Source organism: Lithobates pipiens, unplaced genomic scaffold, assembly GCF_037356315.1.
Source record: "Lithobates pipiens isolate NorthernLeopardFrog02 unplaced genomic scaffold, aLitPip1_a1.2 Scaffold_8, whole genome shotgun sequence".
NCBI classification, from domain to species: domain Eukaryota; kingdom Metazoa; phylum Chordata; class Amphibia; order Anura; family Ranidae; genus Lithobates; species Lithobates pipiens.
Window position 1 is genome coordinate 628,598,610 of NW_027507903.1, and position 72,089 is coordinate 628,670,698.

At 42.2% G+C, this 72,089-nt stretch overlaps 1 protein-coding gene and 1 pseudogene across 2 annotated transcripts; both read right to left on the minus strand.

The window, feature by feature from the left end:
• Window positions 1–22,016: 22,016 nt before the first annotated feature.
• Window positions 22,017–56,850, minus strand: LOC143962401 (olfactory receptor 10A7-like; annotated as a pseudogene). The gene is made up of 2 exons (XR_013270680.1): window positions 56,542–56,850; window positions 22,017–22,960 (listed from the first exon to the last, which is right to left on the minus strand). The product of XR_013270680.1 is annotated as an olfactory receptor 10A7-like (transcript).
• On the minus strand, window positions 45,321–47,741 carry LOC143961499 (olfactory receptor 10A7-like). Its single transcript, XM_077470795.1, has one exon. The coding sequence runs from the start codon at window positions 46,846–46,848 to the stop codon at window positions 45,892–45,894; it is 957 nt and encodes a 318-aa protein (XP_077326921.1). The 5' UTR covers window positions 46,849–47,741; the 3' UTR covers window positions 45,321–45,891.
• Window positions 56,851–72,089: the final 15,239 nt, after the last annotated feature.

Genomic DNA, 72,089 nt, shown 5'->3' on the forward strand with positions numbered 1-72,089 from the left:
ATGCTGATAGATGTGTATTACTGGCAATATGTTGGATAGAGGATTAAGTGGTGCCATAAGTATTTAAAATGTGTCAGTCCAATTTCGCACTTCTGGGGTCCATGAGCCATGGCTCCCAGTCTTTGTAGAACTTTGCTGTGGAGCATTTGGCTTTGCAGAAGAAGTATTTCATTTTGTGGTGGATGTTTAGGGTTGTGGTTACATCTTGAAGAGATGGGGGCTGTAGAGATTTCCATTTTCTAGTTAGTTAGTGCTAATCATGCAGAAATTAAGATATGTGTGGTTATTGCCTAGAATTGACTAGAACACAGAGGGATTGCCAAGCCAAGTAGTAGATCCAATGAGGATAAAGTAGTTGTCATGTGGGTTATTGATTGGTGGAGAATTCACATTTGAGTTCAAAAATTTTGAAGAACTGGCCATTCCCACCAGATGTGGAGCAGAGTACCTGGAAGACCACAGTTCCTGCAGCACAGGTGTCACTTACCTTGGAGGAGACTGAATTGAGGAGGTTGGCCTCTCTTGTATCTCCTGCCCAGGTCCCACTGGAAGTGGAACAGAGGGAACCAAGGGCCAGGAGGAACACAAGTGCCCGCAACTGTGGACCCGGAGCTTTGCAGCAGAGGAAGCGATCTTGGACAGGCAGGAGAGCCGTCAGGACAGGATGGGTCGTTTTGTACCAAAGATCAGCTGGGCTTAAAGGGGAACTCCGCAGGAATAGTGGCACTGGAACGTGCAGTGTAGTTAAGTCCTTGATAGGCTTGCAGCAGGAGATGGCAGTGGGTCGCAGGATCAAGGTAGCAGGCATGTGCAGGATGATCAGAAGTGAGAGCAGGGTCTTGAGGGAAGCCAGGTTCGGTAACAGGTGGGTGGTGAGGGACAAGGCAGCAGGCAGAAGTTAGTTCACAAGGATAGCCAGGTTGGGTAACTGGAGGGCGGTGCAGCACTGAGCAGTAAGCAGAAATGGAGTCCAATGAATACCTAGGGTCAGGAACCAGGAATCAGAGCAAGAACAGGATCCAGGAGCAGGGTCAGGGCAAGCCAGGTTCATCGGGAGGTATCAGGCTGGAGAATAGCGGATGCAAGGTATCAGGATAAACTGAAGATCAGTCAGCAACCGTCTGGGATCAAAGCACTTCTTTAAATAGGCCATCTGGCACTAATTGGCGCCATGGGCACATGCCTGCTCATGCACGGAACCCGCTGGGCACGTGTACGCGAGTGTGCAACGGACGGGAACAACTAGTTCTCTTACAACACGTGAGAGGTATTGGAGTAAATTTTAGCAATTCTTGTAGGGGTGGAATACTATTGTTGAAAACGTTTTTGTAGTGATTCCCAGTGTGTGGTACAATGAGATAGTCGAGAGGGTAGCTATAATGCTTTCTACCACTGGTCCAATGAAGGGGCTGGAGTTCTGTGCTTTGACCAGAGTGAGATTTGGGTCTGGATGGATTCCCCGGATGACTGTGAAAAGAGATCATAGATGTATGAGATACCCCCTTAGTAGTTTGTTGGTTGAATTATAGAATTTTAGCAGGAGGCATAAGGTCTTGTCTTGCATGTTCCAGCGGATTTTCATAAGCAAAGATCTAATCCTGAGATAAACATAGAATGTTTGGGTAGGAAGGCCATATGTGGCGTGGAGGTTTGCAAAAAGCAGTAAAGCTGATGAGTTAAGGAGGTTTCCTATAGTGTGGATACCCGCACCCCTTGTGTTTTAAATATTATTGACTGATGTTTGGAGAAAATATTTTGTTCCAAAGGCGAATCAAGCCCATTGTTCCTGCTTACCCACATCAGTAACTGGAACTTTTGTCATTGGTGACTATCTTTTCGTCAGTAGAACCATAGGCAAAACTATTTTTTTTTATTTTGGATAGCATAAGGAAGGGTTACAGCCCCGTCAGTTTTTTTTTCTTTTGCCATATGTGTTTCGTTCGAGATATAAATCTTTACTTCCTGTCCCATGGCCAAAACAGGAAGTGAGAAGAAATCCCTGCACATAAAGGGAATCCCTTGGGGCCCCCAGGTCAGCAGAACTAGTGTCTCCATTGGAAGATTTCCCCTCTATTACTTTTCTTGTGACAACCCAAATTTTGACATTTTCGCTCACTTTTAATGATAATGGTAGACAGGACAAATCTCCCTAAAGGGATTACAGACAGCAATTAAAACTGACAGGTGTTCCACTCTCTCTCCATCCTGTCCAATATATAAAAAGTTTGCCTTCAGTTATAGTTTAATAAATCACCAATTATTAAACTGTACTTCAATAGAACCTTATTATTATTAACATTATCCTGTGTATTAAAATTCTTTTATCATTATTATATAAATTACAAAGTCTTTAACATCATGGCAATCTTTTCCTCATGTTTTATACTTTTTGTGTGCAGTTTGCAATTCGCATTATTTATAATTTATAGTTTTCACTAATACATAGGCGTAATAATAATAATAATAATAATATTAAAACAATAATACAGTTTTACCAAGATATATCTTAACCACTTCCCGCCTGGCCTATACCAAAATGACGGCCAGAAGGTGGTTCAGTTATCCTGACTGGGCGTTATATGACCTCCTCCAGGATAACATCCGCCTCACGCCTGTGGGGGCGCACATCGCAGCGATCAGTGGTGCCGTGTGTCAGTTCGATACCCGGATCTCGGTAAAGAGCCTCTGAAGGATGCTATATATAATATATATTAATATAGTATAATATATAATAGCAACATTACTGGTGATTGATTCGCAACCCCATTTGACTTGAGTGATCAAGAAAGGTAATTAGCTTTATGACCCTAGTCTGTCTGTAGCTGGTCTGGTATTGGCCATCTCCTCTCCCATATTCAGGTGTCTGAAATCAGACCCTATAATGACCAATTGAGAAATGCATGCCTGCTCAGTCTCCCTATAAATCTCCCTTTTATATTGTAAAGCACTCTGTAAACTGTTGGCGCTATATAAATCCTGTATAATAATAAGAAGAAGAATAATTAAAATTTTTCATAGCAAGGCCAATTCTTGCTTTCATCAAGAGCATCTCTATAGGGTTATGGTGTGAAGGCACCAACGACACCCAAAGACCAATTTTTCTGCACCTGTTTGACTAGTGCATATCATTGCAATTTTTGACAGAAAGGCCAATTCTTGCTTTCATCAAGAGTACCTCTATAGGGGGGGGCATGGCCTACCGAAAACAAAGATGGACGCTTAAATACTTAGCTCGTCAGCTGGGAGCTACCATCCAGAGACATAGGCTGACATCCCACTCGGAAAAGACCGGAGAACACAATGAAATCCTCTCGGAAGAGATTTACTGATCGCAAACCTCAGAAACTCACTGAGTTTGCGTACAAACAGCGGAGCGGCCCGCGCCGAGTCAAGATGGCGCCGAGCAGGCCGCACAGCGCGCGGCTTACACGGACCTGCATGACGCTCGATCGGAGGATCTCTTGGACACAGGTACCCCTTCCTCACCCTCTCTGACTCAGGCGCCAGATCCCTTACTGGATAGTCCAGCCAAAGCAAAAATGCGGCTAGATACTCCTCGGTAGCGGCCTCTCAACCCGCTAATCGAGGCCCAGGCTTCAACCCCCTTCTTCTCTAAATCTTCTGATTGCCATACCGGACCCGGAAGGCCGATACCTCATCCTTACCTGCACTATCAACCGAACGACCTATACGCTTCTCAATATATATGCCCCTAACTCCCACCAGATGAAATTCCTCCACAAGGTACTTCGTATCGCCAAACCCACCCAGAGAACCCATTTCATAATGTGTGGAGATTTCAACATGTCTCTGGATCCATTCCTGGACTCTACGTCAACTACCATTAGACATGGATTACCTCTACTACACTTTATCTCCTCTCAAGATCTCTGATATCTGGCGATGCCACCATGGCTCCGAACGGGACTTTACATTCTTCTCTGCCAGACACCGCTCTTACTCGAGAATAGAGTATTCTCGATTGTCTGATAAGTGGACCTTGCAGAAAATTGTAGATTCGGTGATCCACACCACGACTTGTTCGTACCACGCCCGAATCTCCATTTCTATAGACGTTACCCATTCTGCCCCTTTTACTCACCTTTGGAGGGTGAACAACTTCTTCCTCTAAAACGATAAATACGCAATCTTGACCCAAATCACTGATTATTTCCAGTTTAACAAGGGCACTGTGTCTGACCCAGGCGTGCTGTGGAGCGCCCAAAAGGCTTTTATGAGAGGGATTCTCATAAAACTGGGCTCCCATCATAAAAAGAAGAGGACGCAACGTATTGACGATTTAATAGCCCAAATTGCTGCACTGGAGCTGGTACATAAATCCAACCCCAGCTGCCCACTGACTAATCAACTGTTGGCCCTGCGACTACTACTCCACTCCTACGAGTTCCACCAGAAGAAAGTGAGAGCAATCACATACTTTACCTCCAATAGAGTAGGCAAGAAGTTAGCGCAACGCATCAAAGGTAGACGTATCAGGACCAAGATTACCCAACTAATTCACCCCCACACCAAAACTACCCTTAGTCATCCACAAGACATTTCTGACGCCTTTAGCACCTACTACAGCGACCTGTACAACCTAGCACAGGACCCCCTCACCCCGCAATCCTCACAAACAAACATTGACAAATTCCTTGAACCTCCCCACACTAACGAACAATTGGCCGACCTTAACGCCCCATTCACTGAAAAAGAAATTTCAGACACTATTAAAACACTACCAAGTGGCAAAACTCCAGGCCCGGACGGACTAACTGGCGAATACTATAAAAAATACACCTCGATTATTTCCCTCCACTTGACTGAACTCTTCAACCACATTGCCTCCTCTTCTACTTTTACCAAAGAATACTTAAAAGCACTTGTAATAACAATACCAAAGCCAGGGAAGGAGCCAGATATCCCCCAAAACCTCCGCCCAATCTCATTACTCAATCAGGATCTGAAAATCGACGCCAAAAATAGTGCCCGCGGATTAATCCACATCACGCCCACTCTCTTTCATCAAGACCAGACGGGATTCACCAATGGGAGACAAGCCCCCGATGCCACCAGACGAATGCTCAATTTAAACCACCACGCAGAATCCATAGGAACGCCTTCTCAGAGAAGGCGTTCGATAGAGTTCACTGGCCCTATCTTAAATCATTCTTACAAAAATTTGGATTCAAAGGGCACATAATGAATGCCATCATGGCACTATATTCCACTCCAGAGGCACAAGTTTTTTACAGAAGGCATGCTCTCCCGTCCATTCCCCATCACTAATGGTACACGCCAGGGCTGCCCCCTCTCACCCCTAATATTTAACTTAACTATGGAACCCCTGGCTGAACATATTCGCTCCCTCCCTGCTATTTCTGGAATTACAATTGGATCAACCTCCTATAAAATTTGCTTGTTTGCAGATGACGTAATTTTGAGTCTTACAAACCCGACTTCTTCCCTGGCTGAGGTGCAAAAATTACTTACCTGGTTTAGTTCGGTCTCACTCTACAAAGTGAATACGTCCAAATCCCTTATACTAGATATCAATATTGATGCCACCACAAAAAATCTCCTACAAATGCAATATCCCTTTAAATGGGCAACCACAGGCATTCCTTATCTAGGCATTCACCTACCAAGATCCCTCAAACACCTTTATGCTGTCAATTTTCCTCCACTTTTACGCAATATCCAACAGACTTCACAGACACTAGCAAAGCATGAACTTTCATGGACCAACAAACTCGCTGCCTTTAAAATGATTTGCCTTCCTCAAATCCTCTATTACTTCCGAGCACTCCCTATCCCTCTCCCTACTTCATTCTTCCGGTCCCTTCAAACAACCTACAACCAATACCTCCGGAAAGGGAAGAAACCCCGTTGTGCACACTCGAATCTCATTAAACACGAAACAGTAGGTGGCATAGGCTCCATAGATTTCAAAAGACTTCAAAAGATTTCAAAAGACTACCATTTAGCGGCTATCCTAGCCCAACTCCCCCATTGGATCTGTCCCCAATTGACAACATCATGGGTCCAGATAGAACAACATACACTCACCAAATCTGACTTAAAAAAACTGGCTACTCAGCACACCTCTGGGTACCCCTGTCCCGACCTACGTGTCTCCGACTCTAAAGGCGTTGGTCCACGCCTGGCTCAGACTAGTTTACCGTCTTCCCACCATTCCTTCCCCTCACTTCAGTATCCCTTTAGAGACACTTACCCATTTAACCCCAGACCTACCAACTTCACTTTGGTCCCTCAAGGGAATTCAAACTCTACAGCAACTGTATCACAACCACCACCTCAAACCCTTCTCCCAATTACAAGCTGAATACGATCTCCCCAGCTCAGAGTATTTCACCTACCTGCGCATTGGCAACTGCTTGTCCACTACACCCTCTCTGTTGTATACTATACCTCCCAAAACTTGGGAGTTCCTCACCAACCCAAACACGAATATCAAAGGCATAACCCACTTTTATAACCAGCTACAACAAAAAAACACTTTCCTTAAGCTGTCCCCCCATCATAAATGGGAAACTGACCTTGCACAAACATACACGGACGCTCAATGGCAATTGGCAATAAATACCACCTATAAATTTACAAAGTGCGCAGCCCTATGGGAACTCATGCAGAAAATCTCACTAAGATACTACCTCACACCATCTACAATAGCGTCCTTTGATATTCATTTCAAAAATATCTGTTGGCGGTGTAAATCAGAAGCTGGAGATCTGCTCCATATCTTCTGGGCGTGCCCAAATCTAAAACAATACTGGTCTGATATTTTCAATCTTATTTATTTAATTACCAACCAAAATCTACCCCAGATGCCTGCATTGGCCATACTTAATCTGACCATAGATCAACTTCCACAAAACATGAGATATATCACTACCCACATACTGCTTTCTGCCAGGCTCAACGTAACTAGACACTGGAGATCGGACACCCCCCTTACTGTAGCTCAAGTTACAGATATTGTGGCCTTACATTACAGCTACGAGTATGTGTTGACAATCTGTGGTAGCCAGACCTCTAAAATCCATGCATATTGGCAACCTTGGATAGAGTGGACCTCTGCTGCGACCAGCACTCCTGAATTCTTGACCGAGCAATACTAGATTTCAAACTTTCCTTGTTCATCTTGTTACCTACCTTACATATACCTTCACTGACAGAACTTATAAGTCTAATGACTCTAGGGGAGTGGCCCCTACCGGTGTGGCACTAATGATCCCATAAGGGGTGCTACATGGGTGGGGAGTCCGTCTATACATCCTCGAGACCCCTTGATCAACCTTTTATTTGTTACCCCTTTTGAATCCTGTTATTTACTACTTTATACATGCAACAGTCTATGCTATGTAGACCATTGTATATGTTCGTATTGACATTGCTGTTCGACGTACAATGTTAAATGTACATGTTACTCTCTGTAAAACTCAATAAATAATCGAATGATAAAAAAAAAGAGTACCTCTATAGGGTTATGGTGTGAAGGCACCAACAACACCCAAAGACCAATTGTTCTGCACCTGTTTGACAAGTGCATATCATTGCAATTTTTGACAGCAAGGCCAATTCTTGCTTTCATCAAAAGTACCCCAATAGGGTTATGGTGTGAAGGCGCCACCGACACCCAAAGACCAATTTTTCCGCACCTGTTTCACAGGTGCATATTATTACAATATTTGACAGCAAGCCCAATTCTTGCTTTCATTAATAGTACCCCAATAGGATTACAGTGTGAAGGCGCCATGGTCACCCAAAGACCAATTTTTCTGCACCTGTTTGACAGGTGCATATCATTGCAATTTTTGACAGCAAGGCCAATTCTTGCTTTCATCAAGAGTACTTCTATTAGGTTACGGTGTGAAGACGCCACTGACACCCAATTTCTCCACACCTGTTACTTATAACAAATGTCTGTGGAAGAGACACCAGAATTTATCCCAAAAATTCAGTTGCTTACCAAATAAATAAATCTTGCAGGGAAAATGTAATTTTTTTGGCTTTATAAATGCAATTATTTCTACAGCAGCTTCTATACACAGTACAGATGTGCCACTTTACAGGTAGATTAAGGGGAACCCCCAGGCACTATTTTGACAGGAATTTTTCATTTTATGCTTTCACTTTAACCACTATCTGACCAGCTCACGCAGATATACTGCATGGTCAGGTCGGCTCTCCTGTGCGAATCGCCATATCTGTATAGCAGCTCGCGTAGTAGCAGTTGTGGGCGGGCGCGCTCTGTCATGCCAGATGACATGACAGAGATCTACTGTTCTAAGTGTTCAGGAACAGTGATCTGTGTCATGCCCCAGGCAGCCCATCCCCCCTACAGTCAGAACACACCCAGGGAACACAGTTAACCCCTTGATCACCCCCTAGTGTTAAACTCTTCCCTGCCACTGTGATTTTTTACATTGTTCAGTGCATTTTTATAGCACTGATCAATGTAATAATGTCACTGGTCCCCAAAAAGTGTCATTTGGGGTCAGATTTGTCCTCTGCAATGTCGCACTCCTGCTAAAAATCGCAGAATACCGCCAATCCCAGGAAAAACAATAAAAAATAAATAAAAGTCCCTAAATCTATCCTTTGTAAATGCAATAACTTTTGTGCAAACCAATCCATATATGCCTGTTGCGAAATTTGTAGAAGAATATATATCAACCTAAACTGATGAATAAATATGTTTTTTATCAATTTTTTTGGGATACGTATTATAGCAAAAAGTAAAAAAACTATTTATTTTTTTCGAAATTGTCGCTTTTTGTTTTTAGCGCAAAAAATAAAAACCTCAGAGGTGATCAAGTACCACCAAAAGAAAGCTCTATTTGTGGGAAAAAAAGGACGTAAATTTTGTTTGGTTACAGCGTTGTACGACCGCGCAATTGTCAGTTAACCACTTGACCACTGGACACTTAAACACCCTTAATAACCAGACCAATTTTCAGCTTTCGGTGCTCTCACAATTTTACTCAGTTGTGCAACACTGGACCTATATGACATTTTTGTCCTTTTTTTCACACAAATGGAGCTTTCTTTTGTTGGTATTTAATCACCGCTCGGTTTCTTATTTTTTGTGCTATAAAAGAAAAAAGACCGAAAATTCTGTAAAAAAAATTATTTTTCTTCCTTTCTGTTATAAAATTTAGCAGATTAGTAATTTTTTCTTCATACATTTTGGCCAAAATTTATACTACTACATATCTTTGGTAAACATAAGTACAAATTGGTGGATATTATTTGGTCTTTGTGAAAGTTATAGAGTCCACAAGCTATGGTGCCAATATCTGAAAATTGATCACACCTGAAGTACTGACGGCCTATCTCATTTCTTGAGATCCTAACATGCCAGAAAAGTACAAATACCCCCCAAATGACCCATTTTTGGAAAGAAGACATTCCAAGGTATTTAGTAAGAGGCATGATGGGTTTTTTAAAGTTGTCATTTTTTCCCACAATTCTTTGCAAAATCAAGATTTTTTTTACTTTTTTTTTTCACAAAATTGTCATATTATCAGTTTATTTCTCACACACAGCATATGCATACCACAAATTACACCCCAAAACACATTCTGCTATTACTCCCGAGTACGGCGATACCACATGTGTGAGACTTTTACACAGTGTGGCCACATACAGAGGCCCAACATGCAGGGAGCACTATCAGCACCCAGGACAATTCTGACATTTCTCTCCTACATGTAAAAATCATCATTTATTTGCTAGAAAATTACATAGAACCGCAAAACATTATATATATTTTTTTAGCAAAGACCCTAGAGAATACAATGGTGGTCGTTGCAACTTTTTATCTCACACGGTATTTGCGCAGCAATTTTTTCGAATGCTTTTTTTTGGAAAAAAAACTGTTTTGTGCTTAAAAAAAACACAGTAAAGTTAGCCCAATTTTTGCATAATGTGAAAGATGAAGTTACGCTGAGTAAATAGATACCTAACATGTCACTCTTTAAAATTGCACACGCTCGTGGAATGGCGCCAAACGTCGCTACTTAAAAATCCCCATAGGCGACGTTTTACATTTTTTTTACTGGTTACATGTTTTGAGTTACAGAGGAGGCCTAGGGCTAGAATTATTGCTCTCGCTCTAACGTTCGCAGCGATACCTCACATGTGTGGTTTGAACACCATTTTCATATGTGGGCGGGACTTACGTATGCGTTCGCTTCTGCATGCGAGCACATGGGGACAGGGGTGCTTTAAAAAAAAAAAATTATTGTTCATTTTACTTTATTTATTTTAGTTTGACATTTTTTCCCCAAAAATACATTTTTTGGTCACTTTTATTCCTATTACAAGGAATGTAAACATCCCTTGTAATAGGAACATGGCATGACAGGTCCTCTTTACAGTGAGATATGGGGTCAATAAGACCCCGCATCTCACCTCTAAGCTGGGAAGCCTGATATAATAAAAAAAAGAAATATTCTGGCTTTGATCGTATTGGCGAGTCGGTAGAAGCACCGGAGGGCGGCGGGAGGGGGGGGGGATGTCTATGGCTGGGTTTTGCCGGGTATCACCGACTATGGCTGGGTATTGCAGGGTATCTCTGAGTATGGCTGGGTATCTCCGGGTATGGCAATTTATGACAGGGTATTGCAGAGTATTGGCAGGGTATTGCAGAGTATTGGCTGGAATTGTACTGCAGAGTATTGGAGGGTACTGCGGAGTATTGGAGGGTACTGCGGAGTATTGGCGGGTATTGCAGAGTATTGGCTGGCATTGCAGAGTATTGGCTGGCATTGCAGAGTATTGGCTGGTATTGTAGAGTATTTGCAGGTGTTACAGAATATTTGCGGGTGTTGCAGGGTGTTGCAGAGTATTTGCAGGTGTTGCAGAGTATTTGCGGATGTTGCAGAGTATTTGCGGATGTTGCAGAGTATTTGTGGATGTTGCAGAGTATTGGCTGGTGTTGCAGAGTATTGGCTGGTGTTGCAGAGTATTGGCGGGTGTTGCAGAGTATTGGCGGGTGTTGCAGAGTATTGGCGGGTGTTGCAGAGTATTTGTGGGTGTTGCAGAGTATTGGCTGGTATTGCAGAGTATTTGCGGGTGTTGCAGAGTATTGGGGGGTATTGCAGAGTATTTGCTGGTACTGCAGAGTATTGGGGGGTATTGCAGAGTATTGGCAGGGAATTGAGGGGTTAAATTTTGGTGAGCCGCGATGTGGGCACTGCAGATGCAGCCCACAGCGCTGCTGACACTGATCTCTTCCCCCTACACTGTACCGACCGGTACAGAGAGGGGGAGGGAGGAACCGGCATCATAACATGATGTCGATTTGTTTACAAGTGATCACTCCGTCATTTGACGGAGCGATCACGTGGTAAATGGCCGCGTGATCCGGATGCTCTTGAGTGCGCGCCCCAGGGGGTGCGCAAGAGCGGAATTCATATTCATATGACGGCCTCCCAGAGTTAAACAACCGCTCTGTAGCCGTCATTCGGCTATGGGCCGGTTGTTAAGTGGTTAAAATGACACAGTGCAGTATCGCAAAAAATGGCCCGGTCATTAAGGGGGCAAATACTTCCGGGGCTACAGTGGTCATCAATAAATCACTGCTCATTAAAAATAAAAAAATTTGATACATCCTCTAGTTTTGTCCTCTAGGGCAGTACCCGGAACCCCATAACCATTGTATGCGCAATTACTTGCATTTAAGCCTTCACAATGTGCACTTTTGATTTTTCACATTCGGGTCCCATAGACTTCAATAGGGTTTGTTATTCCATCCCTATTGCTTGCTTACTTATGTTTTGTTCTTTATGTCTTCTAAAAGAGGCATGTTGACCAGGAAACAATAGGAATACACTGTTTTTGTGGCATGTAATGTTTTATTGTATTTTTTCTTTCTCTTTACCTTTTTTCTGTGGAGATGGTGGGGATGATATTCTTCCTCCTTTCCTTTTTTTTGACTATATCCTTACTGGTTCCTACTATGTTCTCCCTTCCTTTTCTACCTCTTCTGCCCCCCCACCTCTCCCCTCCCTTACACCCCCCCTCTGACACACACATTCCCTATCACTCCTTCTATATTTGATAATGGGTTTTCCGCACTTATCTGTTTCTGTATTGATAATGTTATTTTATTATTATTTTATTATAATTTTATTTTCCCACCTTTTTCATTATACCATAATTATGTCTTTTTGCAGACTATTTTGAATATTTCTCTGGAAATGTTGTATTCTTCCTCTCTATTCATTGTAAATGTTAAAATAAAGATAAAAAAAAAAAAAAGCATTAATCCTTCAACAGTTGGGGCAAGGAGTGCTAAAGCAGGGGGAACAATTTTTATGATTTAGCTTTCTGGAGTTGAAACTAGCCCCTTAACCTTGAATTGGATCTGTTTGTTACCAATAAAATAACCCCCTTCACCTTATGCCACAGCTCTCACTCTTCCCTGTTGAGGTAGGGTTACTAAAGTAGTATAGAATATTTACTTTACTTTTAAAAATATGGGTTTATTGTGTGCACATGCCTAAGGATTGAAGTGAAGAGCTAGATCTTACTCATTTCACTAAATGAACATTCAAGGGCAAATTTGGAAAGCAGTGAGAATATTTGGGGAAAGCCACATTTACTGATTTGCAAATAGACCCCCTCAGTGTTATTGTATTCAATGCTATTGTGTCTGCTTACCCGCCTACTTCACTATCATTTTATTAATAGATGACCATCTACTCCCCATATTTTTATACTTTTTTTGTGTGGAGTTTGCAATATGCACTGTTTATATAATATTCAATCTTCAGTGATATATTGGCAAAATATATATATAAAAAAAAAATATGATGAGGATAATAATTATAATAACAACAACAATAACAACAATGATTATTATTATTCATTTTTATTTGGAATTATCAAGATAAATTCATAAATCACTATTTATGAACTGGTATCTTAATATACAGTGGTGTGAAAAAGTGTTTGCCCCCTTCCTCATTTCCTGTTCCTTTGCATGTTTGTCACACTTAAGTGTTTCGGAACATCAAACCAATTTAAATAATAGTCAAGGACAACACAAGTAAACACAAAATGCAATTTGTAAATGAAGGTGTTTATTATTAAAGGTGAAAAAAAAATCCAAACCATCATGGCCCTGTGTGAAAAAGTGATTGCCCCCCTTGTTAAAACATACTATAACTGTGGTTGTCCACACTTGAGTTCAATTTCTCTAGCCACACCCAGGCCTGATTATTGCCACACCTGTTCACAATCAAGGCATCACTTAAATAGGAGCTGCTTGACACAGTAAGGTCCACCAGAAGATCCTTAAAAGCTACACATCATGCCGAGACCCAAAGAAATTCAGGAACAATTGAGAAAGAAAGTAATTGAGATCTATCAGTCTGGAAAGGGTTATAAAGCCATTTCCAAAGCTTTGGGAATCCAGCGAACCACAGTGAGAGCCATTATCCACAAATGGCGAAGACACGGAACAGTGGTGAACCTTCCCAGGAGTGGCCGGCCGCCCAAAATTACCCCAAGAGCGCAGCGACGACTCATCCAAGAGGTCACAAAAGACCCCACAACAATATCCAAGGAACTGCAGGCCTCACTTGCCTCAGTTAAGGTCAACGTTCATGCCTCCACCATCAGGAAAAGACTGGGCAAAAATGGCCTGCATGGCAGAGTTCCAAGGAGAAAACCACTGCTGAGCAAAAAGAGCATCAAAGCTCGTCTCAATTTCTCCACAACACATCTTGATGATCCCCAAGACTTTTGGGACAACATTCAGTGGACCGATGAGACAAAAGTGGAACTCTTTGGAAGGTGTGTGTCCAAGTATATCTGGCGTAGAAGGAACACTGCATTTCATAAAAAGAACATTATACCAACAGTAAAATATGGTGGTGGTAGTGTGATGGTCTGGGGCTGTTTTGCTGCTTCAGGACCTGAAAGACTTGCCGTGATAAAAGGAACTATGAATTCTGCTGTCTACCAAGAGATCCTGAAGGAGAATGTCCGACCATCTGTTCGTGTACTCAAGCTGAAACGAACTTGGGTTCTGCAGCAGGACAATGATCCTAAACACACCAGCAAGTCCACCACCGAATGGCTGAAGAAAAACAAAATTAAGACTTTGGAGTGGCCTAGCCAAAGTCCTGACCTGAATCCTATTGAGATGTTGTGGTATGACCTTAAAAAGGCCGTTCATGCTCGAAAACCCTCTAATGTAACTGAATTAGGACAATTCTGCAAAGATGAGTGGGCCAAAATTCCTCCAGGACGCTGTAAAAGCCTCATTGCACGTTATCGCAAACGCTTGATTGCAGTTGTTGCTGCTAAGGGTGGCCCAACCAGTTATTAGGTTTAGGGGGCAATCACTTTTTCACACAGGGCCATGATGGTTTGGATTTTTTTTCATCTTTAATAATAAACACCTTCATTTACAAATTGCATTTTGTGTTTACTTGTGTTGTCCTTGACTATTGTTTAAATTGGTTTGATGTTCCGAAACACTTAAGTGTGACAAACATGCAAAGGAACAGGAAATGAGGAAGGGGGCAAACACTTTTTCACACCACTGTAGCTGTATTATTGTTATTATTATTATTATTATTATTATATGACTGAGAAATGCTTTACAAATTTGTTTAAAAAGTATCATTAGCCTTTGGCTATTGAGTTTGCTTTGGTAAATTCATATTACAATTTATATTTTTTAATTGGCACAATAATAATAACACATCAAGCTATAGCTTAATGGATCACTATTTATTAAACTGTATCTCAAAACAACTGTATTGTAATTATTATTATTATTGTTGTTCTTTATAATAATCTTTTTAATCATTATTATGACTTAAAAATTGTTTACCATTATCACTATCTTCTCCCTATGTTTTTTATACTTTTTTGTTGAGTTTGCATTGTTTATAATGTAATTTATGGTTCTCAATAATGCATTGGCATAATAATAATAATCATAATAATAATAATAATAATAATAATAATAATAATAACAATACAGTTGTATCAAGATATGATTTATTAAGTTGTAGCTTGGTAATGCTGTATTATTATTAGTAGTAGTAGTAGTATTACTACTACTACTACTACTACTACTAATAATAATAGTAATAATAATAATAATAATAATAATAACAATACATCTTTACCAAGCTTCAACTTAATAAATCACTATTTATTAAATCATATATTGATAGAACTTTATTATTGTTATTATTATTATTATTATTATTATTATTATTATTATTATTATTATTGTTGTTATTATTATTTTATAATTATTATATGACTTGAAAATTATTTACACATTTGTTTAAAACTGTCACCTTTATCAGTAATGGAATTTGGCTATTAAGTTTGTCTTGTTAATATTCATAGCAGAAATTAGATCTATGCTGTAATATTAAGTGTTAACTTCCAATATTTTAAGTCTGTTTTGTTTTTGCTTGCAAAACAAGAGAATAGAAGCACTGGGAAATAATGTAAAAAATAATGAATATTATGAGTCTCGTTGTCCTGTACAAAGCCCCTGACACCCACACATATCTAGACAAGGGACAAATTATTGTACAAAGCTCGTTGGATAACCAGTTTAGAAATTGATTGGCCCCATTGCTGGAAATAATTATTTACAGATCATTAAAATTACATGAAAATAAATGTAATGTTGCTGATTCCCTTAATGACTAATTTAATTCCTCTTAAGGAAACCAATTCACATTTAAGAAAAGTTTTAACAACACTATAATAATGCAATGAGTGTCAATACAAAAAATAGCTTCCTAATTAATTCCATCAGGGCATCTCCCATAGAGTAAAAAATGAAAATGATTAGGTCATGGCTCGTATAATCATTATTTTACTAACAAGCTAATGAAGTAATCTGTTATTTGTATCTATGTAATTCCCATGTTTCTACAAGGAAATTGTAGATTGGAGCTAAATCAAGATACATTATGTTAACTGTTAATATTAAAAATCAAAAGAAAAGATATGAAATAAAGAGTATTATATTAATGTTTATACATGTTCAATAAGATGAATTTGTAATGATAGATAGATAGATAGAGGGATAGATGGATGGATAGATGGATAGATAGATAGATAGATAGATAGATAGATAGATAGATAGATAGATAGATAGATAGATAGATAGATAGATAGATAGATAGATAGCTTATACTGTAGATGCTACCTACATAACAATTAATTAATTTAGATACATTTAAAACAACTTTTGGTTTTAGATGAATCTTAAAACAAACATTTAATAATACATAAATAAAATTAAAGTGTAAAAAAAAAAAAATAATAAAAAAATGTAACGCAAACAAGTAAAGTACTTTAAATTTAAAAGCTGCAAAATAGTTTTTGTTCAATTAAGGGATGAAGGAAGATTCCAAGGGGTTTGATCTAATTTTTTAAAATAGTATATCAAAGAAAAATATCCCCAATTTTTTTTTTAATTGACATGTGCATTTGTTTATTTTATTTTTTTGTAATGGTGAGGCAAACAGCACATTTCTGAACCATCCACATTGTGTAATGCCAATGCAATAAGGCCTTAACATGTGTTGATGGATTAACCACTTCAATACCGGGCACTTTTACCCCCTTTCTTCCCAGAACAATTTTTAGCTGTCAGCGCTGTCGCACTTTGAATGACAGTTGCCTGATCATGCAACACTGTACTCAAAATAAGTTCTTAGAATTTTGTTCACACAACAAGAGATTTTTTTTGGTGGTATTTAATCATCACTGTTTTTTTTATTTTTTGCATGTAAATGGAAAAAGACAGAACATTTTGAAAAATAAACAGGTTTTTCTTTGTTTCTAAAATACAATTTTGCAAATAAATAATTGTTCTTCATCAATTTAGCCCAACATGTATTCTGCTACATTTCTTTGGTGAAAATAACCCAAATCTGTGTATACTATTTCGTCTGTAGGAAAATTATAGTCCACAAACTGTGTCTGAAAATGTATTAATCCTGATGTACTGACACCCTATCTCATTTCTTGAGGCCCTGAAATGTCAGGTCAGTACAAATACCCCCCAAATTTCCCCTTTTTGTAACGTAGACAGCCCAAGATATTTAAAAAGAGGCATGGTGGGTTTTTTTTAAGTTGTAATTTTTGGGGGGAAAATGAAGAAATTAAAAAAATACATATATATATATATATATATATATATATATATATATATATATATATACCTGTATATAATTTTTTATTTTTAAATACTGTCACCAGCGTTATTATATAACTGGCCTGGTAATAATCAGGGACATTGGCTGGTGACAGCATAAAAAAATAAAAAAAATAAAAATATTATATATATATATATATATATATATATATATATATATATATATATATACATTTTTTAATTTTGCTTTTTATTACTTTTTCTTTTTTTTTTTAAAACACACTGTGATTCAAGCATTTTTACACATGTTTGTTTATAGCAGTGAATTACATTCATGCAAGCATTTTATTCAATGAAATTGATTCGTTCAGTTTGTTTTGTTGTGATTAGTTGTGATTGGTCAAAACTAATCACATGGTACAGATGGGCTGTGGATGTGATTGGCCAAATTGACCAATCACAGCTAGCAACACAGTTGTACACAATAGATGGCATGAAAGGAAGCCATCCATTGTGAACAACTGCCATGTGACCTGCTGTGATTGGTCACGGCAGTCACATGGTACCGGTAGTGAGTCGGTACAGTGATCAGTCATTGGCTGTGTTATTCGGAGGGGTGCTTCCTTACAGGATGTCATATGATGCCGGTAGTGCCCCCCCTCCCCCCAGGTAACCAGAACTTGTGTCCCCATTGGAGAATTTTTTGAGGACAACCCAAAATTTGGGATTTTCTTTTTCTTTCATTCTTGGTGATAATGACAAAGAGGACACTGGTTGCATCTAAAGTAAATATTTCCTAAACAGTGCATGTTTAGGAGATAATTACTGTACCTATTGGTAAACTTTATTACAAGCTTATTTATTATAATATTATCTATAGGTAAAAATCAACAAAGGGAGTTAAACTTCCACTTTAAGCACTTCCGTACAACAGGCCATCATATGATATCCTGGGCTTTTGGTGGTGATATCTGGATGATGCCTGCAGCTGCAGGAAGTAAACAAAGCCTGGCACTCGGCTGGAAAGAATCAGATGGCATTTTTTTTTGTTTTTGATCTGATGCTTTTCAAGCTGGAGGAGAGATATAGACCCCACATCTCACCATAAAGAGGACCTACCACGCACCATTCCTATTACAAGGGATGTTTACATTCCTTGTAAAAGGAATAAAAGTGATAAAAAAAAATGTAGAGGGAAAGTGCAAAAAAAAAATGAATACAATAAACAATACAAAAATAAATAAAGCGTCCCCATCTCCACGGGCTTGCATGCAGGAGTGAACGCATACGTAGGTTGTGCGCGCATATGTAAACCATGTAAACAACATGTGAGGTATCACCACGAACATTTCAGCGAGAGCAATAATTCTAACACAAGGCCTCCTCTGTAACTCAAAAAATGTAACCTGAATTTTTTTTAAAGCATCGCCAATGGGGATTTAATTGCTGATGTTTGGCACCATACCACGATTGTGCGCAATTTTAAGGTATTTATTTACTCAGCATAACATCATATGTCACATTATACAAACAAATTGTGCTAATTTTTTTTTTTTTTTTTTTTTTATTCATGAAAATGTTTTATTTTCCCAAAAAAAGTTGTATTTGAAAAAAGGACTGCACAAATACTGTGTGATGTAACAAATTGCAATGACCACCAGTTTATTCCCTTTGGTGTCTGCTAAAAATATATATATACATATATATATATATATATATATATATATATATATATATATATATATATATAAACATATATACATATATATATATATACATATATTATATATATATATATATATATATATATATATATATATATATATATATATATATATATATATATATATATATATATATATATATACATATACATATATATATATATACACACATACATATATATATATATATATATATATATATATATATATATATATATATATATATAATGTTTGGGGGTTCTGAGTAATTTTCTAGCAAAAAAAAAAGATATTTACATGTAGGAGAGAAGTGCTGTAAGTTGTGCATTATGGAAATGGTTAAGCTTTGATATTGGGTGAAAAGAGTAAGAGGAGGATGTTATTTTGTCCACTACCTTATGGTAAGTACAGTTAAGAGTTGTGGTGTGTTTAACATCTCAAAAGGAGTTATAATTCATTTTAATAAAGGGTGCACCAAAACACTTCACAAAAACAACCCCACATTCCCAAAATCTCTACCTTGAGCGCCAACTATTCCAAAAATATTCAAAATATGGACTACTGATATGTATTTTTACCTTTTTTTTTAATGTACCAGTTGCTAATAGCACTGGTGTGGTCTGCAGAATCTGTCAGCAACATACCAGCCATGGTAAAGCTGACAGCCATTTGGGTATCACATGCATGAGAAAGCACAGGGATATGCACCAGAGAGCTGGGTGGGAGCATCTTCTCGATAAGAAAAGTAGGCAGTAAATGAACCAAACTCACGGCCAGGACAAAGTTCCTCCATAATCAAGGTCAAAAGGCCAAACTGTGCCACCCCATGAACTAGGTTAGCAACTTAGGTTTTTAGATCCTGCCCTTTTTGCACCTCCCTCTGCCAATTCATGGCCTGTGTTGAACCACAGAAGCGGGCATCCAGATGTGATTTTCTGCCAAGAAGACCATGTTTACCTTCAACCATCATTGTTGTAACACACTGTCAGCATCAGGATCAACATGATACACACGTGGTTCTGCAAGCATGCACAGAAAGAATATATAACCCTCATGACACATCAGCACAAATACGTTGGCAGTTGGGAAGGATGCTGGAGGGAACAATGCTTTATCTGGTTGTACAGCCTCAAGTCTATCACCTTGGTAATAGTGACTGCACATTCACCTCTCCCTGCCTTGCCTCAATGACCTGAGGTGGTCACTCCTCAGAACCACCAGTATCCTCTAGCTGCCTCGGAGCCTATGCAATGTCCTAGGCAAAATACTGTAACACTGATTTTCAGCTGGTATATCAGTTGGTCAGAGGCCATACTGAGCCATAGACTCTGGAGGCTCTTTAGGGACAGAGGTGGCTCATTCCCTTACTAGCATGTGCCAAGCCAGGCTGTGTGTGACAGCCTGCTGACTGCCCTTTTACTGTGAATGTTCACAGCCACACCTACTACGCCTGATACACGTCCTGAACATGCTGGTACAGCAATTTCTTGTTATGGTACCCTACTTTTCAGTATATCTTGAGGCAGGCCAGATGAGTTTTCAGATTCATTAGTTGATCATAGCAACTGAGTGTTCTCCTGGCTAAAATGCAGCATCGACACAAGTAGCCTGCCAACTGCCTGATATGCAATTCACCCACTTGATGTGACCTCACATTGGCTATGCTGAGCAGCTGCAGTGGCAGCACTAGCAGCACTGGACCATCACCAAATGAATGGGTCTTGATTCAGGATGTGTGAAACATCTTGTCACCATACGAAGAAGTGACCAGAATAGCAAGGCAGGTATTTGCAACACAATTCTATTATTCCTGTTGAAACATACTGTGTTGTGTAATAGACCAGACACTGGAGGCAGAACAGTAGGAGAAAAAGGCAAACTTCTTATCTCAGTGGTAGCAAGGTCCTCTGCCTACTGCCACCATCTCTGTGAGACAGAGACAGCAGAAGGTAGAAGATTTGTAGGGATGGAGTGCCGCTGACCTAGGAATAGTAGGGCTGTGGTGCTGGTAGTGAGGGGGAGGGTTGGGGTTGCTGGCATTGAGGAGAAGGATATTTAGGGATACTTCAAGAATTTGATTGCTGCCCAATCCATGAGGGGGGAATCTTATGGGGGTCTATGACACCAAGAGGGAAAACACAGTTCCCCACTCTGAGCTAGTGCAGAAACGTTCCTCTTTGCCACACCTCCTGATGGTGCCTGGATCCATTGGCCTATAGGAATAAATGAAGGGAAAAAGTGAATGGGAAAAAGCTGTCTGCCCTCCCAAGATGATGGCCTTGGTTTCAAACTGACAAATCTGTCACTGTTGCACTTGTGAGCAACAAAAGCTGGCACCAAATCACCCTCCCATTTTATACCCCCACTTCCATATCTGCCATTACATTTCTTTAATCTGGTACCTTTATCCTACCACACTTTAGACATAGTTGCAGGGAAAAAACAAAAGGTATTGACTTGTTGTCTCACACAAGTTTACTTTGGAGCTGCCACTCATTCATGACACTGACAAATTGGCCCTTTCCATGTTTTAATGGTCAACAAAGGTAATGCTATCATATAGGGAGGGTTATATGTTCACTTTACAGTATTAGTCCAAATATATGGTATGCAGAGTTTTTGGGGGTGGGAGAACACACTTTTTAAAAAAAAATACAAACAACACAAAAACTTGCAAATAAACATATCTTTATCACAATAAAGGGTGAATTTGTATGGTGGCCATGTTTGATATACACTATGTGGCCATCCCATTCCAAAGGATAGAGTTGTCTCTCACTTTATCTGTGGAAATTTGTGTCCATTCAGCCAAATAGTATTTATGAGATGGTGTTTGGATGAGAAAGCCTGGCTGTCAATTGGCTGTCAGTTTATTCTAACAGGGAATGAAGTCAGGGCTTTGTGCAGGCTATTCAAGTTCCTTTACACCAGGTCTTTATGGAGCTGGCTTTGTACACAGTGGCATAGTCATACTGGCACAGAAAATGGACTTCCTCAAATGAAAATATTAAAAGCACACATTTGTCTAAAATATCTTTGTATTTAGCATTAACATTACCATTACCCTTCATTGGAAACACCACTGGAAATATTGGTCAAGGGTCCTCAGACCTTTGGTTTTGTAGCATAACTGCTCATTTTGCTGCCATAATGTAAGTTAGATTCATTTTATTTTTATCAAATGCATTCTTAAAATCCTTATTCCTGAAAGTGTATATGATAGGATTAAGGGATGGAATAATTACAGTGTAAAACAAGGAGAGGACTTTGCCCAGCACACCTAATTTTCCTCTAGTTGGAAAGAAATACACAATGGCTAGAGAACCAAAAAATATAGACACTACAATTAAGTGAGAGCTGCAGGTGGTGAATGCTTTTTGTCTTCCTGCAACTGATGGGATCTTTAGGATGGTTAAAACTATATAGATATATGATATAACAATTATGGTAAAGGGAGCTAGACCAAAAAAAAAAAACTTAATACGATGATCTGAATATGAATCCATGAAGGATCTGAACAAGAAAGCTCAATTATGGGTTGTACGTCACAGAAGAAGTGATCGATGATGTTTGGTCCACAGTAGTATTGACTGCATAAGACTATGGAATCAAGTAACATAACTTTAAAGCCCAGCAACCAAATGATTATCACTGATTTTAGGCAAAAAGTTTGATTTATTATAGAATTGTAATGCAAGGGCTTGCAGATGGCCAGGTAGCGATCGTAGGACATCACGGCCAGCAGAAGACACTCAGAAACCCCAGCAGTTGCACAGAAGGAAAACTGGCTGATACATCCAGTAAGGGACATGGTACATCCATCGTACAGTGTGATATGAAGAAGGTTAGGAAGGATAACTGTACTTAGCATCATATCAATAATTGATAACTGAGTAATGAAGAAGTACATGGGAGACTGAAGGTTTTTGCTTAGATGAAACAAGACTATGATGAGAAGGTTTCCAGAAATGGTAACACAGTATATGATAAACAGGAACAAGAAAAGAAGAGATTTAATACTTTCAATATTTTGAAATCCTAAAAGTATAACATTGGTTACATTATTGTGAAGGACCACCTGGTAAGAGAACATATTATGATTTACATCAAGAATGGGCAATTTATTTTCCCAAGGGGCCACATGAGAAAATGGGACTGTTGTGGAGGACTGAACTTGCAGAGCTTTTTTTTCAGATGGGCAGTCAGGGGATGATACAAACGGAAAGTTGACCTGTGTTTTTACAGTTCCCTGGCTGCTAATCCTGACAGCTGGACAGGGCTGTTCACTTGCAGCAGATTTTTTTTTTTTTGCAACAATGATTGTTATTGAAGTTTAGAAATATACAAAATGTGTGACATGGGACACATAATCAGTTTCAAATTGAACAAAGATGAAACATACATCCATGTAACAGAGATCCAGTGTATAAAACAAGAAAAACAGTATGCCCTTGTACACACGGTGGGAGATTCCGACAACCAAATCCATCGGATTTTGTCCAACGGATTTTGTTCGAAACTGTTGTATACACACGATCGAAGTTGTCGGAAAATCCGATCGTTCAGAAAGTGATGACGTTATTTCGTTACGACGGGACTATGTTCAGGCTAGTAGCCAATAGCTTTGATGTAGGAATTTGATCTGAGCATGCGTGGTACTTTGTCAGATCGGAATTCTCTACACATGATCGGAGTATGTCCGATCGGAGCATTTTGTCAGAAAATATTTCCGGCAAGTTGGAAAAGTTGGTCCGATGGATATTCCGACGGAAACAGTCAGATGCAGACCACACACAGTCGGAATATCCGACAAAATGCTTCCATCGGACACATTCCGACGGAATCTCCGACCGTGTGTACAAGGGCTATCAGAGAATGTCATGCAACCACAAGGTTGCATGACCTTAAGATGTATTATTATTTATTGGAGACCAAAATTTCCAGTTTTTTTAGGAATTTAGGGTCAGTGTTGTTGCTAATGGCTGGAGCCTTTTATATTTAAATGTACTGTATGATTAAGGTACATGGTGAGTTCAGAGACATTAGAGGCTTGGACTGTACACCAGAGTCTAGTTATGAGAGTTTTGGTGGCTAATAAAATGAATATAGTGATGGTGTAGAATTCTTTCAGAATGCATTCTATACCCAAATTTAGACAAAACACAAAAGAAGAGAGCGCAAAGCCACCCTAGTGTAACTCAGCTTTAATATGGTAAAGTTAAAGTGATTGTAAAGGATCATTTTTTGTATTTGTTTTGAATAACAAACATGTCATACTTACCTCCACTGTGGCCCCGAACATCCTATTCTGGGGTCCCTCGGCATCTCTCGCGACTCCTCCCCGCATCTGATAACCCCCTAGGAGAAGCTCTCTCCTGAGGGGGTTACCTTGCGGGTGCGCTCCCGAGTCCAGAATTTGCGTCCCCAGAAATGAATGCTGGACTCAGCCCCGACCCCCAGCACCCGCGTCATTGGATTTGATTGACAGCAGTGGGAGCCAATGGCTGCGCTGCAATCAATCTATTCAATCAAGAGCTGAGACCCTGTGGAGAGAGGGACAGCGTGTCCCCACCGAAGAGATGAAGGGGCTCAGGTAGGTAAAATGGGGGGGGGCTGGGGGGGCGCTGACTGCCAGGTGTTTTTTCACCTTGATTCATAGGATGCATTAAGGTGAAAAAACCTGAGGGTTTACAACCCCTTTAAAAACACTACAATGGTCAAACTCACATTGTGTGAAAATAGATACAGCATACAGATTCCAATGTGGCTGCACTCCTATAACCACCTCAAATCCCAACAGTAGAAGGAAGAGCCCCCCAGGGGATCCATAGAGAGCAGCAGCACCCTTTGCCTTGTCTAATTATCACCAATAGCCAGCTGGAGGGCTCTACCAATCTGTTGATCAGTGCACTTGGTAGTTTTTTCTTTTGTGTGTGTATTTTTTATACCCAACTTTAAAAGGGCCAAAGCTGGGTCAGGCTTGAAGATGAAACCATTAACTTGTGATATTAACCGAAAGACCTTATTCCAATAGCATGTTAAGCTTCTACATGACCAACGAGTATGAAGGAGGGTTTTTTTTTTTTTGGCCACATTCCCTCCAACATTGGTGGGGAGCATTGGGAGAAAACTTAGCTAAACGGTTAGGAGTCATGTACCACTGGGAGAGTATTTTCTGTGATAATTCACAATAATTAATACAGTGAGTAGTCTGTTGGGCATATAGGATGGCTTTGAGCTATTGGTCTTCAGAAAATGATTGTTGTAAATCAAGTTCCCAAAGACACATTGGGGATGATTTTTAGAAGGTCTGTTTGTTTTGCAGTAGTGAGTAAAATAGTGATATGCCCTTACTCTTAGGTTTGAGGTTGTTTAGAAAATTGCTACGCCGCAGAAGAAATGGTTAGGGCAGGTTTGGGGAATTGTTTTAGAAATATTGAAACCCTTATGTAGTTAAAGATGTCTTTAATTGGGATATCGAAAGTGCTTTTTACGTCTTGGAAGGGTTTGGGTTGGGAGTCAATCATAAGATATTTTACCCAATAGATTCTGGCCCCTTTCCATCTTTTTGTGGAAGAAGAGGTATATGGAACTCTAGTGTTGAAATTGGGGTGGAGATCGATGTGACGTGTGAATCGAGAACTTCAGGTTCTTCAGGCAGTTATGACTGCTTTTTTAGTTGCGGGATGGGCAGTTAAGTCTATTCTTTTCCACTTATCAGCTAGTAGATGGCCTTTTAGGTCCTGTGTGTGCATAAGATAGGATTCAATGTCCAGCCATAGAGTTATCAGGGGATGGGTGAACCATTGTTTCAAATTAGTAAGTTGAGTGGCTGTCCAGTAGTCTGAGATGTCTACGAGACCAACCCCTCTAAATTTCCAATGTTTAATGAGGTGGGTGTGGGGGCAGCAAGCTTTTTTGCCTTTCCAGATAAATTCCTAACTTGCAGCAGAATTTTTAACTTTAACAAGCAGCAAAGCTTGTCAACCTCGCCCATTAAGTTAAATTGCACCACGCCACAATCACGTGCAATGCATGCAATTCTGAAAAGCACTGTGATTGGATAGTGAGAGCCTGAGATCAGATCAATTTCTGCACACCCTGACACGGAGTGAACAGGTGCGCAGCTCCTGGGGGTTTGCAAAGTGCAGACGCTAACACAAAACCATCTTGGCTGAGCAGCAGAGTGGCTGGAAAGTGTCAAGACTTCTCTTAGCCCTTGTACACACGGTCGGATAATCTGTCGGAATGCGTCTTATCGGACCGTGTCGTCAGATAATACGACTGTGTGTGGTATGCATCGGATTGATTCCGTCCGAATCTCCGTCGGACCCAATTTTCCAACATGTTGGAAATATTTCCCGACCAACTGGGACGGACGGACCTAATCCGATCATGTGTAGAGCATTTTCATCGGACCAAGTGCCACGCATGCTCAGATCAAATTCCTACATCAAAGCTATTGGCTACTAGCCTGAATGTAGTCCTACTTTTTATCTCACACGGTATTTGCGCAGCAATTTTTCTAATGCTTTGTTTTGGGAAAAAACAGTTTTGTGCTTAAAAAAAAACACAGTAAAGTTAACCCAATTTTTGCATAATGTGAAAGATGAAGTTACGCTGAATAAATAGATACCTAACATGTCACTCTTCAAAATTGCACACACTCGTGGAATGGCGCCAAACGTCGCTACTTAAAAATCCCCATAGGCGACGCTTTAATTTTTTTTTACTGGTTACATGTTTTGAGTTACAGAGGAGGTCTAGAATTATTGCTCTCGCTCTAACGTTCGCAGCGATACCTCACATGTGTGGTTTGAACACCGTTTTCATATGTGGGCGGGACTTACGTATGCGTTCGCTTCTGCATATTGTTCATTTTACTTTATTTATTTTGGTTTGACATTTTTTTCCCCAAAAATAAATTTTTTGATCACTTCTATTCCTATTACAAGGAATGTAAACATCCCTTGTAATAGGAATATGGCATGACAGGTCCTCTTTACAGTGAGATATGGGGTCAATAAGACCCCGCATTTCACCTCTAAGCTGGGAAGCCTGAAATAAAATAAAAAAAGATTCTGGCTTTGATCGTATTGGCGAGTCGGTAGAAGCACCGGAGGGTGGTGGGGGATGTCTGTGGCTGGGTATTGCAGGGTATCACCGACAATGGCTGGGTATTGCAGGGTATTTCCGAGTATGGCTGGGTATCTCCGGGTATGGCAATTTATGGAAGGGTATTGCAGAGTATTGGCAGGGTATTGCAGAGTATTGGCTGGAATTGTACTGCAGAGTATTGGCGAGTACTGCAGAGTATTGGAGGGTACTGCAGAGTATTGGCAGGTATTGCAGAGTATTGGCGGGTATTGCAGAGTATTGGCGGGCATTGCAGAGTATTTGCGGGTGTTGCAGAATATTTGCGGGTGTTGCAGGGTGTTTCAGAGTATTTGCGGGTGTTGCAGAGTATTTGCGGGTGTTGCAGAGTATTGGCTGGTATTGCAGAGTATTTGTGGGCATTGCAGAGTATTGGCTGGTATTGCAGAGTATTTGCGGGCATTGCAGAGTATTTGCGGGCGTTGCAGAGTATTTGCAGGCATTGCAGAGTATTTGCGGGTATTGCAGAGTATTGGGGGGTATTGCAGAGTATTTGCTGGTACTGCAGAGTATTGGGGGTATTGCAGAGTATTGGCAGGGAAATGAGGGGTTAAATTTCGGTGAGCAGCGATGTGGGCACTGCAGATGCAGCCCACAGCGCTGCTGACACCGATCTCTTCCCCCTCCGCTGTACCGATCGGTACAGAGAGGGGGAGAGAGGAACCGGCGTCATAACATGATGCCGGTTTGTTTACAAGTGATCACTTCGTCATTTGACGGAGCGATCACGTGGTAAACGGCCTCTATGAGCACCCGGCGGTCATGGATGCTCTCGAGTGCGCGCCCCAGGGGGCGCGCGAGAGCGGAATTCTGGGAGGACGTCATATGACGGCCTCCCAGAGTTAAACAACCGCCCTGTAGCCGTCATTTGGCTATGGGCCGGTTGTTAAGTGGTTAAAATGACACAGTGCAGTTTTGCAAAAAATGGCCCGGTCATCACCTTATGCCACAACTATCACTCTTCCCTATTGAGGTAGGGTTACTAAAGTAGTATAGAATATTTACTTTACTTTTAAAAATATGGGTTTATTGTGTGCACATGCCTGAGGATTGAAGTGAAGAGCTAGATCTTACTCATTTCGCTAAATGAACATTCAAGGGCATATTTGGAAAGCAGTGAGAATATTTGGGGAAAGCCACATTTACTGATTTGCAAATAGACCCCCTCAGTGTTATTGTATTCAATGCTATTGTGTCTGCTTACCCGCCTACTTCACTATAATTTTATTAATAGATGACCATCTACTCCCTATATTTTTATACTTTTTTTGTGTGGAGTTTGCAATATGCACTGTTTATATAATATTCGATCGTCAGTGATATATTGGCACAATATATATATAAAAAAAAATATGATGATGATGAGGATAATAATTATAATAACAACAACAACAACAATAACAACAATGATTATTATTATTCATTTTTATTTGGAGTTATCAAGATAAATTCATAAATCACTATTTATGAACTGGTATCTTAATATAGCTGTATTATTGTTATTAATATTATTATTATTATTATTATTATTATTATTATTATTATTATTATATGACTGAGAAATGCTTTACAAATTTGTTTAAAAAGTATCATTATCATTAGCATTTGGCTATTGAGTTTGCTTTGGTAAATTCATATTACAATTTATATTTTTTAATTGGCACAATAATAATAACACATCAAACTATAGCTTAATCGGTTCCCTACCAGCGCACGCCGATGTACGTTGGCAGAATGGCACGGGCAGGCATATTGGCGTACAGCTACGTCCAATCTTCAATGCAGCCCTGCCATCGCGAGCGCGCCACCGGCGGCGTGCTCGCGTGCCAGTCGGGACCCCCGTAAATCCGGTCGCGGGTCCCGCAGACTCGATCGCCGTGGGCACACCCGCAATTGTTTCACGGGACGGCTGAATGGAGGAAATGCCGTGTAAACAGCATTTCCCCATTCTGCCTAGCAACTAGTGACGCTGATCTCTGCTCCATGTGATTGGAGCAGAGATCAGTGTTCACTAAATGAAAGCCCAACCCCCCACAGTTAGTAACACACCCCTAGGAACACTTAACCCCTACACTGCCACCCACTGGCTAACCCCTTTACTGCCAGTGTCATTTACACAGGAATCACTGCATTTATATAGCAGTGATTACTGTATAAATGACAATGGTCCCAAAAATGTGTCAAAAATGTCCGATGTGTCCGCCGCAATGTCACAGTCACAATAAAAATCGCTGATCGACGCCATTACTAGTAAAAAAAAAATAATAAAAAATTATTAATAAAAATGCCATAAAACTATCCCTATTTTGTAAACGCTATAATTTTGCGCAAACCAATCAATAATCGCTTATTGCGATTTTTTTTTACCAAAAATATGTAGAAGAATACGTATCGGCCTAAACTGAGGGAAAAAAATTTTTTTTTATATATTTTTGGGGGATATTTATTATAACAAAAAGTAAAAAATAATGTGTTTTTTTCAAAATTGTCGCTCTATTTTTGTTTATAGCGCAAAAAATAAAAACTGCAGGGGTGATAAAATACCACCAAAAGAAAGCTCTATTTGTGGGAAAAAAGGACGTCAATTTTGTTTGGGAGCCACGTCGCACGACCGCGCAATTGTCATTTAAAGCGACGCAGTGACGAATCGCAAATAGTGGTCTGGTCTTTGACCAGCAAAATGGTCCGGTCTGTAGGTGGTTAATGGATCACTATTTATTAAACTGTATCTCAAAACAACTGTATTGTAATTATTATTAGTATTGTTGTTCTTTATAATTTTTTTAATCATTATTATGACTTAAAAATTGTTTACCATTATTATTATCTTCTCCCTATGTTTTTTATACTTTTTTGTTGAGTTTGCATTGTTTATAATGTAATTTATGGTTCTCAATAATACATTGGCATAATCATAATAATAATAATAATAATAATAATAATAATAATAATAATAATACAGTTGTATCAAGATATGATTTATTAAGTTGTAGCTTGGTAATGTTGTATTATTATTATTAGTAGTACTACTACTACTAATAATAATAATAATAATAATAATAATAATAACAATAACAATACATCTTTACCAAGCTTCAACTTAATAAATCACTATTTATTAAATCATATATTGATAGAACTTTATTATTATTATTGTTATTATTATTATTATTATTATTATTATTATTATTATTATTATTATTGTTGTTATTATTATTTTATAATTATTATATGACTTGAAAATTATTTACACATTTGTTTAAAACTGTCACCTTTATCAGTAATGGAATTTGGCTATTAAGTTTGTCTTGTTAATATTCATAGCAGAAATTAGATCTATGATGTAATATTAAGTTTCTAACTTCCAATATTTTAAGTCTGTTTTGTTTTTGCTTGCAAAACAAGAGAATAGAAGCACTGGGAAATAATGTAAAAAATAATGAATATTATGAGTCTCGTTGTCCTGTACAAAGCCCCTGACACCCACAAATATCTAGACAAGGGACAAATTATTGTACAAAGCTCGTTGGATAACCAGTTTAGAAATTGATTGGCCCCATTGCTGGAAATAATTATTTACAGTTCATTAAAATTACATGAAAATAAATGTAATGTTGCCGATTCCCTTAATGATTAATTTAATTCCTCTTAAGGAAACCAATTCACATTATGAAAAGTCTTAACAACACAATAATAATGCAATGAGTGTCAATACAAAAAAATAGCTTCCTAATGAATTCCATCAGGGCATCTCCCATAGAGTAAAAAATGAAAATGATTAGGTCATGGCTCGTATAATCATTATTTTACTAACAAGCTGATGAAGTAATCTGTTATTTGTATCTATGTAATTCCCATGTTTCTACAGGGAAATTGTAGATTGGAGCTAAATCAAGATACATTATGTTAACTGTTAATATTAAAAATCAAAAGAACAGATATGAAATAAAGAGAATTATATTAATGTTTATACATGTTCAATAAGATGAATTTGTACTGATAGATAGATAGATAGATAGATAGATAGATAGATAGATAGATAGATAGATAGATAGATAGATAGATAGATAAATAGATGGATAGAGGAATAGAGGGATGGATAGATGGATAGATGGATAGATGGATAGATAGATAGATAGATAGATAGATAGATAGATAGATAGATAGATAGATAGATAGATAGATAGATAGATAGATAGATAGATAGATAGATAGATAGATAGATAGATAGATAGATAGATAGATAGATAGATAGATAGATAGATAGATAGATAGATAGATAGATAGATGGATAGATGGATGGATGGATGGATAGATAGATAGATAGATAGATAGATAGATAGATAGATAGATAGATAGATAGATAGATAGATAGATAGATAGATAGATAGATAGATAGATAGATAGATAGATAGATAGATAGATAGATAGATAGATCTTATACTGTAGATGCTACCTACATAACAATTAATTCATTTAGATACATTTAAAACAACTTTTGGTTTTAGATGAATCTTAAAACAAACATTTAATAATACATAAATAAAATTAAAGTGTAAAAAAAATAAAAAAATAAAAAAATGTAACGCAAACAAGTAAAATAATTTTTTAATAAATTGGAAGTTTTACCATGACTCATCAAACTGTCTTCAGCTTTTAAAAATGTAATGAGGAAAGGTGGGGTGTCTTAAAAAAAGGGTTCAAAGAAGTTTAAAAGCTGCAAAACAGTTTTTATTCAATTAAGGGATGAAGGAAGATTCCAAGGTGTTTGAGGAAGAGCAAAACTGTTGGTTGGATTAAAATTATGTGTAAAACCTTTCCTGAGATTGTCCTTTTATCCCCATCTAATTTTATGAAATAATATATCAAAGAAAAATATCCCCATTTTTTTTTTTTTATTTGACATGTGCATTTGTTTATTTTATTTTTTTGTAATGGTGAGGCAAACAGCACATTTCTGAACCATCCACATTGTGTAATGCCAATGCAATAAGGCCTTAACATGTGTTGATGGATTAACCACTTCAATATCGGGCACTTGTATCCCCTTTCTTCCCAGAACAATTTTTAGCTGTCAGCACTGTCGCACTTTGAATGACAGTTGCCCGGTCATGTAACACTGTACTCAAAATAAGTTTTTAGAATTTTATTCACACAACAAGAGCTTTTTTTTGGTGGTATTTAATCACCACTGTTTTATTTTATTTTTTGCAAGTAAATGAAAAAAGACTGAAAATTTTGAAAAATAAACAGGTTTTTCTTTGTTTCTAAAATACAATTTTGCAAATAAATAATTGTTCTTCATCAATTTAGCCCAACATGTATTCTGCTACATTTCTTTGGTGAAAATAACCCAAATCAGTGTATACTATTTTGTCTGTAGTTATTATAGTCCACAAACTGTGTCTGAAAATGTATTAATCCTGATGTACTGACACCCTATCTCATTTCTTGAGGCCCTGAAATGTCAGGTCAGTACAAATATCCCCCAAATTACCCCTTTTTGTAAAGTAGACAGCCCAAGGTATTTAAAAAGAGGCATGGTGGGTTTTTTTTAAGTTGTAAAAATGTTTTTTATATATATATATATATATATAATTGGCTGGTGACGGCATAAAAAAAAATATTATATATATATATATATATATATATATATATATATATATATATATATATATATATATATATATATATATATATATATATATATATATATACACACATTTTTTTAATTTTGCTTTTTATTACTTTTTCTTTTTTTTAAAAACACACTGTGATCCAAACATTTTTACACATGTTTGTTTATAGCAGTGAATTACATTCATGCAAGCATTTTATTGAATGAAATTGATTCATTCAGTTTGTTTTGTTGTGATTAGTTGTGATTGGTCAAAACTAATCACATGGTACAGATGGGCTGTGGATGTGATTGGCCAAATTGACCAATCACAGCTAGCAACACAGTTGTACACAATAGATGGCATGAAAGGAAGCCATCCATTGTGAACAACTGCCATGTGACCTGCTGTGATTGGTCACGGCAGTCACATGGTACCGGTAGTGAGTCGGTACAGTGATCAGTCATTGGCTGTGTTCTTCGAAGGGGTGCTTCCTTACAGGATGTCATATGATGCCGGTAGTGCCCCCCCCCTCCCCCCAGGTCACCAGAACTTGTGTCCCCATTGGAGAATTTTTTGAGGACAACCCAAAATGTTGGATTTTCTTTTTCTTTCATTCTTGGTGATAATGGCAAAGAGGACACTGGTTGCATCTAAAGTAAGTATTTCCTAAACAGTGCATGGAGATAATTACTGTACCTATTGGTAAACTTTATTACAAACTTATTTATTATAAGCTTACCTATAGGTAAAAATCAACAAAGGGAGTTAAACTTCCACTTTAAGCACTTCCGTACAACAGGCCATCATATGATATCCTGGGCTTTTGGTGGTGATATCTGGATGATGCCTGCAGCTGCAGGAAGTAAACAAAGCCTGGCACTCGGCTGGAAAGAATCAGATGGCATTTTTTTTTGTTTTTGATCTGATGCTTTTCAAGCTGGAGGAGAGATATAGACCCCACATCTCACCATAAAGAGGACCTACCACGCACCATTCCTATTACAAGGGATGTTTACATTCCTTGTAAAAGGAATAAAAGTGATAAAAAAAATGTAGAGGGAAAGTGCAAAAAAAAAATGAATACAATAAACAATACAAAAATAAATAAAGCGTCCCCATCTCCACGGGCTTGCATGCAGGAGTGAACGCATACGTAGGTTGTGCGCACATATGTAAACTATGTAAACAACATGTGAGGTATCGCTACGAACATTTCAGCGAGAGCAATAATTCTAACACAAGGCCTCCTCTGTAACTCAAAAAATGTAACCTGAATTTTTTTTAAAGCATCACCAATGGGGATTTAACCACTTGCTTACAGGGCACTTAAACACCTTCCTGCCCAGACCAATTTTCAGCTTTCGGTGCTCTCACACTTTGAATGACAATTACTCAGTCATGCAACACTGTACCCAAATGAATTTTTTGTCCTTTTTTTCCCACAAATAGAGCTTTCTTTTGGTGGTATTTGATCACCTCTGGGGTTTTTATTTTTTGCGCTATAAATGAAAAAAGACCGAAAATTTTGAAAAAAAACGCATATTTCTTTGTTTCTGTGACAGAATTATGCAAATTATTAATTTTTCTTCATAAATTTTGGTCACAATTTATACTGCTACATGTCTTTGGTAAAAATAACCCAAATTAGTGGATATTATTTGGTCTTTGTGAAAGTTAGAGAGTCTACAAGCTGTGGTGCGAATCGCACAAAATTGATCACATCTGATGTACTGGTGGCCTATCTCGCTTCTTGTGACCCGAACAAGTCAGGAAAGTACAAATACCCCCCAAATGACCCCTTTTTGGAAAGTAGACATTCCAAGGTATTTAGTAAGAGGTATAGTGAGCTTTTTGATGTTGTCATTTTTTTCCCACAATTCTTTGCAAAATTAAGATTTTTCATTTTTTTTTTTTTCTCCACAAAATTGTCATTGTAATAGGTTATTTCTCTCACGTGGCATGTGTATACCACAAATGACACCCCCCAAAAAATTCTGCTACTCCTCCTGAGTATTACAATACCACATGTGTGGGACTTTTTCACAGCCTGGCCACATAGAGAGGCCCAACATGCAGGTAGCGCCATCATGTGTTCTAGGAACATAAGTTACACATCTAACTTGTTGACTATTTATTACACTTTTGAAGCACCAGGACAATGACACGTGACACTGATGACAGATGGCACTGATACGTGGCAATGCTGACAGGTGGCACTGATGACAGATGGCACTAATATGTGGCACTGATGACAGATGGCACTAATATGTGGCACTGATGACGCGTGGCACTTATACGTGGCACTGATGACACGTGGCACTAATACGTGGCACTGATGACACGTGGCACTGAAACGTGGCACCGATGACAGATGGCACTAATACGTGGCACTAATATGTGCCACCGATGACAGATGGCACTAATACATGCCACCGATGACGCGTGACACTGATGACAGATGGCACTGATAAGTGGCATTGATGACACGTGACACTGACAACAGATGGCACGTGACACTGACAGGTGGCACTGATGACAAATGGCACTGATACGTGGCACTGATGACAGATGGCACTATGTGGCACTGATGACACGTGGCACTGACGGCAGGTGGCACTGACGGCAGGTGGCACTGACGGCAGGTGGCACTGGGGGCAGGTGGCACTGGGGGCAGGTGGCACTGGGGGCAGGTGGCACTGGGGTGGATGGCACTGGGGGCAGGTAGCACTGGGGTGGATGGCACTGGGGGCAGGTAGCACTGGGGTGGATGGCACTGGGGGCAGGTAGCACTGGGGTGGATGGCACTAGGGGCAGGTAGCACTGGGGTGGATGGCACTAGGGGCAGGTAGCACTGGGGTGGATGGCACTGGGGGCAGGTAGCACTGGGGTGGATGGCACTGGGGGCAGGTAGCACTGGGGTGGATGGCACTGGGGCAGATAGCACTGCTGGGGGCGGATGGCACTGCTGGGGGCGGATGGCACTGCTGGGGGCGGATGGCACTTTTTATTTCATTTTTTTATTTTATTTTTTTTCCGGAATCAGAACGGCTGCCGCTGCAGCCGTTCATCTCTCCCCTCTCGCACTGTCTGTGCGAGGAAGGAGAGCGGCGCTGCGAGATGATCTCATATGTTTACATATGAGATCATCTCCCATTGGACACGCCGATCACGCTGTAAACGGCCGCTGTGATTGGCCGTTTACAGCGATCTGTGTTTGCCTGTCCCCGGGGGACACGGCGAACACAGAACTTCCGCGATGCGCGCCCGCGGCGGCGCGCATTGCGGAAGTAAACATCAGGCCGTCCAGGGACGACCGCCCAAACGAACGCGCCTGCTCTACGGCCGTAATTCGGCTATAGGGCGGGCGCGAGGAGGTTAATTGCTGAAGTTTGGCACCATACCACGATTGTGCGCAATTTTAAGGTATTTATTTACTCAGCATAACATCATATGTCACATTATACAAACAAATTGGGCTAATTTAGTTTTTTTTTTTTTTTTTATTCATGAAAATGTTTTATTTTCCCAAAAAGAGTTGTATTTGAAAAAAGGACTGCACAAATACTGTGTGATGTAACAAATTGCAATGACCACCAGTTTATTCCCTTTGGTGTCTGCTAAAAAAAAAAAAAATATATATATATATATAATGTTTGGGGGTTCTGAGTAATTTTCTAGCAAAAAAAAAAGATATTTACATGTAGGAGAGAAGTGCTGTAAGTTGTGCATTATGGAAATGGTTAAGCTTTGATATTGGGTGAAAAGAGTAAGAGGAGGATGTTATTTTGTCCACTACCTTATGGTAAGTACAGTTAAGAGTTGTGGTGTGTTTAACATCTCAAAAGGAGTTATAATTCATTTTAATAAAGGGTGCACCAAAACACTTCACAAAAACAACCCCACATGGGGGGCATGGCTTGGCGCGCGACGGAGATGGCAGCTTAACAGAGGAGCTCCGTCGATAAAGTGGCCCAAGCCCGTCTGTTTTCACCGACGAACGCTGGAAAATGAACAGGCAGAACAGGCAACTGCTCCAGACTCGCTCGCGCCGTTCCCAGGCTGCCAACACCGGGAGAAACATCTTGGATCTTTTCAAATCCCAGGCCTCAACACTGAAGGTGGTGGAGGGAGGCAAGATGGCGCCGGGCCATGCGGAGGAGGACTGCAGTGAGGATTCACAGTCGGCCGCAGAGGATAATGGTAGGAGAGACACCCGTTCCACCCATCCCCTTACCTATGAGGATATGTCGGGCTTCGCTGCAGATATTAAGGCTTCGTTTTCCGCCGCTATCACTGACCTAAAGACTAGCTTCCTTGTCCTACAAGAGAAGATGGCAGCCACAGAGGCTGCGGGGAAGCAGAGGGACAGATCCATTAACAGGCTAGACGAAGCGGTAACCACACACTCCCTCCACTTCATTGAAATAAACAGGCATTTGGAGGACCTGGACAACAGGGGGAGACGTAACAATATTAGGGTACGCGGCATACCGGAATCGGTAATGACGGATCAGATTACCTCAGTCCTGCAGAGGGTTTTCCCCCGGGAGAGGCCAGAAGAGACTGCCATAGACTTTGTCAGAGCACACAGGGCACTCAGGCTGAGAGGCCCGGACACTATGCCCCCTCGTGATATCGTATGCTGTCTCCAGAGCTTTGCCCTTAAAGAGGACATCATGTCACGGGCGCGCAGAGATGACCAGATCGTTTTCAATGGAGAAAGCATTAAACTTTTTCAGGACATCTCCCAAATTACCCTGAAAAACCGCAGGGCGTTGCGGCCCTTGCTGGACAAATTAAGAGAGAAAGAGCTGCGTTATTCCTGGCGTTTCCCCTTCGCCCTTCTGGTCAATCATGGCGGCAAGCAGCTTATTCTACGCACACCTGCAGACCTCCCGGAGTTCTGCACGGCCCTCCAGATTGAATTGATTGCCTTACCTGACTGGTACCGGGAGTTCTCACTACCACCCAAGGATAGGACCCCACCTTTCTCCCCGCTGGCATCTCCTGAGAAACACTCCACCAAGAAGCGGAGACAAGGCCGTACCGACGCCTCACCGAGGGGCACCCCCCGAAGTCGCCCTCACTCCTCCAGGATTCTGATGGATGCTTAGGCACACTGTGGTAACTTTGGGTTTACGGGGGTTTTGTATATGACTTTGTTTTTTTTTTTTCTACCCTTTCTTTGCCCACACGTTCCCCCGTTTACTTGCCTCTACTTGTGCATATGAAACATTCCCAGCTTCCTCACCATTCTATCTCGGATCTTCTCATTGACTGGGGGAAGAGGTTGTATGTTCATGCTTTTTCATTTTATTTTCTCCTTTGTTTTACCCCCCCCCATTATTCGAGAGGTCAGAGGAGGCCCGATCTGTTCTAACTACATTGGAGCAAAAGACTGCTGGTTACATCCTGCCCTTTACTTGCTAAGGACTCTTGGGATGCCTGTTCGGATGACCCCAAGTACTTATCCATACACCCAACTTATGGCAAGGGCAGGGAGTGAAATGCCCTTCGGAGGCTCCTGTGTTTATCACCCACGTGCCCTGCTTTCCTGCTCCATTAACTGCTCATCTGATTTATTTTTATTTTTACTTTTTCTTAACTTTTTGGTTGTTGCAAGGGGACGTGGGGCGGTGGTGATGCTCTGCTGGTAGAGTCCTGGGAGTCTATCTGCCCAGTATCCCGAGGGGTTGCTGATGTTCGGATGTTATGCATGTACCTCACTTTGGCTGTTTATAGCTGTTTATTCAGATTCTTTGTTATAATTTCTTAGTTCGTTGGTGTACAACAGACTGTTCAGCACTTATCATAGATATGTATTGTGCCACGCTCGACGACCCCTACTTGGTTAATCGAGTACTAGCTCTAGCTTGGTTGATTGTTGATATTTACTTTTTTATTTTTTCCTCTGCACGGCGTAGACACCTGGACTCTTAGACTGGTGTGTTCTGCGTGGTGGTTGCTGCCATCTCTGGGGTGGGCCTCCCTGACCCCCCCAATAGTGTCTAGTACGGGCCCGGTTGCGACCCGTCCTTACACACTAACTTAAACACCCGGGACGGCTTAACCGTCTGAAGGGAGAGTAACCTGTACTTTATCTTCTTTATACTCCTCTTCTACTTTCTGCTACTTCTTTATTCTACGTCCTACCTTACCTTAGCCTATATCAAATTAGAGATTTTATACTGCTTTAAATATACTCATATAACTGCTGAGCTATTTTTACAGGTTCTGACATCCGAGCCTCCCTGAGTCTGGGCCATGGCATATTCTGATGTCGGTCGGGGTCCCACGGTCATCTCTCACAACATTAAGGGGCTCAACATCCCTGAGATGAGAACCACTTTATTGAGGGAGCTTAGGAAAGGTAGGCCCGGTTTTGTATTCCTCCAGGAGACCCATTTTTAAATCGATCACATACCAAGACTTACTGACTCTTACTTTGTTGAGGCCCACCATTCTGCCAGTCCCGAGACCAAGTCCAAGGGGGTCTCGATACTGGTGAGCAGGGACGGTGACGGGCAAACTGGTAGACCCTGAGGGGAGATTTATTTTCCTCACGGGGTTATGCCGGGGAGTCCCCCTGACACTGGCGAACGTTTATTTCCCCAACTCAGCCCAGCTCGCTTTCTGCCGGAAGGTGGTTGATGAGCTGTTGAGCTTTACTTCCGGTAGACTGATACTGGGGGGAGATTTTAATATTCCTCTTATACCGACTGAGGACACATCCACTGGCAAATCAGCTATCTCATACAAAGTCCTAAAGAGTATTAAGAAGCTTCTACATTCACTGAACCTAGTGGACACCTGGCGCCACTTAAATCTGGATGGTCGGGATTATTCCTTCTTCTCGGTCCCACACAATCGACACTCGAGAATCGATTACATTTTTATAGCCCAGAGAGACCTCCCATTGCTACATGATGCTCGCATCGGTCTGCAAACCATTTCAGACCACGCACCTGTTTCCATCTCCTTAGACTTGTCAGATACTCCTACCAGACACAACACATGGAGACTGAACTCGTCGCTGCTGACGGACCCGACGCTCCTACCTGACTTGGTCTCCTCACTGACTGAATATTTCCGGCTGAACAATACGCCTGGGATGAACCCCCTTACGCTTTGGGAAGCCCACAAATGACACATTAGGGGCGAGCTGATCCGTATGGGGGCCAGAAAAAAAAGGGAGAGGGACAAAGCAATCTCTGACCTGACTGTTAAGATCCGTACCTTAGAATCCCTCCACAAACATTCCCTTACCGTTGACTCGGCGACTGAACTCCTTGAAGCAAGAAAGACCCTGAAACAAATTTTTGATAATACCGCCAGGAGATTCTTATATTTCAAAAAGAAAATATATTACGAACATGGGGATAAGACGGGCAAGCTCCTAGCAAGAGCCCTGAGGTCCCAGACAAATCACAACCACATTATGGGTATAAAAGGCAAAGGGGGGAAGGTTGATTGTGACACGGAGAACATTGCCCGACATTTCCATAATTACTATACAGCTCTTTACAATCTCCCACGTATGCATAAACCTCCCGACATGCAGAGTGACCGTGCCCAGGCGATGCAGGCTTACTTAGAGGCAGCTAACCTCCCCACATTAAAAGTTGATGATCGTATCCAGCTGGATAGGCCTATAGGGGACGCGGAAATTAAAATTGCTGTTAGAGATCTGAAGCCAGGTAAATCCCCTGGACCCGACGGTTTTAGTGCTATATACTATAAGACCTTCCTAGACGTTTTACTCACCCCCTTTAAGAACGCCATGAATTCCCTGACAACTCAGGGACTGGTCTCCAATGACTTCTTGTCGGCTTTTATCACAGTCTTACCCAAGGAGGGGAAAGATCCTCTAAACTGCTCCAGTTACAGGCCGATTTCCCTTTTAAATATTGATGTCAAACTTCTAACGAAGATCTTAGCCAATAGATTGAGACCCTTGCTTCATGACTTGATAGGACCCACCCAGGCCGGATTTATGCCCGGTAGAGAGGCCAAAGATAATGTTACGAAGTCCCTGAACCTAATCCACCTGGCGCACCAGCGAAAGATCGAGGGCTTTCTCCTGTCGACCGACGCGGAGAAGGCCTTCGATCGAGTGCTTGGGACTGTATGCTACAGACATGTAAACATACAGGACTGGGACCGAATATGATGGCCTGGATTTCAGCAATGTACCAGAACCCCTCAGCCAGGCTCAGGGTGAACGGGACGTTGTCAGACACAGTGCATATCAAAAATGGTACCAGACAGGGATGCCCTCTGTCGCCCCTGCTCTTCATTATTTCCCTTGAACCCTTTCTACGACACGTACTCGCAAATCCAACCATTAGAGGATTCCACCTCAGTGGCCGAGACTACAAAATTGCAGCTTTTGCCGATGATTTGTTGTTTTTCCTGACAGACCCTCATGTTTCCATCCCCTCTCTTTTGAAGGAATTTGCTGGCTATGGATATTTATCTAATCTCAAAATAAATTATTCTAAATCGGAGGCGATGAATATCTCACTTCCCCAACACTCAGTGACCAGGATTCAGGTTAATAGTCCCTTCCATTGGGTTGAGTCGGCCATTAAATACCTGGGAATCTGGCTAACACCAAGACTGTCAACGACGTTTGTGCAGAATTTTTTCCCCCTCCTTAAGACTCTAACGCAGGACTTGCAGAGGTGGGTTTCGGGGTTTTTCTCATGGTTTGGCAGGGCTGCCATTTGTAAGATGGTCGTCCTGCCAAAGGTATTATATCTACTGCGAACTTTACCAATTAAGATACCCTTGAGCTTCTTTAAAGCTCTTCACTCGCTTCAGATGAAATTTATATGGGGTCATAAACCGCCCCGACTGAAGATGACGCTACTGACCAGACCCAAGGACAGGGGGGGCCTAGGCGTTCCCGACTACAAAAAGTACTACTACGCCACACGCATTATCGACTGGCATTGTCATTCTCACCTCAAAGACTGGGTCCTCCTGGAGGAAAACTCTGGCACAAGCCCCCTCAGGTTTTTACCCTGGATCCCACGTGCAAAATGCCCCACAGCCATGTTGGCACATCCCACCATTGGAACTACCCTTTCCATATTTCATAAACTAACAAGGGATTCCAAGTTCTCCTCACCCTTGAGCCCACTTACCCCGATGCGAGACAACCCGGATTTTCCCCCGGGTTTGGGTAACCCCTTGCTCACACTGTCCAATCCGAGTAGGCCACTATTGGGGACTGATTGCTTCCTCAACAACAAGATGAAAGACTTTGCTCAACTCAAGTTGGACTGTGTTATCCCACATTTGCCTATGTGGACGTACTTTCAACTACGCAGCTATGTCAATGCCACTAGTCGTAGGCCTTATTTTTCGAGAGACCTAACAAACTTTGAATCAGTGTGTGCGGGGGGAGAACCAACTCCAAAGACCACATCGCTTTCCTATGCTTGGCTACAATCATTGGGTCCACGGGAGGACCTTAGACTCAGGGAGCGTTGGATCCAAGAACTGGGAATGTCGATCTCTGAAGATCAATGGTATAGGGCCTGTGTCCTTTCTCACAAATGTTCTCTGAGCACAAAAATACAGGAAACAGCATACAAGGTCCTCACTCATTGGTATGCCACCCCAGTGAAAATCCACAAGTGGTACCCGAGCTCATCAGATAGGTGCTGGAGGTGTGGCACTGAAAGGGGCTCTCTGTTTCACATATGGTGGAACTGTGAGTTGTTGAAGCCATTCTGGACAGGGGTTCGGAAACTGATAGTCCAGATCACGGAGACCAGACTTGGGTTGGACGCTGCTTACTGTCTGCTTCATGTGTCCACTATGTCTTTTAAACAGTACAAACACTCTCTTACGAGGCACATGTTGAATGCAGCAAACTCTCTTATCCCACTTTTCTGGAAATCCACGGCCATCCCTACCCTGAAGGATTGGTTGAATAGAATCTCCTTCATCTGTGAGATGGAGGACACGGCTGCTCAGTCCAACGAAAGAGTGGAGCGCTACCATAAGACCTGGACTCTGTGGTTTGTCTTTAGATACTCCCAGACTTTTCGGGACATGATGACTTAGGTGGATCTGCCAACATGGAGATCGGTCGCTTAAGTTAGTCCTGTGTCTCGACAGATTCCTCCAGACATATCTGTTCTGACCTAGGGATTACAGTTTGTGCATTCTATCTACTACTTGATCAGTGATATGCTACCTTACGCTACCTCTTGATATAGGTACCCCTCCCTCCCCCCTCTCTCTCTTACTTCCTCTTTTTCCTTTTTCTGGATGTTGATTATATCCTGCTTCTTCTATAGTCTATTACTTTTCTTCCTTCGTTTCCTTTTCATTTCTCAGATATATGTGGGATTAGCTTACATTGAGGTGTTTCTTGATGACCCAACCTCCAAGGGCTTTTTGGGTCTATTTTGGAGGCATTTGATTCTCCGAAGGCAATACCTCTGTGGCTGTTTATGTACACAATGTTGACATGTCTATGTTTTATCCTGGCTTGTAATAACTCATTGGTGTCAATTATGCGCCCACGTTTATGTTTTTGTATTTTGTTCATGCAAATAAACTTTCTCTTTAATGAAAAAAAAACAACCCCACATTCCCAAAATCTCTACCTTGAGCGCCAACTATTCCAAAAATATTCAAAATATGGACTACTGATATGTATTTTTACCTTTTTTTTAAATGTACCAGTTGCTAATAGCACTGGTGTGGTCTGCAGAATCTGTCAGCAACATACCAACCATGGTAAAGCTGACAGCCATTTGGGTATCACATGCATGAGAAAGCACAGGGATATGCACCAGAGAGCTGGGTGGGAGCATCTTCTCGATAAGAAAAGTAGGCAGTAAATGAACCAAACTCACGGCCAGGACAAAGTTCCTCCATAATCAAGGTCAAAAGGCCAAACTGTGCCACCCCATGAACTAGGTTAGCAACTTAGGTTTTTAGATCCTGCCCTTTTTGCACCTCCCTCTGCCAATTCATGGCCTGTGTTGAACCACAGAAGCGGGCATCCAGATGTGATTTTCTGCCAAGAAGACCATGTTTACCTTCAACCATCATTGTTGTAACACACTGTCAGCATCAGGATCAACATGATACACACGTGGTTCTGCAAGCATGCACAGAAAGAATATATAACCCTCATGACACATCAGCACAAATACGTTGGCAGTTGGGAAGGATGCTGGAGGGAACAATGCTTTATCTGGTGGTACAGCCTCAAGTCTATCACCTTGGTAATAGTGACTGCACATTCACCTCTCCCTGCCTTGCCTCAATGGCCTGAGGTGGTCACTCCTCAGAGCCACCAGTATCCTCTAGCTGCCTGGGAGCCTATGCAATGTCCTAGGCAAAATACTGTAACACTGATTTTCAGCTGGTATATCAGTTGGTCAGAGGCCATACTGAGCCATAGACTCTGGAGGCTCTTTAGGGACAGAGGTGGCTCATTCCCTTACTAGCAAGTGCCAAGCCAGGCTGTGTGTGACAGCCGGCTGACTGCCCTTTTACTGTGAATGTTCACAGCCACACCTACTACGCCTGATACACGTCCTGAACATGCTGGTACAGCAATTTCTTGTTATGGAACCCTACTTTTCAGTATATCTTGAGGCAGGCCAGATGAGTGTTCAGATTCATTAGTTGATCATAGCAACTGAGTGTTCTCCTGGCTAAAATGCAGCATCGACACAAGTAGCCCGCCAACTGCCTGATATGCAATTCACCCACTTGATGTGACCTCACATTGGCTATGCTGAGCAGCTGCGGTGGCAGCACTAGCAGCACTGGACCATCACCAAATGAATGGGTCTTGATTCAGGATGTGTGAAACATCTTGTCACCATACGAAGAAGTGACCAGAATAGCAAGGCAGGTATTTGCAACACAATTCTATTATTCCTGTTGAAACATACTGTGTTGTGTAATAGACCAGACACTGGAGGCAGAACAGTAGGAGAAAAAGGCAAACTTCTTATCTCAGTGGTAGCAAGGTCCTCTGCCTACTGCCACCATCTCTGTGAGACAGAGACAGCAGAAGGTAGAAGATTTGTAGGGATGGAGTGCCGCTGGCCTAGGAATAGTAGGGCTGTGGTGCTGGTAGTGAGGGGGAGGGTTGGGGTTGCTGGCATTGAGGAGAAGGATATTTAGGGATACTTCAAGAATTTGATTGCTGCCCAATCCATGAGGGGGGAATCTTATGGGGGTCTATGACACCAAGAGGGAAAACACAGTTCCCCACTCTGAGCTAGTGCAGAAACGTTCCTCTTTGCCACACCTCCTGATGGTGCCTGGATCCATTGGCCTATAGGAATAAATGAAGGGAAAAAGTGAATGGGAAAAAGCTGTCTGCCCTCCCAAGATGATGGCCTTGGTTTCAAACTGACAAATCTGTCACCGTTGCACTTGTGAGCAACAAAAGCTGGCACCAAATCACCCTCCCATTTTATACCCCCATTTCCATATCTGCCATTACATTTCTTTAATCTGGTACCTTTATCCTACCACACTTTAGACATAGTTGCAGGGAAAAAACAAAAGGTATTGACTTGTTGTCTCACACAAGTTTACTTTGGAGCTGCCACTCATTCATGACACTGACAAATTGGCCCTTTCCATGTTTTAATGGTCAACAAAGGTAATGCTATCATATAGGGAGGTTTACATGTTCACTTTACAGTATTAGTCCAAATATATGGTATGCAGAGTTTTTGGGGGTGGGAGAACACACTTTTTAAAAAAAAATACAAACAACACAAAAACTTGCAAATAAACATATCTTTATCACAATAAAGGGTGAATTTGTATGGTGGCCATGTTTGATATACACTATGTGGCCATCCCATTCCAAAGGATAGAGTTGTCTCTCACTTTATCTGTGGAAATTTGTGTCCATTCAGCCAAATAGTATTTATGAGATGGTGTTTGGATGAGAAAGCCTGGCTGTCAATTGGCTGTCAGTTTATTCCAACAGGGAATGAAGTCAGGGTTTTGTGCAGGCTATTCAAGTTCCTTTACACCAGGTCTTTATGGAGCTGGCTTTGTACACAGTGGCATAGTCATACTGGCACAGAAAATGGACTTCCTCAAATGAAAATATTAAAAGCACACATTTGTCCAAAATATCTTTGTATTTAGCATTAACATTACTTTTCATTGGAAACACCACTGGAAATATTGGTCAAGGGTCCTCAGACCTTTGGTTATGTAGCATAACTGCTCATTTTGCTACCATAATGTAAGTTAGATTTGTTTTATTTTTATCAAAGGCATTCTTAAAATCCTTATTCCTGAAAGTGTATATGATAGGATTAAGGGATGGAATAATTACAGTGTAAAACAAAGAGAGGACTTTGCCCAGCACACCTAATTTTCCTCTAGTTGGAAAGAAATACACAATGGCTAGAGAACCAAAAAATATAGACACTACAATTAAGTGAGAGCTGCAGGTGGTGAATGCTTTTTGTCTTCCTGCAACTGATGGGATCTTTAGGATGGTTAAAACTATATAGATATATGATATAACAATTATGGTAAAAGGAGCTAGACCAAAAAAGAAACTTAATACGATGATCTGAATATGAATCCATGAAGGATCTGAACAAGAAAGCTCAATTATGGGTTGTACGTCACAGAAGAAGTGATCGATGACATTTGGTCCACAGTAGTATTGACTGCATAAGACTATGGAATCAAGTAACATAACTTTAAAGCCCAGCAACCAAATGATTATCACTGATTTTAGGCAAAAAGTTTGATTTATTATAGAATTGTAATGCAAGGGCTTGCAGATGGCCAGGTAGCGATCGTAGGACATCACGGCCAGCAGAAGACACTCAGAAACCCCAGCAGTTGCACAGAAGGAAAACTGGCTGATACATCCAGTAAGGGACATGGTACATCCATCGTACAGTGTGATATGAAGAAGGTTAGGAAGGATAACTGTACTTAGCATCATATCAATAATTGATAACTGAGTAATGAAGAAGTACATGGGAGACTGAAGGTTTTTGCTTAGATGAAACAAGACTATGATGAGAAGGTTTCCAGAAATGGTAACACAGTATATGATAAACAGGAACAAGAAAAGAAGAGATTTAATACTTTCAATATTTTGAAATCCTAAAAGTATAACATTGGTTACATTATTGTGAAGGGCCACCTGGTAAGAGAACATATTATGATTTACATCAAGAATGGGTAATTTATTTTCCCAAGGGGCCACATGAGAAAATGGGACTGTTGTGGAGGACTGAACTTGCAGACCTGGGAAGGTCCAAAGCAACCAAAACTGTCCCTTTACATCAAAAGTGGTTTTAGACCAGCTAGAAAACAGCGATAATAAATTAGAATCACTTGCAGAATTGAGCGATATCGATTTGTGGGAAGATCCGTCATCAAATACTGAAAAGTAATGACAGCGACAATTCTGCAACTTTCAGTGTTTTTGATTTGATTACATTATTGAATAATAATTTTTATTTTTATATTATTATTTGGTATAATTATTTATAGTTATTTATTATATTTTAATTTATGATTTTGTTTTTCAAACTTTATCATACCCGGGATGTCTACTAGACTCTGGTTAGGACAGATTTAAGTGAGTTATTCCTAAGAATTACAGGCCTACAATATAAAACACCAAATGTCCATGCAAAATAATTGTACCGCTTTCAGCACCTAAAATCTGACATAATCATATCGCCGGGGAGGTTAAAATGTATCTAAACCCAGGAATAAAAATGCAATATGGTGCAGTTTTCCATTCCTTAGATGTGATTAGAAATAGGCTAGACACCCCTTGGTTCAGTTTAAACTTCAGAACTTTAGAACATCACAAAAGTACAGACCAGAACGATGAACCCCATTGAAGTCTATGGGCATCGAACAGGAAAAATCAAAAGTCCCCATTTTGAAGGCTTATATGCAAGTTATTGGCCATAACAAGGGTATAGGATCCTGGGTACTGCCCTGGGGGACATGTACCCATGCAAGAAAAACTTATATTTTTTTTTTTTTAAAGGAGCAGTGATTTTAATGATACTTAAAATGAAACAATAAAAAATAATAATTCCTTTAAATATAAACGCTGGGGGTCCAATTAGTCTGCCTGTAAAGTGGAAAATTCGTACCGTGTATAAAACCCGCTGCAGCAAAACTGACATTTATGAAGAAAAAAAAGACATTTACTGTAGCCCTGGTTCACATTGGTGCATTTTGAAATGCAAATTGACATGTCAAATCGCATATCAAATCAGCAACAATTGCTGGCAATGGCACTAATCTGTGTGATGCTGCATTTGCGGATAATCGCTGTGACACTGCATTTATGGCACTGCACCAATTTAAGAAAGTCGTTTCTGTACTACTTTTTGCCATTTCAGGGTTCTATTTCCATTGGCATCTGTTCAGAAACCCATACAGATATCGTTGAAATTGCAGCCAAAATCGGGACTGACATGTGGGAACTGAAATCGTGCAAGTTCAGCTGAACTCGCACGGCTTCATTCCCACAGCTCACTGCGAACCTGGGCTCAAAAAGATTTTCCCTGCAAGCTTTCTTTATTTAGTAAATGAGAGCTTGGGGAGCCAGTCTGTATGATGAGGCCACATTTTTTGCACTTGAATAAATTCTGGTGTCTCTTTGGCAGAAGTCAAATTGTGAAGAAGTCAATATATAGTATACTGAGGCCAGGGTTAACTTTTTTTACATAAAGTCTAGTGTCTCTTTCACAGACTTTAGATAGAAGCAACAGGTGTGGAAAAATTGGGCTTTGGGTGTTGGTGGTGCCTTCAAACCATACCCCTATAGGGGTAATTTTGATGAAAGCAAGAATTGTCCTTGCTGGAAAAAAATTAAATATGATACCCCTGTCAAACAGTTGTAGAAAAATTGGTCTTTGGGTGTTGGTGGTACCTTCATCCCTTCACCTTCTAGAGGTAATCTTGATGAAAGCAAGAATTGGCCATGCTGTAAAAAAAATTAAATTGAGACCTCTGTCAAACAGGTGTGGAATAATTGGTCTTTGGGTGTTGTTGGTGCCCTCACCCCGTAGCCTTTTAGAAGTACTCTTGATGAAAGCAAGAATTGACCTTGCTGTAAAAATTTAATTTGACACCCCTGCCACACAGTTGTGGAAAAATTGGTCTTTGGGTGTTGTTGGTGCCTTCACCCCCTAACCTTCTAGATATACTCTTGATGAAAGCAAGAATTGGCTTTGCTGTAAAAAATTGAACTTTAATGCCCCGGTCACACAGTTGTGGAAAAATTGGTCTTTGGGTGTTATTAGTGCCTTCACTCCGTAACCTTCTAGAGGTGCTCTTGATCAAATCAAGATTTAGCCTTGCTGTAGAAAATGTAAAAATTGATGCCCCTGTCACACATTTGTGGAAAAATTGGTCTTTGGGTGCCTTCGCCCTGTAACCTTTTAGATGTACTCTTGATGAAAGCAAGAATTGTGCTTGCTGTAAAAAATAAAAAAAATTAGCACCCCTGTCACACAGTTACAGAAAAAATTGGTCTTTGGGTGTTGTTGGTGCCTTCACCCCATAACCTTCTAGAGGTACTCTTGTTGAAAGCAAGAATTGGCCTTGCTGTAAAAAATTTAAACCAAGTGGATCGTCTACTGGAAAGCTCTCCATGTCTGGTTTCACCCCTAGATAATCTCCCACCATATGATACAGCCGCTGCCGAAGGGATGTTAAAGCTAACAGCCCTGGGCGCCGAAGACTAAAACATTTTTTGAAATGCATTAATGAGGCATCCCCCTTCTCCATCACTTTTCCTTTGACCAACAGAAGCTTCAAAAGTAGAATTTCCATGAGACTGTAGCCTACCAGAGTCTGGAAAGAAGCTATATAAACTCCTCTTTAAGATGTCCTCAAGATACAGTATTTCAGCCTCTGCTCCCTCTGTGAGGACAGGATAAGTTCTGAGACTTTCCCCTTGTAACGGTGGTTTTCAAAGAGGGTTGTCAACCAATATTGATCCTTATCCTTGATGCCAATTCTCGGGTCCTTTCACAGGCTTTGAAGAATAAAGGAGCCCATGCACTGCAAGTTTGCAGAAGCATGACAAGAAGACATCTCATGGTCACTGAGGTTTATAGGACCTGGAACTGCCTCCTCTCTAGTAGCAAACTGAGCTGTGCTCTATCTATCTCCACTACAACTGCGAAAGCTTCCTATGGGAAGTTACCTTTTATAGTGTGGAGTGGGACTATGAGAACTGAGCTATGATTGGAGAAAGTAATCATCACTTTGTCTAATTAGGGCTCTGACAGTGCTAATTGACAATGCTTTACACCTGACCAGCGGTCAATTAGGGCTCTAGAATGCAATGTGAAGCATGCAGTGCATTGTGGGGCGCTCAGCGAACATCCTGCCAAACTACCCACACATTTGGATGTTTGCCTGACAGGAAAACAAGCGATGTTCGGGCCGAACTTTTGTGATGTCCGCATTCATTTTCCTTTTCTGTATTTGCTTGTTACATTACATGTTATGCATGGTCTTCTTTCTTTCTAGTGGTCCTAGCAAAATGGATTTGCCTTGCCAAAACTCTATTATTGCTAGAGGAACCTGTCTGAATAAAAGCAATAGCCTTCTTGTGTTTTGTAGGGTAGCTTTAATTCCAAGAACAAAACATTTTATACATTGAAGTTTCCAGTCCTTAGATATGGTTAGCCTGTCAGTAACACTCTTCAGAGTTTACTAAAACTGGCAAATGAAAAATCTGGTGCGGCTCTGCATAGAAATTAATCGGCTTCCAGTTTTTTTATCAAAGCTCAATTAAACAAACCAAAGTTAGAAGCGGATTGACTACCGTGCATAGCTGCACCAGAATTTGCACTCTCCAGTTTTAGTAAATCAACACCTTTCTGCCCTAGAGTAACAACACTCATTGGGGTTTATTTACTAAAGGTAAATAGACTGTGAACTTTGCAAGGGAAGTTGCAGAGCTTAGTGAGTAAGGTAAAATGCTATTTTTCTTCTTTTTTTTAATTTTTTTTTACTTGGTATTCTTTGCAAAGAAAAACCTTGTCAAAGTCAGTCAGTAAGCTCTGGGGTGAACTCCCTTGCAGTGCAGCTAACTTTGAAAAGTGAACAGGCAATTAAACAAATCAACCTCAGTGACTGTGCTGTGTCTATACAGGATCAGTATGTCACCTAGGATAGAAATTATTTTAGAGCTTGTGAACAGCTCCTTCTCCCTTCCTCTCCATAACATAAGGGGAGGTTTTCTGCAGTTTACAGAAGAGAACTGGACAAACCTGATAACACTGCTTGAGATTGCTCTGCAGAGTGTACAGAGACTTATGCCACGTACACACGACCGGACTTTCCATCAGAATAAACTCTGACGGTCTTTCCAATGGAGTTCCGCTGAAATGTACTTGCCTACACATGATCACACCAAAGTCTGTTCGTTTAGAACGTGATGACATACGACGAGGCTAGAAAAGAAAGTTCAATAGCCAGTAGCCAATAGCTGCCCTTGCGTCATTTTTGGTCCATCGGATAAGCATACAGACAAACGGTTTTCCCGATAGGAATTGATTCCGTTAGAAAGATTTAAAACATGTTCTATTTCTAGGTCCTTCAAATTTTTTTTTTTAAAAAGTCAGATGAAGCCCCACACATGATCGGACTATCCGATGAAATTATTCCGTCTGACCTTTTCTGCCTGAAAGTCCGGTCGTGTGTGCGCTGCATTACAAGCTCACTTAAATTCTGGAAGGATCAACTTTTTTTGCACTTAGCCCTTGTACACACGGTCGGACATTCTGACAACCAAATCCGTCTGATTTTTTCAGACGGATTCTGTCCGAAACTGTTGCATACACACGGTCGGACAAAGTTGTCGGAAAATCAGATCGTTCAGAACGTGATGACGTTATTTCATTTTGACGGGACTATGTTCACGCTAGTGGCCAATAGCTTTGGTGTAGGAATTTGATCTGAGCATGCGTGGCACTTTGTCCAATCGGAATTCTCCCTACACATGATCGGACAAAGTCCATTCGGATCATGTTGTCGGAAAATTTTATAGCCAAGCTGGAAAACTTGGTCCGTCGGAACAGTCCGATGGAGCCCACACACAGTCGGATTATCCGACAACACGGTCCGATCGGACATTTTCCGTCGGAATGTCTGACCGTGTGTACGGGGGCTAAGACTTAAAATATCTCTAAACTCAACAAAAATATTTTTACATAAACATTTTTACATATACATTTTTAAAATATAAATTATAGCATAACTAAGCCCAAGAGCAAACATTATATGTATATATATATATATATATATATATATATATATATATATATATATGTATATATATATATATATATATATATATATCTGACCGTGTGTACAAGGGCTTAGCCTGCAGTCACTCCGGGTACAATTTAGAGTGGTGTGATTTGAATCCCGACTTCAAAGAGATTTAATACTATTTCAGCACTACTGTGTGTTTTGTAACAATTTGATACAACTTCAGTGAGATTTGTTGTGATTTTAATGTACTCCTACTTGCATAGTTACATAGTTACATAGCAGTTACATACTGCAAGTTCTGGTTCAGTTATGTTGTGCAATAGTCATCCCACCACAGGGGTCACTGTGACTGAAATTTCATGCTGTAGACTTCCAGAGCTCTTGCTGTAGACTCACCACTGCAACTTTGCTCTTGCTACAGACTTGCCATGCAAATTTGCTTCAATTTGGAAAAGTGTCAACTAGAATGTATGCTTCAAGTATTCTGCAAGTGTTCAACTTTCTGGTGAAAATGTTAACAAGACTTACAATTCAACACTGCCACAAATTTATGGCCAGTTAACCTTGCTATCTGGGATGTGGATGTGTAGAAGTTGGGAGAGGGGCTGTCCATGTCACAGAGAGGAACAGTCATGGTCAGACTGTGCGGGGATCTGATTTTGAAGCCACGTAATGAACAAAAGTTTAACTAGCAAAAGGTTAATATTTAACTTCTTTCAGGAACATGCAGTGTTGATATAGACACAGGTACGATTTGCAGCACAATTTACATTATAGTCTATGGCAGTGACATCGTCCTGAAAAATTAATGCAGGAAATACTTTTCAAATCGCACTACTTGAAATCATACCTATTATTATTATTATCATTATTATTCAGGATTGATATAATGGCAACAGTTTGTGCTTAACGTTAGGGCAAATAGTAAATTATAATACAAGTCAGGAGGAATCAGAGGGTTAGACACTTTTGATGATTAAGGCTTACAGCTAGCGAAAACCCCAAATTCTGTATCTCAGAAATTTAGAATATTGCATAAGATCAATATGAAAAAAAGATTTTTAATACAGAAATGTTGGCTTACTGAAAAGTATGTCCATGTACAATATAGTATGCACTCAATACCTGGTCGCCCAATTACTGCATCAATGAGGCGTGGCATGGAGGTGATAAGCCTATGGCACTGCTGAGGAGTCATGGAAGCCCAGGTTGCTTTGATAGCGGCCTTCAGCTCGTCTGCATTGTTGGGTCTGGTGTCTCATCTTCCTTGTGACAATACCCCACAGATACTCTATGGGCTTTAGGTCAAGCACATTTGCTGGCCAATCAAGCACAGTGATACCATGATCATGTGACCAGGTATTAGTACTTTTGGCAGTGTGGGCATGTCCTGCTGGAAAATGAAATCAGCACCTCCATAAAGATGGTCAGCAGAGGGAAGTATGACGTGCTCCAGAATTTCCTGGTAGAGGGCTGGACTGACCTTTGGACTTGATAAAACACAGTGGACTGACACCAGCAGATGACATGGCTCCCCAAATCATCACGTATTGGGGTTTTCACTAGCTGTAAGCCATAATAATCAAAATTTAAAGAAAAAAAATGCTTGAAATATATTACTCTGTGTATATTACATCTGTATAAAAATTATGAGTTTCACATTTTGAATTGAACTACTGAAATAAATTAACTTTTTGATGATATTCAAATTTAATGAGATGCACCTGTATAACAAAACATTTTCAATTGTATATTAAAAAATAAAAATAATGTTGGCATTAAGGGTTGGAATGAAGTAAAAACATAAAAAAAAAATGAAATGAATATCCTAGAAGGCTATAGATACACAAAATGCTTCATGTGCTTGCTTTGGAAGTAGTAATTGTATCACTGATATCATTGTAATGATGAAAAAAGATATTAAAATGAAAGCGGTGGATGAGATGCACATCGAAGGCGTTAACCCTTGTACACACGGTCAGACATTCCGACAACAAAATCCGTCGGATTTTGTCTGACGGATTTTGTCCGAAACTTGTGTTGCATACACACGGTCGGACAAAGTTGGCGGAAAATCTGATCGCTCAGAACGTGATGACGTTATTTCGTTACGACGGGACTACGTTCAGGCTAGTAGCCAATAGCTTTGGTCTAGGAATTTGATCTGAGAATGCGTGGCACTTTGTCCTATTGGAAATCTCTACACATGATCAGACAAAGTCCGATCGGATAATGTTGTCGGAAATGTAAATATAGACATTGACAGGAAATGGGGGGGATTAGGGAGAAAAATAAAAAATATGGATGAAAGAACCTTCACATAAAAGACCTCAAGAGAAAAAATGTGGGTTCAGTTGGACTTTTTAGGCATAAAAGAAGTTGTAAACACAACCGATATATTCAAGAGAACTTATCTCTATTTATTATCAAAACAGAAAATATAAACAACCAAAAATAAAAAAAATTTACAAACACAAAGAAATTTTTTCCTCCTTATACATACACATTTAAGACCTAATTGATATCCTATCAGAGGTAATATAGTCCACTCAAAATTTCCAAAAAGGAAAAACAAAATACATATTTATATAGATATAAAATAGAGGATATCAACCATACAGTCGGAAATTACATATGTTCTGGTGCTCTACATGTTTCGCGTCTAATAGATAACGCTTCTTTAGGAGCTGATAAAAGTGTTATTTCTTCATAAGGTATGTCCCAAACAGGGAACCCAAGCCAACGAGGAAGGCAGAGAAGTTGACAAAATTTCAAACACCCATTTTTCCAAAAAAAAGAAAAAAGGGGGGAGAGTAGAGATTGGATGGTAAATGAAAATATAGGTTTACAATTGGTGGGATCACTTCAACATTGTGTTGAGCCCTAGAGCTTCAAACATACGGTTTTAGTAGGTGTTCATAATATGTAGGTAGCCGGGAGGTAAGTGGTGATAAATACTCTGGTTATCCCCTGAGCTTTAAGTGTAGTGATCCCCTCCAAAAAAATGGCGAGCCAAATTCCCGCTGGCTAGAGAGGGAAGACAATAGGGGGAACCAAAAAGGCAGACTCTTCAGCCCGTTCGCCCCTATAGTGTTTGTTATTTGTGAAAATTATGGCCGCTGTCCTCCAATGTTGTCGGAAAGTTTTATAGCCAAGCTCTCAAACTTGGTCCGTCGGATATTCCGACGTAAACAGTCCGATGGAGCCCACACACTGTCGGATTATCCGACAACACGGTCCGATCGGACATTTTCCATCGGAATGTCCGACCGTGTGTACAAGGGCTAAGACTTAAAACATCTCTAAACTCAACAAAAATATTTTTACATAAACATTTTTACATATACATTTTTAAAATATAAATTATAGCATAACTAAGCCCAAGAGCAAACATTATATATATATATATATATATATATATATATATATATATTGCAGCTTACCAGTCCTTAGATGTGGTGGCCGCTTTTCGTTTTCTGCTACAGAGTTTTTCTCCTTTGTTTCACCTTGTGATATTATGAATAACACACTTCCTGTCCTAGGTTGACATTGCATTCTCACTTTTGCCTAGTACATACTATCATTTTGTTTTGTTCAAACCAGCGGGCTTAACGAAAAAAAAACTGAGGAGGTCGGAAGGAGCTCGCTGTACTATCTATCCGATGTTAGTAAAACAATCTCCCCGCTGAGCTATTGCGTTCTGAGAGGGGGACTGCCCCCCACCAGAGCACACCAGTCAGTGCTCACACCTATTGGCTGCCGGCACTGAACAGATGGCAATTGGATACTGGTTTTCCGCATGTCCATTTGATAGAAGCCAGCCGGCTGGTGTACACACAGGCTTATTGTCACCTGGTTTCTCTTGAACCGGCATATATTGGTTGATATTTAGCCCGTGTGTATCAGGCTTAACCTTGCTTACTTATCTTATCTAACTTACTTGTCACCCAGGCTGGACTTCAAGCATGTCCTCTTCTCTGCCTCATAATTACAGTAGAGTAAGGCCCCATGCACAGTGGGCTTAAAAAAAAACATATGTTCTCCTGGCAGAAAAAAACGCTCATCTAACGTGTTTTGGTACAAAGTTTAGACAAGTTTAGGACAGCTTTACGTTTTTTCTGCCAGTAAGTTTCAATCAGGAACATGAAACAGAAGGGTTTTTTTTTTTCCTGCCTCTAAACGTGGAGCTCAAAATATGCCTGTAATCATCCTAATGTGCATGGACACATAGAATAACATTGAGCTGCTTATAGAAGCAGGACACAAAACTCCTGTAGAAGCAACTTTTTAAGCCAGTGTGCATGGAGCCTAAAGAGTTAGTAGTTTACACACATAAGAGAACATTGTTTTATGCTTCCAGGTCAGCTTTTTCTAGCAAATAATAAGAACACAAATGTAACCACCTCATGTAAGGACAAGTATGCTGCTATATTTTAAATTTTTATTTTTGGGCTTAGTTACGATATCCTTTATATGAACTATTTAAACTAAAATAGCTACACTATGTCATCTTGACTTTTAGCTATGACAAAGGCACTACAGTTTCTTTGGTCTCCAAACACCCCATGGTGTGAATATTATTGCATACCTCAGTACCAGGTGTGGTTTTAGAGAAGCCTTTTGGATATAATAGTTTGCTTGGAAATGCCAACTCAAGCATTAATGATTGAGGAAAAATTTATTCTGTTGAATAAGTCAGTTGTTTTCTACCCTGTCCTCAAGTACCCCCAACAGGCCTTGTTTTGGTAATTTCTGTATAATAGCTGTCCAAAATGCCAAACCGTCAAATCTGATTTAAAGCACCTGTGCTGGATAAAGGAAAACCTACAAACATGACCTGTTGTCCTGAGGACAGGGTTGAGAAATACTAGAATAGATCGTACTTCAATGTATTTGCTTTAAATATTTACCTTGCTGATCTGAAACATTTTATATATTTCTTGCTCCTCAAGGCACCTTTCTGTAATTAACTACACCGATAATTAGCCTTGCAAGTAGTCTTTCAGGAATTATGTTTTTTGCAAATTGTATTTCTCCTGATACACATCATAAAGCAGCCATTCAGCCATTCAGCTATGGTTATGGGGAACTCTAAAGTTCCTTTAAAGTTTTCTAGGAGTTCCTTGACCTTCCAATTGGTGGTGCCTGTACAGTTCTGGATCCAACACCACCCCACAGAGCCAGTAGCATGTAACCAATGATCTTTTTTTTAGCTGTTTGTAATGTTGGCTACTGATAACCACTGTATAGGGGGCATTTTTTTATTTATTTTTTTACTGACCACCATTGTAAGCCCTTGTACACATGGTCGGAGAATCCGTCGGAATGTGTCCTATCAGACCGTGTTGTCGGATAATCCGACTGTGTGTGGTATGCATCGAACTGATTCCGTCGGACCCAATTTTCCAACTTGTTGGAAATATTTTCCGACCAACTGGTTCGATCGGACATACTCCGATCATGTGTAGAAAATTTTGATCGGACCAAGTGCCACGCATGCTCAGATCAAATTCCTACATCAAAGCTATTGGCTACTAGCCTGAACGTAGTCCCATCGTAACGAAATTACGTCATCACGTTCTGAATGATCAGATTTTTCGACAACTTAGTCCGACCGTGTGTATGCAGCAGTTTCGGACAAGATCCGACAGGCAAAATCCGACGGACAAAATCCGACGGATTTGGTTGTCGAAATCTCCGACTGTGTGTACAGGGGCTAAGAGGTATTCTTCCCACTGAAACCCAAATAATTAATTTCAGCAGGAGTTTTATGAGACCAGGATATTATTTCAAGGGTTTCTCTGGGATAAGAAAAGAGTTGAGAAAGGCAATCTTAAAGGGTATGTAATACTTGTTTTTGTTGTGGATGGAAATTGGAAGGATTTAAACCCCTACTGTGTTTCTGATGCTTGATTTGTCATGATGGCCAATGTCACCCAGACATAAAGTGATGGAAAATCCAAAATTTTAGATTTGTCCCCAGGACAAGAGTAAGGGGTTAAACACCCAATGAGGACAACTGTCTAAAAGGGGAATTCACTCCAGTTATCTTTTTTTTGTTATTTGTAAGGGTGGCATTTTGAAAAACACTGTAAGGGGTTAGGGGATCTTCTTTTTACTAACCACCAATGTAAGGCCAGCTATAGACAGAGCAAATTTCTTTCCTGCAACCAGAGGTTGTTGGTAAGAAATTAGCTTGCTTTCCCCATCAACACAGACAGTGTTGACAGAGGAATCCCTCCCATCGAGCCATTGGGTTCTCCTTGCTGGGGGGGCAGGGGAAGCTGTCCCCGCCAGGAGAACACTGTGATTATTACTAGTGGCTATAACAGTCTCTAGCGATGATCTGGCAGGCTGGTTGTACCCATTATACATTCAGCCTGCCCATACATGGCCCCTGCTGAACCTGTTGAGATTTGAGCCAATGTCCGGTTCAACAGGTATTCTTCCCACTGACACGTAAATAATTAATTTCAGCAATCGTTTTATGAGACCAGAATATTATTTTGAGGGTTCCTCTGGGGGAAAATAAAGTTGAGAAAGACAACCTTAAAGGTTATTTTAAACTTATTTATATTAGATTTATTTTTTTCAGTTTTGGATGGAATATTGAAGGATTAGAACTCCTACTGTGTTTCTATTGATGAAACATTCTTGATTTGCCCAAATGTCCAATGAAATTGGCCAATGTCACCCAGAAAAAGAGTAGTGGAAAATCCTAATTTTTTTATTGTCGCCAGGACAAGAGTGAGGGATAATTGTTCCCGGGGATAACTGTCTAAGTGAAATTCACCTAATTTTTTGGAGATTTCATCTCACATCCTGTTACAACTCTGGGAAGTGAAAGAAAATCTCCCTAATGAGATTCAAACTGTAAAACCAAACTGACAGGGGTTCTAATTCTTTGAGTTCTACAGTTTTTTCCCCTCACAAATTGGAAATTTTGCAGCTTTTGGTCTACTCCACCATTACTGTCCATCAGCACACTGTACTTATAGTATCCATGTTTTACTATAAAAATGTGACATAAACTGCAAATACAAACAGCAAATAGAATGTTACGTGCTTGCTATTATATTTTTTTATTGTCACATTTTCTATTCATTCAAAAATAAGGAATAATCATTGCTCATATACTGGACCCACATAAGTGACTGGTGTAAGATGATCCTGGATGGTGTCTACCAAGAATGAAACAGCAGCTCAGGACAAGAGTTGATCCCTTTGTATTAGAACTACAGGGGCCCCTACTATTTTATTCAGGGACTGTGGAAAGACATATGGTTGTCATATACTACTGGATGTTGAAATGTAGTGTAGGCTTAGCGTATAGGGCAGGGATGGTGAACCTTGGCACCCCAGATGTTTTGGAACTGCATTTCCCATGATGCTCACCCACACTGCAGTGTAGTTGAGCATCATGAGAAATGTAGTTCCGAAACATCTGGGGTGCCAAAGTTTGCCATTACTGGTATAGGGTATGGTTTGTCCTGCTTATTATAGTGCACAGATAGTGTTGTTGGTCTGCTCCTGTATTCCTCCTGAGTATATTGGCACTGGGTCAGCCTCTGCTGGTTTAATAAAAGTCAAGGCTTTTAATGATGTGTAAACAAGTGAACATAGTATTGGAGAACTGCATTGAGACTGCACAAATCCTGCCTCAATAGGTTTTAAATGTAATATACACATGGAAGGCAACTATGCGATTACCAACCAAAATGTGTACAGTTGTGTGACTGTTTATATAAGTGTACATAGATGCTTGGTGGGGGTGGGGGGGGGATCTTCTTGGAGGAAATTAGTTATTTCCACGTCAATATCAATGTAAAACTATTTGATTACTGTTTTTTTATTGTAGGATTTTTAACATGTATATTTGGGTCCGAACTATTGTAGTATCATAAAAAGTCTCTTTACAGTAAGTCTTTTGGGTAATTTTTAAGATAAAACCATTGCAATCCATGTCTAAGTTGGTGGCATGCCATAGGATTGATTTACCGAAAGAATAAAGAGTAAAGTAAAGAATGTTCACTTTGGAAAGTGAATGTTCGCAAATATGTTGAAACACCATTTTTCCTTTGTGTGAAGCAAATACATAATTAAAAACAAAACCAACGAGCACATGATTGGCTGATTAAAATAAACCTCTGCCCACGCTTATCCACACCAAGGGAAGTGGTGCCCCACCCCCCCAGGTACCGCTGCCCATACTCATCTCCCACCAAGGCTCACAGTGGCTGCCCCCCAGACACTGCAACCCACAGCCCCCCACTCCCTCACCTTATATGCTAAATTGAGTGAAAGCGAATCCCTGCCAGTGATCCCCCACCCTCCTCTCTTCATCCCTTTCCTTTTCCTAATTCCACCTCACCCCTCTTTTACTTCCCATCTTCCTTTCCCCATCCCAACCCCTCCTTTTTTATAATTTTTTTTAGGATTTATTCACAACTGGATGTACACGAATCATATACAATTGACCCCCGCTCAGAGTTTGCAGATTTTTCCTTGGAATCTAACACATAATTGTTTGCGGAAACTGCAAATATCCTCCACAATTTTGAATTGTACTTTTATTAAATTAAATTATTCATGTATTCACCCTACTTATCCCAAATAATATGACAACGCATACGAAAGAAAACATGCTTGCATGAATTACAGTACATGTAGTTGTCACGATCTGGAGTCAGGCTCAGAGACCAATAGCTATAGCAGCAGAGCAGATATTCACACAGGTCACCCTGGCTGATGGCACGGGTTCACCTGAGGTGCGGGGTCTAAGCACTAACCGGTATTCACCAGAGCTCCCAAAGGTGGAGATGGGCTTGGCTGCGTGTTAGTGCCAGGTCGCGGTCCTCAGGATAGCCCCACCAGGAGGTGAGCAAGCCGGGGGTCTGGTAGCAGATATAGCAGGTAGAGATCAAGCAGAAGCGTAGTTGAGAAACAAGCCAAAAGTCGGTAACCAATAGTTGCAGGTTGGGATTCAGCAGAAGCGTAGTCCAGGAGCAAGCCAAATGTCGGTAACGAAAGGTAGCAAGGATACGGTCGGCAGCAGGAGAGATAGAAGCAAGATATTGGCTGGTAAAGGCACAATATTCTGGCAAGGAGGAAGTGCAGAGACATGGTTTATATAGGAAGTTCATGGGAGGAGCAAAGGGTTCAAGGTTCAAGGCAAACAAGATTCAAGACATGATCACTAAAGGAATTGTCCAAGGAGCTGTCCAAGGAGCTGTCCAAGGAGCTGTCCAGCATTCCAGGTGGCTCAGCAAGCAGAGTCACTGCCAGACACACCAGAGGCCCCAGGTTCAAGCCCAGGTCCTAACAGTAGTATTATATAGTATTATATAGTAGTATATATATATATATATATATATATATATATATATACAGTACATCAGTATTTTCTAGCACTGTGGGAGACATAGCAGTACAGTACTGTACAGTCGGGTTTACCTTTTTTTTTTTTTAAGGGTAATTTATTAAGCCGCGTTTGAAGTTATATTAAAGTGTTTTGGGAGCATAGTTGGGTGCATATTTAGGGTTTAAATAATAAAAAAGGCATTTATAGGCATTTTCTTTACCACATTTTGACCAAAATTCATGGTTTTTCAGTTTTCGATGTATCTGTGAATTTCGGGGGTCGACGACTTTATATATATTAGATAGATAGATAGATTTCTCTATCTATGTATGTATATATATATATATATATATATATATATATATATATATATATATATGTGTGTGTGTGTGTGTGTGTACTATTGCCAAAAGTGATTAAATTAAACAAAGGCATTGGCACATAGTCAATTGTTAGTTAAAAAACAATTTAAATCTGAATCTATGTTAAGACCCGCTGGCTTTAAAGTATCTAAATTATACAGCCATTTTGTGATACTGATTTCTTTATATCTGTCCCTCGCCAATGTTTTTTTACTTTATCTATGCTGTAGGATGTTAAACGTGTGGGATCTTGATTATGAAATAGTTGGAAGTGATTCAAAACACTATGTTTTACAAAGCCATTGACTAAATTTGTCACGGTTGTTTGGCAAGTAGGATACTTACCTATACTCACCGGGTGTTGTCCTATGAAATGTTATCAATTGTTAGTGGTGTTGGTATGAAAAATTCTGACCACTTCACTCAACAAATGGACATTTACTTATATATATATATATATATATATATATATATATATATATATATATATATATATACATATTATTTGTCTGTTCATAAATGCATATAGCACTTTCAAATTATCGGTGGCTTTGTCGTATGATGGTTTAGCAGTCCAGATTATTTCACACATTGTGGTGGTTTGTGACCTGTCTACAATCAGGTGCATGATGGGTCTGCTGTGAGTACCATTTATCTGTGGACTGTTTACTGATGCACATTTTTTTTTTTATAAACACAGATTTTGTTGTTAAAGGATTCAATTGAGATACTGCATTGTTAAAAGATATTGAAACTGGGGCATGGTCCGAAATTGCTTTTTCGTATATCTCAGTCTCTGCTATGGTTGGGAGCATGTTGTCAGTACAGAAGATGTAATCGATTCTAGTGAAAATCTTGTGAGGAGTAGAATAGAAAGTGAATTCTATGTCCGCAGGATGAAAGAGTCAGTAAAGTGGAGGGATTCCATGGTGGAAGCGAAAAGGGTTTGCCCTGAGTTACCTACTGGATTGTGTAGTAGTTTAGGAGTGGCTCTGTCATTCGTCATGTGTAATGTGGAGTTAAAATCCCTGCCTACAACATGGGGAATATGGGTGAATTTCGGAAAGCTGGTGTATAGGTCTCCAAATTATTTTTTCCCCAGGGTTATTAAGAACATAGATGTTTGAAATCATAAGATCTCTGTCGCCCAATCGGATATGAACTGTGAGGAGATGGCCCAACTGTCCGAGTCGACAGGTAAAATTTCACATGGAAGATTTTTGCATATCAGAATGATCACCCCGACTAGGGATGAGCTTCGTGTTCGAGTCGAACATACGTTCGACTCGAACATCGGCTGTTCGCCCGTTCGGCGAATTCCGAACGTTATGGGCCGTTCGCGCCAAATTTGTGTGGCGCTCACGGCCCAAAATTGAACTGCGCCATCGCGGTGCATTGCTGGCTCATGATTGGCCAAGCATGCACTGTGACCCCGCATGCTTGGCCAATCACAGCGCCGGCAGCGAGGAGAGCCATGATTGGCCACAGGCAGGATGCCTGTGGCCAATCATAGCTCAGGCTGTGTAGTACATGCCCCACACTATATAAGACCGCCAGCGAGGCGGCCTTGTGTAGTGTGTTGGCGTCTGTAGGAGTTAGTGTGTGTTCTGTGTACCTTCAACACAGTATACACCGATCGTTATCGGCCGATTTTTCGTTCTTGATCTTCTGTAATGGTTGTTGTCTGCGTGCCCTGACCGCAGTATACACCGCTATATTCACCTATATAGCTAGCTATATTTCTCTTTTTTAATAGAGCTTGCAGTCAGTGGTAGGAGATTGTGCGTGCTGTCTGCGTGCTCTGAACCCAGTATACACTGCTATATCCATCTATATAGCTAGCTATCTTGCTCATTTTAAATATCGCTTGCAGTCAGTGGTAGGAGATTGTGCGTGCTGTCTGCGTGCTCTGAACCCAGTATACACTGCTATATCCAACTATATAGCTAGCTATCTTGCTCGTTTTAAATAGAGCTTGCAGTCAGTGGTAGGAGATTGTGCATGCTGGCTGTGTGCTCTGACCTGTCCTGTGACTGTGAGAGCTTCCAGAGAGGTGGAGGAGGAGAGGGAGCTGATGGCGTCGGCCAGCCCAGGTTCGGGGCCCTCTTCCCGGACTGGGCCCACGGTTCATCCCCCTGAAGTGAAAGACCTCTCCAGGGAGGAGAGGTTGTTCCTGAAAACACAGTTTGAGCTGCTGGATTGGACCCGGGGCCAGCCGGGAGAGGACCCTGGAAGGATGCAGAAGCGTCGGTCAAGGATCAAAGCCCTTGTGCAGAAGGCCACATTGGCCTATGTGATAAAGTCTGAGAGACTAGCGGACCTGCGGAATCGCAGAGACCGCTCAGCCAGTAGCAGAAGGGGGGAGTACCGGGAGGCCATTGAAGGCCTGAAACATGAGTGCAGAGACCTGTAGCGGCTGCTGGGCGGTCTCTGCGAACGTGGAGTTGGTGAGAGGGGCTTCCTCTCCGAAGTGAAAAAAGAGCTCCTGAGAGCAAGCCAGGAGGGATCCCAGGCAGCCAGGAGAAAAGGCTCTTACCAGAAAGTGTTGCTGGAAATGGAGGAGAACCTGCGAACCCCGGTGGAGGATGTAGTCTCGATGGGTGAGGAAGATCAGCGCCCCGAGGTGGAGACCAGCCGGGTGAGCGTGGCCCCTGGAGCCGTAAGTGCGGAGGGTCCCCGGATCCCTGTTGTTTCACCTGCTCAGCCAGAGGCTGTGGAGCAGATAGATCCAGGTAGGGAACCCCATGATGCACATGGAAGCTCCGGGGGAGAGGCAAGTCGGATGGAACAGCATGGAAGGAAGCTGGTGGTGGTCCTTGCTAGGGGCCATGCTGTGCGGGCCCCCCCAGTGGCCCCGGTCAAGCCCGCAGCATCTGAGACAGTGCGAGGGGTGCCGGCCGTAATGGCGGCCCCCGCCGCGGCTGCATGTAGTGAGGGGGAGGTGCCAGCAAGTGCGGACTGTGTTCAGAAAAAACACCTTGGACAAACATCCTCTGCAGACACCAGGGAGGGTGGGGACGGGGAGGTGGATGTGTCACTTCCTGTTTCCGGAGGTGCGGCCGGAAGTGACCTCCGTGAACCGGAAGTACCACTTGCGGTGACCCCGGAGGTTGTGAAAGAATGTACTGAGGAGGTGGGGACACCCCGGGCCTCGGTGACCAAGTCTCCTGCTCCTCTGGGTCAGGTAGGGGCTTTGGGAGTCTCGGGGGCTCCTCTGGTGGCTACTGCCTTGGGTACCCCGGAATCCTCCAGTGGAGCTTTACCCGGTGGACAGACAAGTTGGGGGGAGTCCCCTATGGGGGAACTAAGGGGAGAATGCCCGGCCTTGGACTTCATCAGGGAACTGGAGGGGTCCCAGCGGCAGGAGCAGGATATGGCACGGGGAATGGAAGTTGCTTCCTCTCAGGCCCCCGCCGCTGTGGGGGGTGTGGCTACGTCTCCATCTGTGGAGGTGGTTGGTAGCAAGGCACCTGTTGGGGGAGGGATAGAGGGTGGGAGTGGGGGGATGTGTGCTGCTCCGTCAGAGCCCATGGGTTCATCTCAGCGGGGGTCTGACCCTTCCCCCACAGTCCCGAATCCCATCTTGGGCATGCAGGAAGAGGCAAACCTCTTAGGTGCCCTGAAAGCTGGGCGCTCATTTGCCCAGGTGGCAGGTTCCTCTGGGCCCCCTGTATGGCCAGTTTGGTGCCCAGAACTTCAGGGCCCCCCCTGAGGAACAGCTCCAGGGGGCACAGGCTTGGACAAGGGGTACGGGGGGTCCAGAGAGGCGCAGGCGGAATGTGGTGCAGCTCAGGTGGGAGGGGACGGCCGCGTGTCCCAGTAGGGGTCAAGTAATTGACTACCTGCTGGGATTACGCTTCAAGGTTTCTGACTTGTTCGCGGTCATACATTCTGCGAACAGCAAGGAGTTCGATGTGAGCTTCGTCTCCGTGGTCTCTATGGAACTTTTCCTGACCCTGTATGAGATCGTCAGGAAGTCAGATCCGTGGAAAAGTTTCCGTGTAGTACCTCTTTCGAGGCAGGAGGAGATAAAGAACGTGACCGTCTTGGTTAGAAACGAGTCCCTTCCTCCTGAGGACATCGCAACCTGGCTGGCGCGGTATGGGCAGCTCCAGACAGGGTTGAGGAAGAATTTGGACGAGCGCGGGGTCTGGACAGGTGCTTGGTTGGTCAGGATCCGGCTCAAGCGCCACAACAACACCGTGGCGTATGTACCCGGGAGTGCGTTTATAGGGAGAGACCGGATCCTGGTCTTCTACCCTGGCCAGCCACGTCGCTGTTTCAAATGTGGCAGTCCCACGCACCTTAGCGCGGACTGCACTATGCCTCGCTGCGTGAGGTGTAATGGTTTCGGCCACTCACCTGAGGGTTGCAGACTTATAGTCTGCAACCTCTGTGGGGAAATGGGGCACCCCTTCAGCCGCTGCCCCAAAGCTTTTAGGGGGTGCCAGGCTGAGGAGAGTGCTTCAGGCCCCAATCCTTCTGGGTCACAGAATGAGGGCGCCCCCCTCCCTCAAAGGGTCAGACCCCCCAGGCGTGAGCAGGGGGCGGGTACTTCAGGGGTGGATATGTCAGCAGGTTCCCCGGCCCCATCTGGTTCTGTGCCTGATGGGGTGATGGTAGGAAATCCAGCAGAGGTTCAGGCTAAACCAAAAAAGCCCTCTGTTAAGAAGCATCCTCCCCCCCCCTCCCCCAGTTCCCGCCCCTTCCCCTCCCTCCCCCCTTGTTTCCCCTCTCCCTGCCTCCTCTTCCCGTCCCCTGCCACCTTCCCTTTCCCCCCCTCCTTCTCCTTCCCCATCCGCCTCTCCCCCCCAGATATACCATATCCGCCTCCGGATCCGGCGGCCCTTCTCATGCCTCCTCCCGCCTCCACGGAGGTGGTGGGTGGTCGGCGGGTTGGCCTGGAGGGTGGTATCCCAATGGACACCTCTGAGGTTGGTAAGGGGGTGAATAAGCGCCCCAAGGAGGTGTCTAGTGGGAGGTCGGACGGTGAGAGTGGGAGAGAGCCCCTCAAGTCGGGCTGGGTTAAGAAAAAGACAAAAAAACAGAAGAGGAAGGGCCTGGGGAAGGAGGGTGGCGAGGACCCTCAGCCCAGCACCAGTCTGGGGGTGGGTGGGGGATCCTCGCTCGCCCTCTGGAACCGTTTTGGGGTCCTATCCTCCGATTCCGAGGAGGATTAACTTGGGTTTGTAATATAGAGAGGAACGTAAACTTTAATCACTAAGGATGACGGTACCCGCTCCAATATACCTTGCGACGATTAATGTTGCAAGTATGTGTTCTGCGGCGGCTAGGTTTTCAGCCTTTGATTTTCTCGGCCGCGTTGAAGCCGACATTTTGTTTTTGCAAGAGACCTGGCTGACATCTGTGGCAGAGATGCACCTAGCAAAGAGGGAGTGGAGACATGGGCCCTCCCTCTGGTCTCTTGCGGCTGAGCCCTGCAGTGGTGTTGCGGTCCTTTTTAAGACCGGTTCGGTGGCTTGTCGACGAGTGATTGAATTAGAAATCGGTAGGTGTTTGATTGTGGATGCAGTCGTGAGAGTGGAATTTCTCCGCCTCATAAATTTCTATGGTCCCCAGTCAAGGAGAGGGAGGAAGGACCTTCTTGCGCTGCTGAAACCATACCTGTTTACATCCCAGCAGGTGGTCTTTGGTGGTGACTTTAACCTAGTCACCAGGTCAAAGGACCGGGCAGGCACCTCAGGCCCTCTGGGATATGATAGTATCTTTTTTAATCGCATAGTGAGGGAGGCCGGGTTGGTGGATGTGCACGTTCACCACTTCCCCAACCTCACTGGTTTCACATACTCCAGAGGTAGTAGTAAGAGTAGACTAGATAGGTTTTTTTTGAAGGGGGACTCGTCCTTTGCGGCTCCTGTGCTGCATGCGGTCGAGTTTTCCGATCACTGTATGTGGCGGACACCCCTCAGAAGGGTAGGGGTCTGTGGCGACTAAATGGGTCGCTAGTTGAGGACCCTGAAGTCAGGTCGGCCTATGAAGATTTCTTTATGGAACAAGCTTCGCTCCTTGAGAGCGGCTGCTCTCGCCAGGAATGGTGGGAAGTAGTGAAGAAGAGGTCGGAAGGCTTCTTCCGTGAAGTCTCTGGTCGTCGGGCAGCTTCCCGGTACCAGGCCTACCAGAAGTTGCGCAGGCGGTTTGACAGCTTGGTTTCTGATGGTGGCCCTCAGGACCAGATTTCAGGTCTGAAGCTTCAGATGAAGAAGTGTCAGTATGACCATCTCGCCTGCCTGGTTCTTGAGAGGGATTACGGGAAGTTCACCAACCCGGACCCGTACAAGAGCTGTGGTGACGCGGTGAGTGGGAAGGTCATACACGGACTGAGGGATCCCTCGGGTTCTTTGGCGAGGTCCAGGCCGGGAATCCTGGGGATCGTCAGAGCCCATTTTTCGGACCTCCTGAAGAAGAAGTCTTTGGACCTGGGAAAAGCCAAGAAATTTCTTGATGAGACTCCACTTGAGGTGGGGTCTGACCCCCTTGGCTCTTTGACAGAGGAGATCTCTGTGGCCGAAGTTGAACAGGCCATAGACTCTTTGTCTCTAAAGAAGTTGCCGGGACCCGATGGGTTCACGGCGGAGTTCTACAGGACCTTTAAGGGCCTCTTGGCTCCTTGTCTGAGGGAGGTGTTCAGTGAGTGTTTGGCGTCTGGCCTGCTTCCTCCCTCGATGAGAAGGTCAGCCTTGATCCTTCTGTCAAAGGGGAAAGATCCGTCCCTGGTGGAGAATTGGCGCCCTATCGCCCTTCTCTCCACGGATAGAAAGATCCTGGCGAAGATACTGTTTGTGCGTGTGTCTGCAGTCGCAGGCAAGCTACTGTCTGTTTCCCAGCACTGCACGGTTCCTGGCCGCAGCACCTTTAGTGCGGTCCTCAACGTCCGGGAGGCTGTGGAAAGGTGCAGGGCAAGGGGTGACGGGCGGTATCTGTTGGCATTAGACCAGGCGAAAGCTTTTGACCGGGTGAACCATGAGTATCTCTGGCTTCTCTTGGGGAGATACGGTCTGCCTGATCGATTCATCGATTGGCTCAGAGTTTTGTACAGGGGGGCTGAAAGCTTCCCTCTTGTCAATGGTTGGGTGGGTCCTACCTTTCCAGTGGACTCTGGTGTTAGGCAGGGCTGCCCGCTGAGTCCCCTGCTCTACGTCTTTGCGGTTGACCCCTTCGTAAGGAGGCTAGACTGCGGACACCTGAGGGGGGTCCAGGCGGAGCCCTGCAGTGGCACGGATAAGGCGGAAAGGGTGGTGGCCTCTGCGGACGACGTCTCGGTAGTAGTGGCTAGCCGAAAGGAGGCCCAGTTTGTGGAAACACAGATTGGAGATTACTCCGAGGCGTCCGGTTCGCTGGTCAACTGGACTAAGAGTGAAGTTCTCTGGTTGGGGAGGGAGGGTGAGCAGTTTGCCCTCCCGGACGTGTTACCCACGCCCCGGCCAGAAATTAGAATTCTGGGCATCCTTTTTGGCCAGGGTGACTATCCCAAACTAAATTGGGAGCGCAGGCTGGTGAGTGCCACCCAAAAGGTTAATGCCTGGAAAGGCTGGAAGCTGTCACTGGGGGAAAGGGTGAGTCTGGTCAAAACCTATTTGCTTCCCGAATTCCTCTTTGTCAGCTACGTTTGTCTTCTGCCAAGATCGCTCTATGCGCGGATCTGCGGTCTGTTCTTTCTGCTTTTGTGGAGAAACAGGCTGAATCTGTTAAAGAGGGAGGTCACATACCGACAGAGGTGGCAGGGTGGGTTGGACATGATTAATCCCACGGTTTTCTTTACCGTGGTGTTTCTTAAGTTCAACCTACAATCCATTTTTCAGGACGAACCCTCCCTGTGGGAACGCTCATGTAAGAACTGGTTTCTGGTTTTCCTGAGTGGGTGGGAGGGGGGCGGTCGCTCCGGTGATCTACGGAGATCCCATGGGTACCTCCCCACCTATGTTCCAACTGCCCTAAGGGTACTGAGGCGGTGGAGGATAACGGCCCTGGAGGTGGGCTCGTTGGGTCGGCGCGAGCTGTACCAGCGGGTCATGACCTCTGACTTTTTGAGACCACTAGCCTTAAGGGATTGTCCAGACAGGGTTCTCAGGGAGGGATTAGCCCTTCTGAATTCTAAGAGAATTCCGGCCAAGTTCTGGGATCTTGCATGGAGGGCGTTCCATGGACGGCTCTATGTGAGGTTGAACTTAAAGTACCGGAGTCTTGAGGACAGGGGCTGTCCTCGTCCCGAGTGTGGAGGGGCACTGGAGACCATGGACCACTTTTTGGTTGAGTGCCCTTTCAACTTGGAGGTTCTGGGGGAGGTTGGGGATGCCATTGGCTATCCCCGTCTCCGGGCCCTTACCTATTCTGAGAGGGTGTACGGCAACTTCAGGGTCCGGAGGGGTCATAAGTTATCGTCACTGTTTTTAGTTAGTACAGTTTGCCTTTATTACACCTGGCAAGCGGTGCTTAGTGTCCACTAGGGGCAAGTTCCTGCCCGTGCATGAGGTGGCGGGTGATATCTTTCGGGAATTGGTGAAGGTGAGGTATCTTGAGGGAGAAAGAACGGGCAGGGAAAGGTGTGCCAGATTGTGGAGAGGCTTTTCTTTCTGCTCACCTTGATGATCCTCCCCCTTCTTTTTCCCTAGGTGGTGGGTCTGTCTGTCCTGTCCCTCACGTTTAGTTTTTTGGGCAATCTAATTTTAAAAGCATGGTAGGCACTGATGGTTTCGTTACGTTCCTGTCTATAAAGGGTGTGTAGTGTATATAGATAGGTTGTTATTGTAGATAAACTGTTTTAATCCGAGTGACTTTTCTTTTAAGCTGGTGAAGAAAGCATGTTTTCTTTTCTATTTTATTAAGTCTGTTTAAGTTGGTTTTCCTTTCTTCTTTTCAAGAATGAGTATTTATGTCTTTGTTTTGTAAATACAACTGGCAGCAGTTTTTTTTATATAAAAACCTCCATCTATATAGCTAGCTATCTTGCTCGTTTTAAATAGAGCTTGCAGTCAGTGGTAGGAGATTGTGTGTGCTGTCTGCGTGCTCTGAACCCAGTATACACCGCTATATCCATCTATATAGCTAGCTATCTTGCTCGTTTTAAATAGAGCTTGCAGTCAGTGGTAGGAGATTGTGCGTGCTGTCTGCGTGCTCTGAACCCAGTATACACCGCTATATCCATCTATATAGCTAGCCATCTTGCTCGTTTTAAATAGAGCTTGCAGTCAGCGGTAGGAGATTGTGCGTGCTATCTGCGTGTTCTGAACCCAGTATACACCGCTATATCCACCTATATAGCTAACTATCTTGCTCGTTTTAAATAGAGCTTTCAGTCAGTGGTAGGAGCTTGTGTGTACTGGCTGCGTGCTCTGATCTGTGAGAGCTTCCAGAGTGGTGGAGGAGGAGAGGGAGCTGATGGCGTTGGCCAGCCCAGGTCCGGGGCCCTCTTCCCGGCCTGGGCCCTCGGTTCATCCCCCTGGAGTGAAAGACCTCTCCAGGGAGGAGAGATTGTTCCTGCAAACGCAGTTTGAGCTGCTGGATTGGACTCGGGCCCAGCCGGGAGAGGACCCGGGGAAGATGCAGAAGCGTCGGACAAGGGTGAAAGTCCTTATACAGAAAGCCACGTTGGCCTACGTGCTGGAGTCCGAGAGACTGGCGGACCTGCGGAATCGCAGAGACTGCTCAGCCAGTAGCAGAAGAGGGGAATACCATTGAGGGCCTGAAACATGAATGCAGGGACCTGTGGCGGTTGCTGGGCGGTCTCTGCGAACGCGGTGTTGGTGAGAGGGGCTTCCTCTCTGAAGTAAAGAAATAACTCCTGAGGGCGAGCCAGGAAGGATCTCAGGCAGCCAGGAGGAAAGGCTCTTCCCAGAGAGTGTTGCTAGAATGAGAGGAGAAGCTACGTACCCCGATGGAGGAAGTAACCTCAATGGGTGAGGAAGACCAGCGCCCCGAGGTGGAAACCAGCCGGGTGAGCGTAGCCCCCGGAGCCATAAGTGCGGAGGGTCCCCAGATCCCTGTTGTCTCACCTTCTCAGCCAGAGGCTGTGGAGCAGATAGATCCGGGTAGGGTACCCCATGATGCACAGGGAAGCTCCGGGGGAGAGGCAAGTCGGATGGAGCAGCATGGAAGGAAGCTGGTGGTGGTCCTTGCTAGAGGCCACCCGGAGGGAACTGTGAAGACTGGCGGCCGGAGATTGGTGGACGGTGATGCTGTGCGGGCCCCCCCAGTGTCCCGGTCGAACCCGCAGCATCCGGGACAGTGTGAGGGGTGCCGGCCGTAATGGCGGCCCCCGCCGCGGCCACATGTGGTGAGGGGGAGGTGCCGGCAAGCACGGACCATGTTCGGGAAAAACATCTTGGACAAACATCATCTGCAGACACCAGGGAGGGTGGGGGCGGGGAGATGGATGTGTCACTTCCTGTTTCCGGG

Coding starts and splice junctions, on each gene's coding strand:
- LOC143961499 (XM_077470795.1), bottom strand. CDS start 46,848: ATGTTCTCTTACCAGGTGGCCCTTCACAATAATGTAACCAATGTTATA.